We start from the raw sequence: 72,089 nt of genomic DNA on the forward strand, positions 1-72,089 counted from the left end.
ACCTCGTGTTCGACTCCGGCGACGGTCTCGGGCTCGGGGTGTTACAATTTTATTGTTATTAGAGCTACGGTTTAGTCGATTCTAGGACTACCGTAATGCGTTTGGGTCTAGCTATACATGCCATTTTATGTGATTATTTGATAGTGTGGTGATTTCTGACATTTGAATTTGTGTTTATTTATAGTAATGGATCCCGATCCCAACCGAGCGATAGCTGATGATGTGGAGAGTGTGGCGCCTGCTCCCGCACAAGGGACAGTACCGGCGGACTCTCAACCTATTGCTAGCAATCCGAATGATGAGGCTAGGCAAGCCTTTTATAGCGTGATGAATGATTGGTTCAACCAATACATTCGAACTAATACGACTATTCCACAACCTCCATTCCCGACTAATACAACCCCCGCACCTAGAATGCGTCCGGTAACTGACCAAATAAGGTCGAATAAGCCCCCAGTTGACAGAATCCGAAAACATGGGGCTACTGAATTTAAAGCTACGGATAACGACGATGCCGAGCAAGCTGAATTTTGGTTGGACAGACTATCCGGCACTCGATGAGCTATCTTGTACACCGATGAATGCCTAAAGTGTGCTATCTCCTTGCTACGTGATTACGCCTACTATTGGTGGAGCACTCGACTTCAGTTGTGCCCGAGAGCAAGTAACTTGGGAATTTTTCCAAACTGAGTTTTGGAAAAAGTATATCAGTCAGAGATTTGTTGATCAAAAACGGAAGGAATTTCTTGAGCTTAAGCAAGGTTCTATGTCAGTTACTGATTACGAGAGAAAATTTGTTAGACTTAGTAGATACGCTCGGGAATGTGTTTCGTCCGAGGCTATCATGTGTAAACGCTTCGAGGATGGGCTGAATGAAGACATAAAAATGTTCGTTGGCATTCTTGAAATACGAGAGTTCGTAGTACTTGTCGAGCGAGCTTGTAAAGCCGAAGAGCTTAAAAAGGAAAAATAAAAAGTTGATGTGGGAACTGGAGAGTTTCATAAAAGATCCTCGGGAAAGTCTCTTCAACATGCATCAAAGAAATTTAGAGATGATGTGGGTCGGTCTAGAGGCACTTGGCCTTTTTAGACGAGATCGTGATCGACCCACAATGGGTACACGAGGCACTTGGCCGCCGATGTTGGGAATGAACGTCCGAGACGAACGAGTGTCGACATTGTGGCAAATGGCATTCGAAAGCTGTGGGTTCCGTGACCGCCTCTGTTACAAGTGCGGATCGGTCGACCACTTTATTAAAGATTGCCCGAGGTTGCTGAATGTAATACAAATCGAGTGGGAAACCGGGTGCTACCACCGCTCAAGGTAGACCATCTGGAAATACGGCAATGCTAGTGGTGGTCGAGAGGATCTAGAGATGCTACGACCAGATCCGAGGCTCGCGCTCTGCTAGGACTTATGCCATCTGGCACGTGAGGACGCTTCCTCGCCGGATGTTATTACCGATACTTTCACTCTCTTTGATACTAATGTGATTGCTTTAATTGACCTGGTTCTACTCACTCTTATATATTCAAACCTTAGCATCCAAGAAGACTTTACCTATTGAGTCTCATCGAGTTCGTAATTCGGTGTCAAATCCCTTGGTCGTTACGTCTTTGGTCGACAAAGTGTGTAAGAAATGCCCCTAGTAATTCGAGGTTCTGTTTTACGCGGACTTGATGCTTTTGCCGCTCGATGAATTTGATGTTATTCTTGGTTTGGATTGGTTGACCGTGCATGATGCGGTTGTGAATTGCAAAAGCAAGACTATTGATTTGAGGTGCGAAATAACGAAATGATCCGAGTTGAGTCTACGGACTTGAAGGGTTGCCACCGTAATATCATCAATGTTGGCCCGAAGTATGTAAGAAAGGGTGCGAAGCATACCTTGCGTATGTAATTGATGATAAGGAGCTAGAAATAAAACCAATTTGTGCGGTGGTTTGTGAATACCGGATGTTTTCCCAAGAATTACCGGGTTTGCCACTGTTCGGGAGATAGAGTTTGGTATTGAGCTTGTACAGGACCACACCGCTTTCGATAGCTCCGTATTGTATGGCACCAACGAATTAAAAGAGTTGAAAGCTCGGTTGCAAGAGTTGGTGGATAGAGGTTTTGCTCGCCTGAAGTTTTTCACCTTGGGGTACACCGGTGTTGTTTGTGAAAAAGAAGGACGGAACCATGAGGTTATGCATCGACTATCGCCGACAATAAAGTGACAATAAAGAACAAATATCCGCTATCTGCGTATCGATGATTTGTTCGATCAAGCTGAAGGAGCCTCGGTGTTCTCAAAATAGATTTGAGATCGGGCTATTATCGATTCATGAATCCGAGATCGGATATACCCAAAACGCCTTGAGCGAGATATGGTATTTACGAGTTCTTAGTGATGCCGTTTGGGCTCACTAATGCCCCTGCGGTATTTATGGATTTGATGAATCGGATTTTTAGACCATATTTGGATCGGTTCGTAGTTGTGTTCATTGACGACATCCTGGTCTATTCAAGAGATGAGACCGAACATGCGGAGCACCTGAGATTAGTGTTACAAATATTACGGGATAGGCAGTTATATGCTAAGTTCAGCAAGTGTGAGTTCTGGTTAAGAGAGGTTAGCTTCTTGGGTCATGTGGTATCTGCATCGGGTATTCGAGTCGACCCGAGCAAAATTTCAACCATACTTAACTGGAAGCCTCCAAGAAATATTACTGAGGTTCGGAGCTTTTTGGGACTTGCCGGTTACTACCGACGGTTTGTAAAAGGATTCTCGATGATAGCCACACCCATGACGAAACTGCTTCAGAAAGATGTCAAGTTTGAATGGACGGAAAAGTGTCAGAAAAGTTTCGATCAATTGAAAACTCATTTGACTAAGCTCGATATTAGTGCAGCCGAATCGGCAAAGAGTTTGTCATCTATAGTGACGCCTCCTACTTGGGTTAGGTTGCGTATTGATGCAAGAAGGTCGAGTTGTGGCCTATCGTCGAGACAATTAAAGCCACATGAGAAAAATTATCCGCCCATGATCTCGAATTGGTCGCCATCGTATTCGCTTTAAAGATATGGTGACATTACTTATTTGGTGAGAAGTGCCATGTGTATTCGGATCACAAAAGTCTCAAATATTTGATGACTCAAAGAGACTTAAATCTGCGACAAAGACGTTGGCTCGAGTTGTTAAAAGATTATGAGCTTGTCATTGATTATCACCCGAAAGGCTAATGTGGTTGCGGACGCCTTAAGCCGAAATCACTGTTTGCTTTTACGACGATGAATGTACACTTGTCTATTCTACCCGACAATGTGTTAGTAGCGAATTAAAGGCCAAACCATTGTTGACTCATCAAATTCGTGAAGCTCGTAAAGTTGACGATGAGTTGGTTGCAAAACGGGTGAGTGTGTTCCAAACAAGGAATCGGAGTTTCAAATTGATGATGACGATTGTTTGAGGTTCGAAGTCGTCTGTGTGTTCCAAGGAATTGAACTTATTTCGATAATTCGAACGAAGCCCATTGTAGCCGAATGGCAATCCACCCGGAGTACGAAGATGTACAACGATTTGAAACGTCGGTTTGGTGGCATGGTGCGAAACGAGACATCTCCGACTTTGTTTGAGATGTTTAATATGTCAACAAGTGAAAGCGGAACATCAAGTGCCTTGTGGTTACTTCAGCCGATCACGATACCCGAGTGGAAATGGGATCGAGTCACAATGGACTTTGTGTCCGGACTGCCATTGTCAGCAAGTAAGAAGGATGCGATTTGGGTTGTTGTTGATAGACTGACTAAGTCGGCTCACTTTATCCCTGTGCGTAAGGATTTTTCATTGGATAAACTAACTGAATTGTACGTTTCTCAGATTGTGAGATTACACGGGGTACCGATTTCTGTTGTGTTTGATAGAGATCCGAGGTTCACCTCGCGATTTTGGAAGAAATTGCAAGAAGCTTTGGGTACCAAGTTGCATTTCAAAGACCGCCTTTCACCCTCAAACCGATGGTCAATCCGGCGGATAATTCGGATACTTGAGGATATGTTGAGATGTTGCATCCTCGAGTTCGGTGGTTCATGGGAACGGTATTTACCTTTGATTGAATTCGCTTACAACAATAGTTTTCAATCAAGTATTAAGATGGCGCCTACGAGGCCTTATGCGAGCGTAAATGTCGTACACCATTGTTTTGGACCGAGCTCGGTGAAAGCAAAATTTTCGAGTGGATTTGATTAAAGATCTGAATGAAAGTAAAAGCAATCCGTGAAAATCAAGATAGCCTCCGATCATCGAGTCGTCGTCGCGGATCTGAAACGAAAAGACATCGAGTATCGTGGGAGATAAAGTGTTTCTTAAAGTTTCACCTTGGAAAAAGATACTCGATTTGGGCGCAAGGGTAAATTGAGTCCGAGGTTCATCGGGCCATATGAGATATCCGAACGAAGTCGGTCCGATTATGTATCGTTTGATTTTGCCCCCTGAACTTGAAAAGATTCACGACGTCTTTCATGTTTCGATGCTTCGGCGCTATAGATCTGATCCGTCGCACGTAATTAGTCCATCAGAGGTTGAAATTCAAGCCGATATGAGTTATGAAGAAGAACCTATTCGTATCCTAGCTCGTGAAATAAAAGAGTTGCGAAACAAAAGGGTTCCGTTAGTAAAAGTGTTATGGCTCAAACATGGGATGGAAGAAGCTACTTGGGAACCCGAGAACTCTATGAAAGAGCGTTACCCAAACCTATTTACCGGTAAGATTTTCGGGGACGAAAATTTCTTAAGTGGGGGAGAGTTGTGACAGCCCAAAATTGACCCTAGTCTGGAAGTGGTTTTGGGACCGCTAAACCGAGTCACCGAAATGTTTGAACGTAATATTTATTGTCTAGAATATGTAATTATGAATGTGTGAAAATTTCAAGCTTGATTTAGCCGATTGCATGTGAATTCAGTTAGTAGGACTTGTGTGACACTTTTGAAAAGTGATAGGCTAATCTATAAGGACCTAATAGTGCATGTAGTCAAGGGAGGACTTGCATGTCAAATTTCCCCCAAGTTCTAGTGGCCGGCCATGACAAGGAGTATGGGCTAAACATGTCATGAAACATGTTTTGTTGGTGCATTAGGGAGAAACAATAAACAAATAAGTATGGGTAATAAAGAAAGAAAAAAAATGTGTGTGTGAGTGAACCCCCCATTGCAGTGTATTGAGGAAGAGAAAAGAAAAAAAAGTGTTCATCCATTTTCATTCTCTCTTGACCGAAAATACTAGAGGGAAGGAGGAATTTTGCTTCATGCTTGGTTTGGAAGAGGATTAGGAAGAGGTTTGGCTATACTTGCATCAAGGTTAAGGTATGTTTGAGGTTGTGCCATGAGATTCATGCATGTTTTTAGTGGATAGCTTGATGCTCTTGTTAGCCCATGGTTCAAACCTTTGTTATATCATGGGGATGGTATTTGGCCAAGGTGGATTTTGTGTTAATGCCATTGCATGTTAAATATGAAGCTTGCTAATGATATATGTGATGGTGGATTGATGGCTCTTGGACTTTCTTTTTAGTATTTTTGAGTAAGACATCAAGTTCTTTGTTTAATCATGACCAAAATTATGGTGTTGTGATGTATTCGCCATGGTACATCCAAAAGTGTGATTTATGCTCATTGCATGGAAAGTAAGATTTGTGTTTTGAAATTATGCTCATGATTAGTTACAATCAACTTGAGATTCGGCTCTAGCACATATATATGTATATATGTTTGTACATGATGTATTGGTATGACATATATACTATTTCAAGGTGTATATTTGCTTGTGATGATGTTTCGTTATGAAGTAAATGATAGATGTGTGTTGAGCTATGATATGTAATCGTTAGTTAGTAAAATGTATGCTGTTTTGTGTGGTATTAAGTGTATAATTGGCCTCAACATGGACATGCATATTCGCCACATGAGGGAAATTGGTGTGCATGCATTCGGTTAGAGGCAAGCATATTGATGCCTATTCTTGGCTTAGAAAATTCGCTAAGAGGAATATTAACTAATATGTTGAGTTCGATTCATGATTTCGTACATATGCGACTTTGATGCCTAATGAGTATATATATTGACTAAGTACCTTGAATTCCTCTTTCGATACTCAAATGATTAAATCGATTTATTTGTTAAATTAAGCTCAAGAGCAAAGGGGAACTAGATCCGACAAAGGGAAGGAAAAAGTGGTCGAATAGCCATTGAAATCGTTCGACGATATCCTAGGTAAGTTCTTGAGTAATAGAGCTTAAATTCTAAATTGATTAGATCATGTTTAAAGCAAATTAAAATCATGCTCTTTGTGTGTGGCTATTGAGCCAAAATTGCAAGTGTGAAAAGTGCCTTGTGTTTGAGTTTTGCTATTGAAAATGAAATACGAATGTGTCATAATTGATTGATAATTGTGCTCGGTTATTGAATGATGTCCGGCTAAGTCCCGAAGGCTTTGTGCTAAGTGACTATATCCGGACTAGGATCCAAAGGCATTCGTGCGAAGTTAATAAATCCGGGCTAAGCCCGGCATTTGTGCAAGTTACTAAACCCGGTTAAGTCCGAAGGCATTCGTATGAGTCACTATGACCGGCTTCGTTCCGAAGGCATTTGAGCGAGTCGTTATATCCGTTAAATTCAAGGTACGTGATTCGAGAATGAGCGATCTTGCTGTAAAATTTTCCGTTAATACGCTTGAAAAATTCCAGCAATGAGGTATGTTCGTATGTGCTTGAATTAGTTGATTCCTTGAATAATATTCGCTCAGTCGAGTAATGAGTTTCCGGTATTTGGTTAAGATGATCCCTTATGTATGAACATAGGGGTTGGAATGTGAAATGAGTAGGATATTGAGAATTTGTGCATATGAAATTATCCGTTAGCTTTACTGAATGCTATGCTTTTGTTGTGCTGGAATTTCTTGCTCAAACTTACTAAGCATAAATTGCTTACTCCGTTTTCTCTGTTTCTTTGTTTATAGATTTTGGCTCGTCAGCTATCGGACTCGGGATTTTTGGAAGTCGAAGTCTCCACACTATCAAAGCCCCCATTTTGGTACAATTTTGGTTGAACTTTGAAATGGCATGTATAGGACTACCCTTTTGTTGTAGGTCATGTACCTTTCGGTTTTGTGTAAACTTGGATAGCCATGCGAAAATGGCTTATATAATTTTAGCATAGTACTATAATCGTTTGTATGTTGATCATTATGAGGTATGGAATTGTTTTGAACGATTAGCCATTGGAATGGTTAATCATGATCACACTTTGTGCTATGTATGCAAAAAGGGCCAATTGAATCATGGAAATCATGAAATAGGTAAAGCCTACCTTAAAGGCAGATGCTGACAGCAGCAGTGACGTGGATGTGAAAAATCACTAAAAATAGTAGGAATGGTATTAAATAGTGAATAAATTATGTAAATGAACCTTGATGAATCTACTTTCATATGGAAGAAACGAAACGGTCATATAAGTTATATGTTAAGAGATATTAAAGTTCTTGTGAAACAGGGCCAGAACGGTTTCTGGATCCCCTGTTCCGACTTTGGAAATTCATTATAAACTAACCAGAGATAATTAGGAGTCATACCATATATGTATAAATTCCTCTTTGAGTCTAGTTTCTATAGAAACAAACGGTATCAGTATTGAAGCCCTGCACAGGGAGTTATTTGAGTTGTAACGCACGAAGGTCAGTGTAGTCGACCCCTGTAACATGGGAGAATTTAACTAATAAACTGTATTAATTGGCTCAACCAAAAATTCTAGAAACAAATCTGTAGATGGACATATGAGTCTAGTTTCAGGGAAAAATTACGAAACTGATTTTCGAGTGGTAAAACCCAAGTTATGATTTTTGAAGCGACTAGTACACAGATTGGCAGCTTGTCTGGGAAATTCTCAATAAGTGGTTTGAAGCCTGTTAACACCTCGTGTTCGACTCCGGCGACGGTCTCGGGCTCGGGGTGTTACAGGAAGTGGTTTCGGGACCGCTAAACCGAGTCACCGAAATGTTTGAACGTAGTATTTATTGTCTAAAATATGTGATTATGAATGTGTGAAAGTTTTAAGTTTCGATTTAGTAAATTTCATGTGAATTTAGTCAATAGGACTTGTGTGACACTTTTGAAATGTGATAGGCTAATCTATAAGGATCTAATAGTGCATGTAATCAAAAAGGAGGGCTTGCATGTCAAATTTCCCTAAATCCAAGCCTAGTGGCCGCCATGACAAAGAATATGGGCAAAACATGTCATAGACATGTTTTGTTGGTGCATCATGGGAGGAAAAAAATAAAATAAGGAGTATGGGTAATAATGAAATGGAAAAAAAAGAAAAAGATGAAGAAAAAGGGATTATGATGAAAACAAAGAAAAAAAATGTTCATCCTTTTTTCATCTCTTTTGGCCGAAATTCTCTAAGGAAGGAGGAAGGAGTTTTTGCTTCATGTTTGGTTTGGAAGAGGATTAGGAGGAGATTTGGCCATACTTGCATCTAGATTACGGTATGTTTGAGGTTGTGCCATGAGATTCATGCATGTTCTTAGTTGCTAGCTTGAGTTCTAATTAGTCCATGGTTCAAAACTTTGCTATATCATGGGGATGATATTCGCCAAGGTAGATTTTGTGTTAATGCCATTGCATGCTAAATATGAAGCTTGTTAAGGATACATGTGATGGTGGATTGATGACTCTTGGATTTTCTTTTTAGCATTTTTGAGTAAGACATTAAGTTTTGGAGTATGCTTAAGTTGTGTTATGAACAACTATGTGTTAAATCGAGGTTTGCTAAGCTAGCTATTAAGGTGAAGTGCAATGTTAGTGATTGATTAATAGTGTATATACATGTATGCATATTCGGCCATCAAATTAAGAGCATAGGTGATGATGAGTCTATGCTTTGTACATTCGGCCATATATAGATATACATGCATGTGTGATTGGATTATTGAGAGTAGGGCTATAGCATATGGTTATGAGCCGAATAGCTAAGAGCATGAGGTAGCAAGATAAAAATTTTACCATGCCGTTCCGTATGTCATAAAATCATTAAAATGTGAATATCAATATGTGTAGCAAAGCGGTTGAATAAGTTAATTTATTTGTTTAAGCTCAAGATCCTAAAGGAGAGGCGTCCAACAAGGGGAAATCGAAGGTCATCGAGTAGCCGACTTGGAATTATTTTACACCACACAAGGTAGGTCACTAAGCATATATTTTGTATTGATTTAAATAGACATAATGTCTATGTAATTATGCCGAAAGGAATGATAAATTTATATACATGTATGTATGTGGTGATGAAAGTATTGAATGAAAAGAAAAGAGGTGAGATGCATCGAGTTGTTGATTTCGGCACTAAGTGTGCGGGTATAAACATTTGTGATCATGAGAATGGCACTAAGTGTGCGGGTTTAAAATTTGTACAGCACTAAGAGTGCGAGTTTGATCATATAACACTAAGTGTGCGAGTTGATTATATAGCACTAAGTGTGCGGACTCACTATATGCTTTTGAATCACTATTGACACTGAGTGTGCGACATTATTGAGTTGATCACGGACAGCGGATTGGGTAAGTACCTTGAGTTAATGGCTAATAGGCGCTATGTTTATATTTGGAGTTGAGCTTGGTAAGTTTTGAACCTATGCGACAATTCAAATTGAAGTCACGTACATAAGAATTATCGTGGAATAAGTGAAAGGTCATGTAGATGTATGATTGTAACGAAAACAAAATGGTGTATAAAAATGCCTCAAATATCCTATTGATTAGTATATGGAATGTGAATGTGTAACTTGGTATGAGATTGAATCGAAAGGTCTAAGGAACTATGGTATAGTTCGGTTTGAATGGAGTAATTAGCCTCGTTCCATTTTGTTTCCTCTTGTGATAATGTTATTAATGGTTGGTAGTGCATTGCTTATGACTTATTGAGTTATATACTCATTCGGTGTTTGCTTGTCACCTATTTTAGGTTTCTTGGACTTGACTTTTTGCGTATTCGGGACCGTCATCGAAGTCATCACACCGGCTAACAACTTTTGGTATTTTCTTCGTAGTTGGTCTAGGAGTACATTTCGCATGTATAGGCTATTATGCTTTGTTGAAATTGGTATGTAAACTTTTAGCCATGCGAAAATGGCATAAATGTTCGGTTGGAATTGGTTTTGTGATGTTTGGACACAAGTCATGGTTATAATTTGAGACATGCATGATGAATTATTAGTTAAATCAAGGAAAAGTCATGAAATAGGCATAGTTTGTTTTAGTAATGAGATCTTGTGATGAGCAGTGGTGTGGATGTGAAAAATAACTAAAAATAGTAGGAATGGAATTAAATAGTGAATAAATTATGTAAATGAGGCTTGATGAATCTACTTTAATATGGAAGAAACTAAACGGTCAAATGAGTTGTATCCTAAGAGATATTTAGGTATTTGTGAAATAGGGCCAGAACGGTTTCTAGATTCCCTGTTCCGACTTTGGAAATTCATTATAAATTAACCAGAGATAATTAGGAGTCATACCATATATGTATAGATTCCTCTTTGAGTCTAGTTTCTATAGAAACAAACGGCATCAGTATTGAAGCCCTGTACAGGGAGATATTCAAGTTGTAATGCACGAAGGTCAGTGTAGTCAACCCCTGTAACGTGGGAGACTTTAACTAATAAACTGTACTAATTGGCTCGACCAAAAATTCTAGAAAAAATCTGAAGATGGACACATGAGTCTAGTTTCAGGGAAAAATTACGAAACTGATTTCGAGTTTTGAAACTACGGATATGATTTTTAAAGGCGGCAAAGGACGCAAAGAACGACTTGTCCGGAAATTTTTTATGGATTTGTGAAAACAATTAAGTTAAGTCTGTGTGCACCTTGTATTCGACTCCGGTAACGGATTTGGGTACGGGGTGTTACAAATACCATGTTATATGCTTTTGATTTTGTATAAGTGTGTAAGAGATTAAGGTTGACCAAAGCTTGGAAAATAGCCTAGGTATATTCCACACAGGCAGAGACACGACCATTTGTCTCAACCGTGTATGGAACACGACTTTGGGACACGGGCGTGTGGAGCCTTAAAGTATGAAATTTCCAAGATTTTTGTAAGTTCTCGGTTTAGTCCCGAACCCTTTCTAAAGTATGTTTTGGGCTTCGTAGACTCAAATAAGGGACTATGTGTAAGTGAATGAACGTTTTGAAATATGAATGAAATTTTATGGCCCGTATTTTAGTTTAATGTTTGTATATTTGTCCGATAATGCCTCGTACCTTATCCCGGCCTCGGGTACAAGTAAGGGGTGTTACATCTAGAGATTCAGTAGCGAGGCCAGATGTTAGAGCACCTGCGAGGACCTATGCTATCACTGCTCGCAAAGAGGCATCCTCCCCCGCTATGATTACGGGTACATTTTCCCTCCATGATACTAGAGTTATTGCTTTGATTGATCTAGGTTTGACCCATTCATATGTTTGCACAAAATTGATGCCTAGTATGAGTATGCCTATAGAATCTACAAAATTTGTGATTAAAGTATAGAATCCATTAGGCAAGCATGTATTAGTAGATAGAGTATGTAGAAATTTCCCTTTGATGATTAGAGGTCACTGTTTCCCGGCCGATCTCATGCTATTTCCATTTCATGAATTTGATGTGATTATTGGCATGGATTGGTTGACTACACATGATGTGATAGTGAATTGTGGAAAGAAATTCATTGAATTGAAATGTGAAAATGGTGAAATTCTTCGGGTTAATTCAGAAGAGTCAGATAGTTCATTTGCCATGATTTTTGTTATGTCTGCTCAGAATTGTTTGAGAAAAGGGTATGAAGCTTATCTTGCTTTTTTGTTGAACACTAAAGATCTAGAATTGAAAATTGAATCAGTGCCTGTGGTATGTGAGTTTCCCGATGTGTTTCTGGAAGAACTACCAGGTTTGTCTCCTGTTAGAGAAGTTGAGTTTGGTATTGAGTTGATTCTAGGTACCACTTCCATTTCTATTTCTCCTTATAGAATGGTCCCGTTGGAATTGAAAGAATTGAAAGCTCAGTTGCAGGAATTAACAAATAAAGGCTTTGCAAGACCCAGTAGTTCACCATGGGGTACACCAGTGCTATTTGTGAAAAAGAAAGACTGATCGATGAGATTGTGAATAGATTATCGGCAGCTTAACAAGGTAACAGTAAAGAACAATTATTTACTAACTAGAATTGATTATTTGTTTGATCAATTGAAGGGAGCCACTATGTTCTCCAAGATAGATTTGAGATCCGAATATTATTAGTTGCGAGTTAAAGAGTCAGATGTCCTGAAGACTACTTTCCGTACTAGGTATGGTCATTATGAGTTCCTTGTGATGCCATTTGGCTTAACTAATGCTCTTTCCATTTTCATGGACTTAATGAACCAAATTTTCAGATCGTACTTGGATAAGTTTGCAGTTGTGTTCATTGATGAAATCTTGATTTATTCTCAAGATGAGACTGAGCATGCTGAGCATTTGGGAACAGTTTTACAGAATCTGAGTGATGATCAGTTGTATGCCAATTTTAGAAAAAGTGAGTTCTGGTTACGAGAAGTTGGTTTGCTTGGACATATTGTCTTAGGTGAAGGTATCAGGGTTGATTCGAGCAAGATTTCAGCCATTGTTGATTGGAAGCCTTCTAGAAATGTATCAGAAGTCAGAAGCTTTCTTGGTCTTGCCCGATATTACAGATGATTTGTAAAGGGATTTTTCATGATAACTACCCAACTGACGAGATTGCTACGAAAGAATGTCAAGTTTGAATGGATTGAGAAGTTAAAGGCATTATTGACTGAAGCTCCCGTTTTAGTACAACCAGAACCAGGTAAAGAGTTTGTGATTTACAGTGATGCGTCCTTGAATGGACTTGGTTGTGTACTTATACAAGAAGGAAAGGTAATTGCTTATGCCTCTAGACAGCTAAAGCTGTGACAACCCGAATTAGGGCCTAATCGGAATAGTGGTTTCATGACCACAAATCCGAGATAGAAATAATTGTTTTATAATTATTTTGGGGTTTATGATATGATTGCATGATTGTGTGAAAATTTCGTGATGAAATTCTATGCCTAAAGTGCTTAAATTGAAAGTAGGGACTAAATCGAATAAGTTCCAAAATTTGCATCCCAAAAGTTTTTAGTATGAAATTGCTTTGGAATATTAATTAGGAGGTCTTAAATAGAAATTTGACCAATTTTAAGTTCATAGACAAAATTAGGACGTGGAAGGAATTTTTGAAAGTTTAGTAAGGAGGGGCATTTTGGTCATTTGGATATTAAATGAAATAAAATGGGAAAAATAACACAAAATTGATCATCATCCTCCTTAGTTGCTGCCGAATTCTCCCTCTCTCCATAGCTAGGTTTCTTCAACTTTCAAGCTCCATAATCAAGAAAGGCGTGGAATTGACCTCGAACGGGGGAAGGAAAAAGTTTTGGACTAAATTGCAAAATTTCCACATTTTGCACCAAGGTAAGTTTGTATGTAAATATTACAATAATTTCATGTACATTCTTATATTTCAGCCTATTATATAAATATACTAGCGATGTTAAAATATAAATCGACTATTGGAAGAATGGAAATAAATATAGAGAGAGAGATCCGGTTGAACATTGGAGAGATCGAATAAAATAGAGGGCGTAGCTAGGTCACATGTATGATGCTGAGTGCACATCATGTGTACAAGAAAGCTACGAGACACCATGTAGTAGCTAGGTCACATGTGTGATACGGGATGTATCCCATGTAGACAAGAGAGCTACGTGAGAGATAAATGTAGCTAGGTGCATGCGTGATTCCAAGTGAAGGACACCATGTAGACAAGAGAGCTACGAGACAAATCGGCTAGGTCGCATGAGTGGTACTAAGTGTTCACCATGTGTACAAGAGAGCCGAACTAAATGAAGTATGATGGTGGGGTCGTGTCTTTGAAACCATTAAATATCGAGGATTGATCCGAACTGTTCAACGGGATGGTTTTGTGGTGACATTGTGGTTTGGACCTACACTTATGATGAATGAAATGTGGTGAAAATGATTTGTGGTATATACATATATAAGATAAAATGAGGTTAGCATAAAGAATGTGTGAAAGAGTGAAATTAGCATTAAAACTGTTTTCGACGGTAGCAGTGACGTGATTTTGAAAAATCACCAAAAATAGGAGGAATATAATTAGAGGTTGAATGAGATGTGAAATTAAAGTTTAATGAGTATACTTTCATATAAATGAAACAGATCAAGCAAAGGAATTCTATATTTTGAGATATTTACAATTGTACGTGACTTGCTCAGGATGAATATGTGATCCCCTGTTCCAACTTTGAAAAATCATTAAAAATTGTACAAAGCAAATTAAGAAATATAGTTTACATGCCTAAATTCCTTATTGAGACTAGTTTTAAATGAAATAGACTTCAGGTTGTTTGAATTGTGTACTGAGAGAAATTCAATTCGTAGTGAACAGAGGTCACATCAGTCGAGCTGTGTAACAGGGGAAACTTTAACTAATAAACTGTACTAATCGGCTGAACCAAAAATTATAGAAAAAAATTAGAAAGAAGCTTTATGAGTCTAGATTCAGGAAAATTTTACGGATTTTAATTTCGAGTTTTGTAACTCGAGTTATGATTTATTTAGTGAATATGACGCAGCAGAGACAGCTTAATCAAAGTGGAATGAATAGTGAAGATAAAGTAGATATACTTGAGTTGTTGTGTAAACATATTAGATTCTTTAATTATTATTTACATACTTACTTACTAAGCTATAAGCTTACTTTGTTTTCTCTCTTTTGTCTTATAGTGTCCTCCAGCTTGCTCAGGAGTTAAGGATCGTGAAGATCTACCCGCACTATCAATACTTTAGGGTATTTGAACTAAACGTTTTGAATTATGGCATGTATAGTAGGCTTAATTATTTTGTTACGTGTCATAACTGCCTAGGTTTAAAATATTGGTTACAGTACTCGACCAACTACTTCGTACAAGCCATTAAAGTTGGCTAATATTGTTCAAGACATATGTTATACGATGCACAATCAAATTGGATGACATATTTCTATCTCAGTTATGTTTAATGGTATGTGTTATGTTCTGGTAATACCTTGTACCCTGTTCCGGCGACGGTAATGGGTAAGGGGTGTTACATTTAGTGGTATCAGAGCTATGGTTTAGTCGGTTCTCAGACTAATAAAGTGTGTGTAAAAGTCTAGTTATACATGCCATAAAATATTGTGATAGTGTGGTGACTCCTGATTATTCTAAACTATGTTTTGTTTTAATATAGTAATGGATCCCGAAGGAACTGCGGTGATGATCTTTGCTAGTAATGTCGCGGCTCCCGCACAAGGGACCGGGCCTGTGGAAAGTAGACCTGAGACATTGAGACAAGGAGATGAGGCTCGGGGTGCCTTTCTCCAAATGATGAACAATTGGTATACTGAATTTATTCGAGCAAATCCAAATGCTCAACCTCCTCCACCCCCTCCTATACCTCAGACGATTCCTGTAGCTGCTCAAGGCATAGATTTGGTAAGAATGAACAAGCCTCCGGTTGACAAGATTTGAAAACAAGGGGCCCAAGAGTTTAGAGCAAAGGTCGATGATGATCTTGAGAAAGCAGAATTCTGGCTTGAAAATTCTACCCGTGTATTTGATGAGCTCTCATGTACACCCGAGGAATGCTTAAAGTGTGCTGTATCACTTTTGAGAGATTCGGCCTACCACTGGTGGAAGACTTTGGTAGCAATGGTGCCAAAAGAAAAAGTTACTTGTGATTTCTTCCAGGAAGAATTTAGAAAGAAATACATAAGTCAGCGATTCATTGATCAAAAACGGAAGGAATTCCTTGAATTGAAGCAGGGAAAAATGTCTGTAGCAGAGTATGAACGCGAATTTGTAAGACTCAGCAAGTATGCCCAGGAATGTGTGTCCACCGAGGCAATTATGTGTAGAAGATTTGAAGATGGGCTAAATGAGGACATTAAAGTGCTTGTAGGAATTTTGGAGTTGAAAGAATTTGTAGTATTGGTTGATCGAGCTCTTAAAGCCGAAGACTTGAACAAAGAAAGAAGAAAAGCTGCTATTGAGGCTCGAGATGTCAGAAAAAGGCCGATAAGCAAGCCATTTCAATCTCAATCAAAGAGGTCCAAAGAGACAAACACTCGAATGACAGTTTCAATTGGGGATTCACACAGAGATCGTGGTAGAGCATATTCGGGGTCTAAAGCTCAAGCTACTTCGGTGGCAAGTGTGGGTAATGTGCGACCTAGAAAGCCCGAGTGTCAGCAATGTGGCAGGCAACATTATGGTGAGTGTTAGGGAACCGAGCGAGCTTGTTTCAGGTGCGGTTCTCGCGAGCATTTTATTAGAGATTGTCCGGAGAAAGTTAAAGAAGAAAGATTTCAGAGTGCTAGACAGAATACCACCGCTAGTAGAGGTAGACCACCGAGAAATACTGGAGGTGGGACTAGTAGTAAAACTGCGATGAAAGATTCAACGGCAAGATCAGAAGCTAGAGCACCTGCTAGAGCTTATGCTATACGTGCCCGAGAAGATGCATCATCTCCCGATGTCATTACTGGTACATTTTCTCTCTATGATACTATTGTTATTGCATTGATTGATCCCGGGTCCACTCATTCCTATATTTGCATGAATTTAGTATCCAATAAAAAGTTGCCTGTTGAGTTTACTGAGTTTACGATTAAAGTGTCGAATCCCTTAGGCCAATATGTGCTAGTTGACAAGGTTTGCAAGAATTGCCCATTAATGATTCAAGGTCACTTTTCCTACCAACTTGATCTTTGTTACCATTTGGTGAGTTTGACGTTATCTTGGGAATGGACTGGTTAACATTGTATGATGCTAAGGTAGATTGTAAACAAAAGACACTAGAGTTGAAATGTGAAAATGGAGAAATTCGTGGGTTGAAATGCACGAATCAAATAAATTACCTATGGTGATTTCGCATATCGCATGCAAAATACATGAGAAAAGGGTGTGAAGCTTATCTGGCTTATGTAATGAAAATTGAGTTGCCTCAACTGAAGTTTGAATCAGTACCGATAGTCTGTGAGTTTCCAGATGTATTTCCAGAGGAATTGCCTGGGTTGCCTCCGAACAGAGAGATAGATTTTGCTATTGATTTGTTGCCGGGTACTGCACCTTTCTCGATTGCTCCATATAGAATGGCTCCGACTGAATTAAAAGAATTGAAGGCTCAGTTGCAGGAGTTAACAGACAAGGGATTTGTGAGACCGAGTTTCTCTCCCTGGGGTGCTCCTGTATTATTTGTAACACCCCGAACCCGAGACCATCGCCGGTGTCGGACACGAGGGGTTAACAAGCCAAGTTCACTTGTTTTGCCCATCCATTTGACATTTCCAGTCAGGCTGGAAATCTGCGTCACTGTCGCCTTAAAAATCATATCTCGAGTTTCAAAACTCGGAAACTGGTTTCATAAATTTTCCCTGAATTTAGACTCATATATCCATCCATGGATTTATTTCTAGAATTTTTGGTCGGGCCAATTGGTACAGTTTATTAGTTAAAGTCACCCATGTTACAGGGATTGACTGCTCTGACCTTCGCGCGGTATAACTTGAATATATCTCTGTACAGGGATTTAATGCTGGTGCCGTTTGTTTCTGATGAAACTAGACTCAAAATGGAATCTGTACATATAAGGTATGTCTCCTAATTCTTTTTGTATAATTTATAGTAAATTTTTAAAGTTTCGACAGGGAACCCAGAAACCGTTCTGGCCCTGTCTCACAATAGCTTTAATATCTCTTAACATGTAACTTCTATGACCATTTCGTTTCTTCCATATGAAAATAGACTCATCAAGGTTCATTTAAATAGCTTATTCACTATTTAATTCCATTCCTACGAATTTTGGTGATTTTCACATTCACGTCACTGCAGCTGGCAGCATCTGTTTTAAGGTAGGTCTTACCTATTTGGTAGTCTCCATGAACCAACTAGTCTTGCCATACATAGGTTCATATATGATCATTTTAACCATGCCAATGGCTGATCATATGACCAACATTCCCATTTCCAAGCCATAGCCACATCATGACACCAAATATATACATACAACCCACAATTAGTCTAAGTCGATACTTCACTTTTACGAGCCATTTTCGCATGGCCGTACATATATACATCACAACATATTCAACCAACAAGGGGTAGTCCTATACATGCCATTTCAAAGTTCAACCAAAATTTATACCAAAATAGAGGCGTGGATAGTGTGGATGACTTCAACTTTATTGATCCCGAATCCGATTGCTATCGAGCGAAATCTATAAAACAGAGAGCCAAAGTAACGGGGTAAGCATTTTTTTATGCTTAGTAAGTCTCAAGGAATATAATCAACTCTAATTACAGCAATACATTCACATAGCCAAATGCATCATTTCATTAATACACATTCTTACTTCACACTTCATCATTATATACTTTCACAAAGTATCAATCAATTCAATAACTGAAATTCATTAGTCGATTGAGCGAATGTTGCTCAAACATGTCGACTTTCAATGCACATATAACGTACCTTATCCTTTGGGCTTTTCGAGTGTACTAATTGAATTCATTACAGCAACCAACACTCACCTCCAGCCCAAGATTCTTGAATATAACCGGATATAATCACGTGCACAAATGCCTTGGTCTTAGCCCGGATAGAATAACTTCGCACGAATGCCTTGGTCTTAGCCGGATATAGCCACTAGCACAATTGCCTTGGTCTTAACCCGGATATAATTTCAGCATAATTGTCTTGGGGCTTAGCCCGGATATCATTCAATTTCTCATGTACACATACATCAATAATCATTGGACATACATATTTCATTTTCGTTACTAAGGCTCAAACGCACATATATTCACAAGCATATTCGCCTTGGGACTTAGCCCGGTATCATTCAATTTCTCATACACACATAAATCAATAATCATACACATCCATACTTCATCTCACATAATTCAAGTAAGGTCACTTCTTGAGGACTTACCTCGGATGTTGTCGAACGGCTTTTTCGGCTATTCGATCACCTTTTCCTTCCCTTGTCCAATTGTGGCCCTCTTAGCTCTTGAGCTAATTCAAACAAATTCAATTTATTAAAACCTCATTGTGCTTGCTTATGGCGAATATGACAAGGAGTTTAAATGGTCATATGGCCACTCTTTAGCTTGAATACACAATGGTCATGCACATTTTATACTACATCAAGCAATTCAATACAATTTATTTGAGCATCAAGGAAAAGCTAAGGCCTTCAATAGGCTACCCAAGGCCGAATATTCATGTACATGTTGAGGCCAATTTTGCACTTAATACCTCACAAAAACAGCATGCATTTTACTAGTTAATGCTTTGCACATTGTGGCCCAAAACTTATAATATAGCATCAAGCACTTATATGTGTGCTAGGCCGAATTGTGCTTGCAATTTCACAAGCATTCTTCCACATCTTCTTTAAACCAATATATTCATCACTTACTTCATAGCCAAAACATCATGTGCAAACATATATATACAATATGAGCATGGCAATTTCAAGGTGTCCATAGCCATCCAAAATACAAATTTTAACTAACATGCAAGAAGCATGAACCATGCTCATGAATGCATCATGGCGAATATGACAATCATGCTCCATTCAACTTCAATCATGGTTAAACACAAAAAGAAAACTCAAAATCTTACTCAAGAGTAGACAATCCATCATTGCATGCATCATCATCAAGCTTCACACTTAGCATGCAATGGCTTTATCACCATAACAACTTTGGCCAAATACCATTTCCATGGCATAACAAGGATTTGAGCCATGGCTAACATGCACATCAAATTAGCAACCAAACCATGCATGAAACTCCCAACACAACCTCATACATACCTTAATCTTGATGCAAACTTAGCCAAATCTCCTTCTAGGTCTCTTCCAACCCAAGCATGAAGCAAAAATCCTCCCCCTTTTCCCTTAGTATTTTCGGCCAAGAAGATGAGAAAGGATGAACAAATTTTTCTTTTCTTTCTTTAGGACATTCGGCCAAAGTGTTTAGAATGGATGAACAATTTTTTTTTAATGCTAGTCTTTATTTTATGACTTCCTACATACACCACTAGCAAAACATGTTGGAAACATGTTCCTTGCCCATAACCTTGTCATGGCGGCCACTCCTCCTTAGGAAGGGATTATTTGACATGCAACTCCACCTTTTGTTAACATGTACTAACAAGCCATTTAAAATTAGCCTATCATATTTCACCATGTTTCACTTTGATCCCTATTTAATACTTTCTCATACAAATGGGTAAAATTAGAGAAAGAAATTTCCACATATGCATGCACACACATAGTAAGCATGGAATATAACAATTAATTATTTTTATTACTCGGTTTAGTGGTCCCGAAACCACATTAGGCTAGGGTCTATTTTGGGCTGTCACAACTCTCCCCACTTAAGAAATTTTCGTCCCCAGAAAATCTTACCGTAAATAGGTTTGGATATCGCTCTTTCATAGAGTTCTCGGTCTCCCAAGTAGCTTCTTCTATCCCGTGCTTGAGCCATAACACTTTCACTATTTCGCAACTCTTTCACTTCTCGTGATAGGATACGAATCGGTTCTTCTATCACTTCTCGTGATGGACTAATCACGTGCGATGGATCGGATCTATAGCGTCGAAGCATCGAAGCGTGAAAGACATCGTGAACCTTTTGAGTTCGGGGGCAAAATCAAGCGATATGCCATTGGACCGACTCGCTCTGATATCTCATATGGCCCAATGAACCTCGGGCTCAACTTGCCCTTACGGCCGAACCTGAGTATCTTTTTCCAAGGCGATACCTTGAGAAACACTTTATCACCCACGATACTCGATATCCTTACGCTTGAGATCCGCGTCGACTTCGACGATCGGAGGCTATCTTCGACTTTCACAGATTACTTTCACTTTACATTCAGCATCCCTAATCAAATCCACCGAAAATCTTGCTTTCACCGAGCTCGGTCCAAAACAATGGTGTACGGCATTTACGACCGTACAAGGCCTCGTAGGGTGCCATCTTAATACTTGATTGAAAGTTGTTGTTGTGGCGAATTCAATCAACGGCAAATACCGTTCCCATGAACCACTAAACTCGAGGACGCAACATCTTAACATATCCTCAAGTATCTGAATTATCCGCTCGGATTGACCATCGGTTTGGGGTGAAAGGCGGTCTTGAAATGCAACTTGGTACCCAAAGCTTCTTGCAACTTTTTCCAAAATCGCGAGGTAAATCTCGGATCTCTATCCGACCACGATGGAAATAGGCACCCGTGTAATCTCACAATCGAAAGCGTACAATTCGGCTAATTTGTCCATTGAAAAATCCGTGCGTCGACGGGACAAAGTGGGCCGACTTAGTCAATCGATCTACCACGACCCAAACCGCATCCTTCTTACTTGCGACAATGGCGGTCCGGATACAAAGTCCATTGTGACTCGATCCCATTTCCACTCGGGTATCGTGATTGGTGAAGTAATCTGAAGGCACTGATGTTCCGCTTTCACTTGTTGACATATTAAACATCTCAAACAAAGTCGAGATGTCTCGCTTCATACCATGCCACCAAAGCGGCGTTTCAAATCATTGTACATCTTCGTACTCTCGGGTGGATTGCCATTCGGCTACAATGGGCTTTATTCAGAATTATCGAAATGAGTTCAATTCTTTGGGACACAGACGACTTTTGAACCTCAAACAATCGTCATCGTCGATTTGAAACTCGAGTCCTTGTTGAACACACGCAGCCCGTTTTGCAACCAACTCGTCATCGACTTTACGAGCTTCTCGAATTTGGTGTGTCAATAATGGTTTGGCTTTCAATTCAGCCACTAACACACCGTCGGATCGGACGACAAGTGCACATTCATCGCTCGTAAAGTGAATAACGATTTACGACTCAAGGCATCGGCAACCACATTCGCCTTTCCGGGTGATAGTCAATGATCAGCTCATAATCCTTTAACTCGAGCCAACGTCTTTGTCGCAGATTTAAGTCTCTTTGGGTCATCAAATATTTGAGACTTTTGTGATCCGAGTATACATGGCACCTTTCACCAAATAAGTAATGTCGCCAAATCTTTAAAGGCGAATACGATGGCGGCCAATTCGAGATCATGAGTCGGATAATTTTTCTCATGTGGCTTTAATTGCCTCGACGATAGGCCACAACTCGACCTTCTTGCATTAATACATAACCTAACCCAAGTAGAGAGGCGTCGCTATAGATGACAAACTCCTTGGGACTCGGGTTGCACTAGAATTGGGGCTTCAAAATAAGTTTTCGAGTTGATCGAAACTTTTGGCATTTCTCCGTTCATTCGAACTTAACATCCTTTTGGAGTAACCGTCATCGGCGTGGCTATCGTTGAGAAGCCTTTTACAAATCGTCGGTAATAACCGCAAGCCCCAAAAAGCTCGAACCTCAGTAATATTTCTGAGGCTTCCAATTAAGTATGGCTGAAATTTTATTCGATTTAACTCGAATACCGTCTGAATACCACATGACCCAAGAAGCTAACCTCTCTAACCGTAACTCACACTTGAACTTAGCATATAATTGCTTATCCCGTAAAATTTGCAAGCACTAACCGCAGGTGTTCAAGATGTTCGGTCTCATTTCTTGAATAGACCAAAATGTCATCAATGAACACGACTCTGAATCGATCCAAATATGGTCTAAAGATCCAATTCATTAAATCCATAAATACCGCGAGGGCATTAGTGAGCCCAAACGGCATCACTAGGAACTCATAGTGACCATATCTCGCTCAAGGCGGTCTTGGGTACGTCCAATCTCGGATTCGCAATTGATAATAGCCCGATCTCAAATCTATTTTCGAGAACACCGAGGCTCCCTTCAGTCTATCGAACAAGTCATCAATACGTGGCAATGGATATTTGTTCTTTATCGTCGCTTTATTAAGCTGACGATTGTGACAGCCCAAAATTGACCCTAGTCGGGAAGTGGTTTCGGGACCGCTAAACCGAGTCACCAAAATGTGTGAAAATTTCAAGCTTCGATTTAGCCGATAGCATGTGAATTCAGTTAGTAGGACTTGTGTGACACTTTTGAAAAGTGATAGGCTAATCTATAAGGACCTAATAGTGCATGTAGCCAAAGGGAGGACTTGCATGTCAAATTTCCCCCTAATAGTTAGTGGCCGCCATGACAAGAGATTATGGGTAAAAACATGTCATAAAACATGTTGGAACAATGGTGTATGTAAGAAAAAATAAAATAGTGAGCATGGGAATTTAATAATGAAAGGAACAAAAAAAAAAAAAAAATGGTCTCATGCATGCCCATTGCCGTGAGTGTGGAGAAAGAAAGAAGAATTTTTGTTCATCATTTTCATTTCCTTTGGGCTGAAAATTCTAAGGAAGAAGGAAGGAATTCTTGTTTCATGTTGGTTTGGAAGAGGTTTAGGAGGAGGTTTGGCCATACTTGTACCTAGATTAAGGTAAGTTTGATGTTTTGCCATGAGATTCATGTATATTTTAGTTGCTAGCTTGATGTTCTTGTTAGCCCATGGTTCAAATCTTTGTTATGTCATGGGAATGAAATTCGCCAAAGTGAATATGGAGTTAATGCCATTGCATGCTAAATATCAAGCTTGATAATGATTCATGTGATGGTGGATTGAGGATTCTTAGATTTTCTTTTAGCATTTTGAATGAGATACTAAGTTATTTGTTTAACCATGACCAAATTGAAGCGGTATGGTGTTGTGGTATTCGCCATGTTGTATCCATAAGTATGATTCATGCATGTTGCATGGTAAGTAAGATTTAAGCTTTGGATATGTGTGTATATTTGGATATAAGCCACTTGAGAATTGACCATTGCACCTACATGAATATATGTTTGCACATGATGAATTGGTATGACATGTATACTATTTTAAGGTGTCTATTTGCTTGTGATGTTGTTTCGGTTATGAAATAAATGAGAGATGTGTATAGAACTACAATATGTAATGCGTTAATTAGGAAAATGTATGCTGTTTTTTTTGTGTAGTATTAAGTGTAAAATTAGCCTCCACATAGACATGCATATTCGGCCAAAGGAAGTAGATTGGTGTGCATGTATTCGGTTAGAGGCAACCATATTGAAGCCTTATCTTGGCTTAGATTGTTGACCAAATGGGTAATAAGTGAGGATGGTTGCCGAATATACAAACATACATATGCATGTGTAATTGAATTATGAATGTTTAGCAAGAGGGTTAAACTAGTTGATTTATTGATTAAGCTCAAGGAGTTAAAGAAGGAGAATCAAGCAAGGGAAAGACGAAGGTCATCGAGTAGCCGACTTGGACTGTTTTACCCAACACAAGGTAAGTCATTAAGCGTATATTTGGTGTTGATTTAAATGATCAATATATATATGCAAATGTGTTTAAATGAGTTGGTGTGTAAATGGAAATGTATGTGTATGGAATGATGCCATTGTTGAATGTATAAAGGCAGCAAAATACATAAGGTATTGGTCTCGGCACTAAGTGTGCGGGTATAAATGGACACGGTGACAAGATTGGCACTAAGTGTGCGGGTTTAAAATTGTACAGCACTAAGTGTGCGAGTTTGATTATATAGCACTAAGTGTGCGAGTTGAATACATATAGCACTAAGTGTGCGGATTCACTATATGCTCTTGCATTACAATTGGCACTGAGTGTGCGACATTTATCGAGCTAATCCGGACAGCGGATCGGGTAAGTACCTCGAGCTCATGACGAATAGAGAATACGTTCATGCTTGGGGTTGAATTTGGTAAGCCTTAAATCTATGTGATGATTGAAATTGTATGGTTGTGCTGGAAAATGAGTTAATGTGTAAAAAAATGCTTCGATTATCTTGTTGTGTAGAATATGAAATGTGGATGTATGAATTGGTACGAGATTGGACCGAAAGGTCCGAGGTATTATGGTATAGATTCGATATGGACGAGTACCTAGCCTCATTTGTTGTACATGTAGTAGTAACTTTATCGGTGGATTGATGAATGCTTATGACTTACTGAGTTGTAAACTCACTCGGTGTTTTCTTGTCACCCATTTTAGGTCTCTTGGACTCGTATTGTTGCGTGCTCGGAACCGTCGTTGAAGTCATCACACCGGCTGAAATCTTGTGGTATTGTTTTTGTTGTTGAAGAACATTTGGCATGTATAAGCTATTATATTTTGTCGAATTGTGGGTTGTAAACTTTAAGCCATGTGAAAATGGCCTATGTGGTCGTCGAGTGGGATGCTAGAACCTATAGCCACGAGTCTTAGAAACTCAAATTTTGATAAGGTGGTCATAATTTGTGTCATGTATGATGGATGATTAAGGCCAAGGAAAAATTCATGAAATTGGCATAGTCTACTGCAGTAACTGTTGCGGACAGCAGCAGTGAGATGAGATTGAAAATCACTAAAAATAGTAGAAGTAGAATTAAATAGTGAGTAAATTATGGAACTGAACCTTGATGAATCTATTTTATATGGACGAAACGAAACGACCATATGAGCAGTATACTGGGAAATATTAAAGTTCTCGTGAGACAGGGCCAGAACGGTTTCTGGGTCCCCTGTCGCGACTTTGAAAATTTACCATAAATTATCAAGAAATAATTAGGAGTCATGCCTTATATGTAAAGATTCTATTTTGAGTCTAGTTTCATTAGAAACAAACGGCACCAGTATTAAAGCCCTGTACAGAGAGATATTCAAGTTGTAACGCGCGAAGGTCAGAGCAGTCGGTCCCTGTAACATGGGTGACTTTAACTAATAAACTGTACCAATTGGCCCAACCAAAAATTCTAAAAATAAATCCATGGATGGTTATATGAGTCTAAATTCAGGGAAAATTTACGAAACCAGTTTCCGAGTTTTGAAACTCGAGATATGATTTTTAAGGCGACGGTGATGCAGTTTTCCAGCCTGACTGGTAATGTCAAATTGGTTGGTATCTTGAGAGGGTTTGGCCGTTAACCCCTCGTGTCCGACACCGGCGTCGGTCACGAGTTAGGGGTGTTACAACGATAGTCGATGCACAGCCGTATGGTTCCATCCTTCTTCTTCACGAACAATACTGGCGCACCCCAAGGCGAAAAACTCGGGCGAGCAAAACCTCTATCCACCAATTCTTGCAACTGAGCTTTCAACTCCTTTAATTCCGTTGGTGCCATACGATACGGAGCTATCGAAATTGGAGTGGTACCAGGTACCAATTCGATGCCAAATTCTATTTCCCGAACAGGTGGTAAACCCGGCAATTCTTCGGGGAAAACATCCGGGTATTCACAAACCACGGGCACAGATTCGGGTTTCTTTTCTGATTCCTTGTCATCGAGCACGTACGCAAGGTACGCTTCGCACCCTTTTCTTACATATTTCTGGGCCAACATCGCTGATATTACAGCTGGCAACCCCTTTAAGTCCGTAGACTCAACCCGAATTATTTCATTATTCGCGCACCTCAAATCGATAGTCTTGCTCTTGCAATTTACAACCGCATCGTGCATGGTCAACCAATCCAAACCAAGAATAACGTCGAACTCATCGAACGGCAAAAGCATCAAGTCCGCGGAAAACAAGAACCTCGAACACTAGGGGACTTTTCTTGCACACTTTGTTGACAAGCACGTAATGACCCAAGGGTTTGACACCGAATTACAAACTCGATGAGACTCAATGGGCAAAGTCTTCTTTGGATGCTAAGGTTTCACATATATATGAATGAGTAGAACCAGGGTCAATCAAAGCAATCACATTTGTATTGAAAAGAGTGAAAGTACCGGTAATAACATCTGGAGAGGCAGCATCCTCGCGTGCGCGTATGGCATAAGTCCTAGCAGGAGCACGAGCCTCAGATCTGATGGTAGCATCTCTAGATCCTCTCTGACCGCCACTGACATTGCCCATATTTCTAGGTGGCCTACCTCGGCGATGGTAGCACCGGGTTTGCACTATGACTTACATTCTGTTCATGCATCCTCGGGCAATCCTTCATAAAGTGGTCGGCCGATCCACACTTATAGCAGGAGCGATCACGAAACCAACAGCTCCCCGAATGCCATTTGCCACAATGTGGACACTCCGCCCTCTCTCGGCGATCATTTCCACCACCGTGATCGAGGTGACTCGTGTGGTCACGGGGTCGATCGCGTCCTCGTCTAGAAAAGCCCAAACGCCTCTAGACCGGCTCACATCATCTCGAAATCTCTTGATGCTTGTTGAAGAGACTTTCCGAGGACCTCTTCGAATTCTCCGGTTCCCACATCAGCTTTTTGTTTCTCCTTTCTAAGCTCTTGACTTTACAAGCTCGCTCAACAAGTACTACGAACTCTCGTATCTCGAGGATGCCAACAAACATCCTTATATCATCATTCAGCCCATCCTCGGCGTTTACACATAATAGCTTGGACGAAATGCATTCTCGCTGCATCTGGCTAAGCCTCACAAATTTTTGTTCGTAGTCGATGGCGACATCGAACCTTGCTTAAGATCAAGGAATTCCCTCCGCTTTTGGTCGATGAATCTCTGGTGATATACTTTTTTCGAATTCGGTTTGAAAGAATTCCCAAGTCACTTGCTCTCTAGGCACCACGAAGTCGAGTACTCCACCAATAGTAGGCGGACTCACGTAGCAAGGAGATGGTACACTTTAAGCACTCATCGGGTGTGCAGGATAGCTCATCAAGCACCCGGATAGTGTTATCTAACCAAAATTCAGCTCGCTTCGGCATCATCATCATCCGTAGCCTTAAATTCAGTGGCCCCATGTTTTGAATCCTATCATTGGGGGCTTACTTGACCTTATTTGGTCAGTCCACGGAGGTATTGTAGGTCTTGGGTTGCATTTGTCGGGAATGGAGGTTGTGGAACAGCCGTGTTGGTTCGAATGTATTGATTAAACCATTCGTTCATCACACTATAAAAGGCTTGCCTAGCCTCGTCATTAGGATTGCTGGCCATAGGTTGAGAGTCCGCCGGTGCTGTCCCTTGCGCGGAGCAGCGCCACACTCTCCACATCATTAGCTATCGCTTCGGTTGGGATCGGATCCATTGCTATAAACAAACACAAAGTCAAATTGTCGAAATCACCACACTATCGATTCATCATTTAATGGCATGTATAGCTAGACCCCAAACACATCACGGTAGTCCTAGAATCAACTAAACCTGGCTCGATACCAATAAAATTGTAACACCCGAACCCGAGACCATCGCGGTGTCGGACACGAGGGTTAACAAGCCAAGTTCACTTGTTTTGCCCATCCATTTGACATTTCCAGTCAGGCTGGAAATCTGCGTCACTATCGCCTTAAAATCATATCTCGAGTTTCAAAACTCGGAAACTGGTTTCGTAAATTTTACCTAAATTTAGACTCATATATCCATCCATGGATTTATTTCTAGAATTTTGGTCAGGCCAATTGGTACAGTTTATTAGTTAAAGTCACCCATGTTACAGGGATCGACTGCTCTGACCTTCGCGCGGTATAACTTGAATATCTCTCTGTACAGGGCTTTAATGCTGGTGCCGTTTGTTTCTAATGAAACTAGACTCAAAATGGAATCTGTACATATAAGGTATGTCTCCTAATTATTTTTGTATAATTTATAGTAAATTTTTAAAGTTGCAACAGGGAACCCAGAAACAGTTCTGGCCCTGTCTCACAATAGCTTTAATATCTCTTAACATGTAACTCCTATGACCATTTCGTTTCTTCCATATGAAAATAGACTCATCAAGGTTCATTTACATAGCTTATTCACTATTTAATTCCATTACTACGAATTTTGGTGATTTTTCACATTCACGTCACTGCAGCTGGCAGCATCTGTTTTTAAGGTAGGTCTTACCTATTTGGTAGTCTCCATGAACCAACTAGTCTTGCCATACATAGGTTCATATATGATCATTTTAACCATGCCAATGGCTGATCATATGACCAACATTCCCATTTCCAAGCCATAGCCACATCATGACACCAAATATATACATACAACCCACAATTAGTCTAAGTCGATACTTCACTTTTACGAGCCATTTTCGCATGGCCGTACATATATACATCACAACATATTCAACCAACAAGGGTAGTCCTATACATGCCATTTCAAAGTTCAACCAAAATTTATACCAAAATAGAGGCGTGGATAGTGTGGATGACTTCGACTTTATTGATCCCGAATCCGATTGCTATCGGCGAAATCTATAAAACAGAGAGCCAAAGTAACGGGTAAGCATTTTTTTATGCTTAGTAAGTCTCAAGGAATATAATCAACTCTAATTACAGCAATACATTCACATAGCCAAATGCATCATTTCATTAATACACATTCTTACTTCACACTTCATCATTATATACTTTCACAAAGTATCAATCAATTCAATAACTGAAATTCATTAGTCGATTGAGCAAATGTTGCTCAAACATGTCGACTTTCAATGCACATATAACGTACCTTATCCTTTAGGCTTTTCGAGTGTACTAATTGAATTCATTACAGCAACCAACACTCACCTCCAGCCCAAGATTCTTCGAATATAACCGGATATAATCACGTGCACAAATGCCTTGGTCTTAGCCCGGATAGAATAACTTCATACGAATGCCTTGGTCTTAGCCCGGATATAGCCACTAGCACAATTGCCTTGGTCTTAACCGGATATAATTTCAGCATAATTGTCTTGGGGCTTAGCCGGATATCATTCAATTTCTCATGTACACATACATCAATAATCATTGGACATACATATTTCATTTTCGTTACTAAGGCTCAAACGCATATATTCACAAGCATATTAGCCTTGGGACTTAGCCGGGTATCATTCAATTTCTCATACACATAAATCAATAATCATACACATCCATACTTCATCTCACATAATTCAAGTAAGGTCACTTCTTGAGGACTTACCTCGGATGTTGTCGAACGGCTTTTTCGGCTATTCGATCACCTTTTCCTTCCCTTGTCCAATTGTGGCCCTCTTAGCTCTTGAGCTAATTCAAACAAATTCAATTTATTAAAACCTCATTGTGCTTGCTTATGGCGAATATGACAAGGAGTTTAAATGGTCATATGGCCACTCTTTAGCTTGAATACACAATGGTCATGCACATTTTATACTACATCAAGCAATTCAATACAATTTATTTGAGCATCAAGGAAAAGCTAAGGCCTTCAATAGGCTACCCAAGGCCGAATATTCATGTACATGTTGAGGCCAATTTTGCACTTAATACCTCACAAAACAGCATGCATTTTACTAGTTAATTCTTTGCACATTGTGGCCCAAAACTTATAATATAGCATCAAGCACTTATATGTGTGCTAGGCAATTGTGCTTGCAATTTCACAAGCATTCTTCCACATCTTCTTCTTTAAACCAATATATTCATCACTTACTTCATAGCCAAAACATCATGTGCAAACATATATATACAATATGAGCATGGCGAATTTCAAGGTGTCCATAGCCATCCAAAATACAAATTTTAACTAACATGCAAGAAGCATGAACCATGCTCATGAATGCATCATGGCGAATATGACAATCATGCTCCATTCAACTTCAATCATGGTTAAACACAAAAGAAAACTCAAAATCTTACTCAAGAGTAGACAATCCATCATTGCATGCATCATCATCAAGCTTCACACTTAGCATGCAATGGCTTTATCACCATAACAACTTTGGCCAAATACCATTTCCATGGCATAACAAGGATTTGAGCCATGGCTAACATGCACATCAAATTAGCAACCAAACCATGCATGAAACTCCCAACACAACCTCATACATACCTTAATCTTGATGCAAACTTAGCCAAATCTCCTTCTAGGTCTCTTCCAACCCAAGCATGAAGCAAAAATCCTCCCCCTTTTCCCTTAGTATTTTTGGCCAAGAAGATGAGAAAGGATGAACAAATTTTCTTTTCTTTCTTTAGGACATTCGGCCAAAGTGTTTAGAATGGATGAACAATTTTTTTTTTAATGCTAGTCTTTATTTGATGACTTCCTACATACACCACTAGCAAAACATGTTGGAAACATGTTCCTTGCCCATAACCTTGTCATGGCCGGCCACTCCTCCTTAGGAAGGGATTATTTGACATGCAACTCCACCTTTTGTTAACATGTACTAACAAGCCATTTAAAATTAGCCTATCATATTTCACCATGTTTCACTTTGATCCCTATTTAATACTTTCTCATACAAATGGGTAAAATTAGAGAATGAAATTTCCACATATGCATGCACACACATAGTAAGCATGGAATATAACAATTAATTACTTTTATGACTCGGTTTAGTGGTCCCGAAACCACATTCCGGCTAGGGTCTATTTTGGGCTGTCACATTATTCGTAAAGAAGAAGGATGGTTCAATGAGACTTTGCATTGATTACCGTCAGCTTAATAAGGTGACTATAAAGAACAAGTACCCATTGCCGAGGATTGATGATTTATTCGGTCAGTTAAAGGGGGCCACAGTGTTTTCAAAGATTGATTTGAGGTCTGGTTATTACCAGCTGAGAGTTAAGGAGTCAGATGTGCCGAAAACCGCCTTTAGGACAAGGTATGGACATTATGAGTTTCTTGTGATGCCTTTCGGCTTAACAAATGCTCCAGCTATATTTATGGACTTAATGAATCGGATCTTCCGGCCATATTTGGATAAGTTTGTAGTAGTGTTTATAGATGACATTCTAATTTATTCTCGGGATGAGTCTGAACATGCCGAACACTTGAGAACCATATTGCAGATCTTGAGAGAAAAGAAACTGTTTGCCAAGTTTAGTAAAAGTGAGTTCTGGCTTCGTGAAGTCGGATTTTTGGGGCATATAGTCTCAGGTGATGGTATTGGGTGGATCCAAGCAAGATTTCTGCGATCGTTGATTGAAACCGCCCAGAATCTATCCGAGGTTAGAAGCTTTTAGGCTTAGCCGGGTATTATAGACGTTTTGTTGAAGGATTTTCGATGATTGCCTCTTCTATGACTAAGTTGTTGCAAAAGAATGTTAAGTTTGAATGGACCGATAAATGTCGTGAGTTTTGAAAAGTTGAAAGTACGATTGATGAAGCACCAATTTTAGTACTGATTTTGAGCCAGGAAAGGAGTTTATAATTTATAGTGATGCATCATTGACAGGCCTTGGATGTGTGTTGATGCAAGAGGGTAAAATGGTAGCTTATGCTTCGAGACAGTTAAAATCGCATGAGAAGAACTATCCTACACATGATTTGGAATTGGCTGCTATTGTTTTTGCCTTGAAGATTTGGCGACATTATTTGTACGGTGAAAAATGCCGAATTTTTACTGATCACAAAAGTTTGAAGTACTTGATGAATCAAAAGGATCTGAATCTGTGACAGCGAAGATGGCTTGAATTATTAAAGGATTATGATCTAGTGATTGATTATCATCCGGGAAAAGCAAATGTAGTTGCTGACGCCTTGACCAGAAAATTTCTTTTTACTTTGAGAGCCATGAATACGGGGTTAGCATTGTCTGATGATGGGTCAATCTTAGCAGAGATGAGAGCTAAACCGTTATTTCTCCAGTTGATTTGTGATGCTCAAAAGAATAATAGTGAGTTGCGGACCAAGAGAACTCAATGCAAATCGAGTTCTGACTCGATTTTCGAGTTGGACCGACGGTATTTGATGTTTCGAGACGGATATGTTTGCCGAAAAACGATAAATTGATTCGAAAATATTACATGAGGCGCACAATGGCTGTTTATCGATTCACCACAGTAGCACAAAATGTATAATGATTTAAAGAAGTCAGTATTGGTGGCGGTATGAAAAGGACATTTCGAATTTGTAACCAAGTGTTTGATCATCAACAAGTAAAAATTTGAACATCAAGTGCCTTGATATTACTTCAACCGGTAATGGTGCCCGAGTGGAAATGGGACAAGATTACCATGGATTTTGTAACAGGTTTGCCTTTAACTCCTAAAAAGAAGGATCTTTGTTTGGGTAGTGGTTGATAGATTAACAAAGTCAGCCCACTTTATACCGATGCGTACCGATTACTCACTTGATAAATTAGCCGAATTATATATTGCTGAAATTGTGAAGTTGCACGGAATACCTATGTCTATAATATCAAATAGAGATCCAAGATTTACCTTGAGATTTTGGAAAAAGTTACAAGAAGCTTTGGGTACAAAATTGAACTTTAGTACCGCGTTTCATCCACAAACAGATGGTCAAACGGAAAGGGTAATCCAGGTACTCGAAGATATGCTTAGATGCTGTGTTTTAGAATTTGCAGGTAGTTGGGAGAAATATCTATCTTTGATTGAGTTTGCCTACAATAACAGTTATCAATCAAGTATACAAATGGCACCGTCTGAAGCCTTGTATGGTCGTAAGTGTCGACTCCTTTATATTGGACCGAGCTTAGTGAGAAACAGTTCACGGAGTTGATCTAGTTAAAGAAACCGAAGAGAAAATAAAAGTAATTGGGATTACTTGAAAGTCGCTTCAGATCGACAAAAGTCATATCTGATTTAAAAAGAAAAGAGATTGAATTTCGGTGGGTGATAAAGTGTTCTTGAAGGTGTCACCATGGAAAAGATTCGAGATTTAGCCGAAAAGGCAAGTTGAGTCCGCGTTTTATTGGGCGTCTGAGATTCTTGAGGAATTGGACCATGGCATATCGGTTGGCCTTACCGGCAGAGTTAGAAAGAATTCATAACGTGTTTCTGTATCAATGTTGCGACGTTATCATTCGATCCTTCACATGTGATTTCCCCAATGAAATTGAGATTCGATCGGATATGACCTTTGAAGAGGAACCAATAAAGATTTTGGCTCGAGAAGTTAAGCAGTTAAGAAATAAAAGTATAGCCTTAGTGAAAGTATTGTGGCACGGACATGGGATAGAAGAGGCTACGTGGGAACTGAGGAAGCTATGAGGAAACAGTACCCAAACCTCTTTACGGTAAGATTTTCGGGGCGAAAATCTCTAAAGGGAGAATTGTGACAACCCGAATTAGGGCCTAATCGAATAGTGGTTTCGTGACCACAAATCCGAGATAGAAATAATTGTTTTATAATTATTTTGGGGTTTATGATATGATTGCATGATTGTGTGAAAATTTCGTGATGAAATTCTATGCCTAAAGTGCTTAAATTGAAAGTAGGGACTAAATCGAATAAGTTGCAAAATTTGCATCCCGAAGTTTTTAGTATGAAATTGCTTTGGAATATTAATTAGGAGGTCTTAAATAGAAATTTGACCAATTTTAAGTTCATGGACAAAATTAGGACATGGAAGGAATTTTTGAAAGTTTAGTAAGGAGGGGCATTTTGGTCATTTGGATATTAAATGAAATAAAATGGGAAAAATAACACAAAATTGATCATCATCCTCCTTAGTTGCTGCCGAATTCTCCCTCTCTCCATAGCTAGGGTTTCTTCAACTTCCAAGCTCCACAATCAAGAAAGGCGTGGAATTGACCTCGAACGGGGGAAGGAAAAAGTTTTGGACTAAATTGCAAAATTTCCACATTTTGCACCAAGGTAAGTTTGTATGTAAATATTACAATAATTTCATGTACATTCTTATATTTCAGCCTATTATATAAATATACTAGCTGATGTTAAAATATAAATCGACTATTGGAAGAATGGAAATAAATATAGAGAGAGAGATCCCGGTGGAACATTCGGAGAGATCTAATAAAATAGAGGGAGCGTAACTAGGTCACATGTATGATGCTGAGTGCACATCATGTGTACAAGAAAGCTACGAGACACCATGTAGTAGCTAGGTCACATGTGTGATACGGGATGTATCCCATGTAGACAAGAGAGCTACGTGAGAGATAAATGTAGCTAGGTCGCATTCGTGATTCCAAGTGAAGGACACCATGTAGACAAGAGAGCTACGAGACAAATCGGCTAGGTCGCATGAGTGGTACTAAGTGTTCACCATGTGTACAAGAGAGCCGAACTAAATGAAGTATGATGGTGGGGCTGTGTGCTGAAACCATTAAATATCGAGGATTGATCCGAACTGTTCAACGGGATGGTTTTGTGGTGACATTGTGGTTTGGACCTACACTTATGATGAATGAAATGTGGTGAAAATGATTTGTGGTATATACATATATAAGATAAAATGAGGTTAGCATAAAGAATGTGTGAAAGAGTGAAATTAGCATTAAAACTGTTTTGGACGGTAGCAGTGACGTGATTTTGAAAAATCACCAAAAATAGGAGGAATATAATTAGAGGTTGAATGAGATGTGAAATTAAAGTTTAATGAGTCTACTTTCATATAAAAGAAACAGAGCAAGCAAAGTAATTCTATATTTTGAGATATTTACAATTGTACGTGACTTGCTCAGGATGAATATGTGATCCCCTGTTCCAACTTTGAAAAATCATTAAAAATTGTACAAAGCAAATTAAGAAATATAGTTTACATGATTAAATTCCTTATTGAGACTAGTTTTAAATGAAATAGACTTCAGGGTTGTTTGAATTATGTATTGAGAGAAATTCAATTCGTAGTGAACAGAGGTCAGATCAGTCGAGCTGTGTAACAGGGGAAACTTTAACTAATAAACTGTACTAATCGGATGAACCAAAAATTATAGAAAAAAATTTCTAAGAAGCTTTATCAGTCTAGATTCAGGGAAATTTTACGGATTTTAATTTCGAGTTTTGTAACTCGAGTTATGATTTATTTAGCGAATATGACACAGCAGAGACAGCTTAATCAAAGTGGAATGAATAGTGAAGATAAAGTAGATATACTTTAGTTGTTGTGTAAACATATTAGATTCTTTAATCATTATTTACATACTTACTTACTAAGCTATAAGCTTACTTTGTTTTCTCTCTTTTGTCTTATAGTGTCCTCCAGCTTGCTCAGGAGTTAAGGATCGTGAAGATCTACCCGCACTATCAATACTTTAGGGTATTTGAGCTAAACGTTTTGAATTATGGCATGTATAGTAGGCTTAATTATTTTGTTACGTGTCATAACTGCCTAGGTTTAAAATATTGGTTACAGTACTCGACCAACTACTTCGTACAAGCCATTAAAGTTGGCTAATATTGTTCAAGACATATGTTATACGATGCACAATCAAATTGGATGACATATTTCTATCTCAGTTATGTTTAATGGTATGTGTTATGTTCTGGTAATACCTTGTACCCTGTTCCGGCGACGGTAACGGGTAAGGGGTGTTACAAAAGCCACATGAGAAGAACTATCCAACACATGATTTAGAGCTAGCTTCCATTGTTTTTGCACCGAAGATCTGGAGGCATCATTTGTACGGTGAGAAGTGCCGAATATTCACTGATCACAAAAGTTTGAAATATTTGATGACTCAAAAAGATTTGAACTTGATGCAAAGAAGATGGCTAGAGTTGATTGAAGATTATGAGCTAGTGATCGATTATCGCCTAGGTAAGGCAAACGTTGTTGCTGATGCTTTGAGTAGGAAATCTTTGTTTGCATTAAGAGCTTTGAGCACTAGTCTAGCCTTATCAGATGATGGTTTTATCTTAGCTAAGTTGAGAGCTAAATCGATGTATCTTGAAGAAATTTGTGAAGCTTAGAAAAATGACAATGAGTTGCTAGCAAAAGAGTTCAGTGTGAGTCGGATATAGAGTTAGATTTTTAGATTAGTTCTGACAGTTGTTTGATGTTCAGAGACAGGGTATGTGTATCGAAGAATGATGAGCTTATTTGAAAGATCATACAGGAAGCACATAGTAGTTCTTTATCTATTCATCCAGGTAGTACAAAGATGTATAATGATTTGAAGAAAATGTACTGGTGGGTAGGAATGAAAAGGGACATTTCAGAGTTTGTTTCTAGATGCTTGATCTATCAGCAGGTAAAAGTCGAACATTAGGTACCTTTATGTTTATTGCAGCCTGTGCTAGTCCCTGAGTGGAAACGGGACTGAGTTACTATGGATTTTGTGATAGGATTCCCATTGGCACCGAGAAAGAAAGATGTAGTATGGGTTGTGATTGATAAGTTAACAAAGTCGGCTCATTTTATCCCAGTTCATATGGATTATTCACTTGCCAAGTTGGCTAAGTTGTATATTTCAGAGATAGTCAGATTATTTGGGGTACCATTATCGATCATTTCAGATACAGATCCGAGAATTACTTCACTGTTTTGGAAGAAGTTTAGGAAGCTTTGGGTACAAAGTTAAGTTTTAGTATAGCTTTCCATCCTCAAACAGACGGTCAGTCAGAGAGAGTTATTTAGGTACTTGAAGATATGCTTAGATGCTGTGTACTGGAATTTCAAGGCAGTTGGGAAAAGTACTTATCATTAGTAGAGTTTGCCTACAATAATAGTTATCAGTCGAGTTTGAAGATGACACCTTATGAAGCTTTGTATGGACGTAAATGTCGCACACCTTTGTATTGGACAGAGCTTAAGGAAAATCAGATTTACGGGGTTGATCTAGTTAAAGAAACAAAAGAGAAAGTAAAAGTCACTAGAGATTGCTAGAAAGCAGCTTCAAATAGACAGAAGTCGTATGCATATTTGAAGAGAAAAGAGATTGAGTATCAAGTTGGTGAAAAACTGTTTTTGAAAGTATCCTCATGGAAGAAAGTTCTTAGATTTGGCAAGAAAGGCAAACTAAGTCCACGTTTTATTGGACCGTTTGAAGTGATTGAGAGAGTCATACCATTAGCATATCGATTAGCTTTGCCGATTGAGTTTGAGAAGATTCATGATGTATTTCATGTATCTATGCTACCTCGTTATCGTTCAGATCCGTCACATGTGATTTCTCAGACTTGGGTTGAGATTCAGCCAGACATGACTTATGGTGAAGAATCGGTAAAGATTCTAGCTCGAGAGGTAAAGCAATAAAGGAACAAAAGTATTGCACTTGTGAAAGTATTATGGAATAGACATGGGGTAGACGAGGCTACATGGGAGCCCGAAGAGGCTATGCAAAAACAGTACCCAAATCTCTTCACAGGTAAGATTTTCGGGGACGAAAATCCCTAAAGGGGGAGAAATTTAACATCCCGAAATAGGTCCTAAATGGAACTGTGGTGGCGAAACCATGAATCTGAGGCATAAAATTTTATTGCGATTAATTTTATGATTTACCGAGTGATTAGATGCATGTGTTAGAATACCGATAGGAAATTTCAGTATTTGCATGTCCGATTTGCATATTAGGGCTTAATTGCAAAAGTTGATAAATATGAGTTCTAAATGCTAAGGGATTTAAATTGAAGTGCATAATTGAAGTAGAGGTCCTGAAATGGAAATTAGACCATTGGACAAAAATGGATATACATAGGTAGAAATAACTAAAAACTTTAATGAAGGGCATTTTAGTAAAGTGTCAAATAAAAGAATTAAAAAGGGAAAATGATGGAAAAAAATGTGCTCATCTTCTTCCTTAGGCCGAATCTCAAGGGTTCTCCATAGCTAAGGTTTGTTTCAAGCTCCCAAGCTCCATAGTAAGTGATTTCAAGCCCCGTTTAATGTTCTTTATGTTTTTGGAGTCCCGGTAACTTGATTAAGCTTATTCTAGCAATAATTTAACCTAGGGTTTATATTTGGAAAAATACCCATAGGTGAAATGTATTTATTTTGATGTTTTATGGTAGAATATGAAGCTTTAAATTGTGTTAAAAAACTTTTGCTAAGCGATTTTACCTGAAAACGAGTAAAACGACATAATCGGTAAAAATACCTAATGTTCATAAGTACAAGTTAGAGTGAGAATTTGATGTTTCCATAGAAGGGAAAAATGATCAGCGTGTCATAAAACATAAGAAAATAGGATGAAGTTTAATTTCTGAGCCTTGGGGGAAAAGTGTAAATATGTAAAAGTTTAGGGGAAAAGTGTAATTTTGCCAAAGTTTGAGTCAAGGACTGTTTTAATAAATGTGAGTATTAAATAAGCTAAAATTGTTATTATAGATCAAGAATAACGAAATCCGGAGTTAGACCGGGGAAAGAAAAAGATAGTGGACTAAATCGATATAGTTGATCGTATTTTGTTTCGAGGTAAGTTTGCGGTAAATAAATGCAATATTCTATTATTTTATGTTAATGTTGTTAATTTCCAGCATGTGTATATTTATTTTATGAAATTATTCAAAGAAGACTCAAGCATGAATTGACGTAGAAGTAATTTTAGAAAGTCCAAGTTGAACCTTAGGAATGTATAGGATACAAATGTCATGACATTAGGGTTTAAGGATACCATGTAAGACCATGTCAAGGCATGGCAATTGGTAAGGTTTCTAAGGCAAGGATATCAAGTAAGACCATGTCAAGACATGGCATTGATAAGTTACTATAAGGCAAAGGTCCCATGTAAGACCATGCCAAGGCATGGCATTGGTGAGTTCATAAGGTAAGGATACCATGTAAGACCATGTCGAGACATGGCAATGGTAAGTTCTAAAAGGATATCATGTAAGACCATGACAAGCCAAGGCAATGGTAAGGTACCCGTGTATCCTTAGTATTCCAAGTGGTTCAACCGAAAAATTTAAAGAGAATATCAAGGTAAGGTAAGGTAAGGTAAGACGAGGTATACTAAAAGGTAAGACAAGTTCATGCTAGAAGAGAAAACGTAAGTATATAATGTTCATGTATGCTTGATAAGGAAAAAGGTAAGAAAAATGTATTAATAAATTTGATTAAGTAAGTAAGTATTTAAGTAAGTGAGTAAGTGAAGAAGTTTAAAATAAGTCTATGACAATTAATGAAGTTGCATTAAGTAGCATCATGCCAAGTAGTAAGATAATTCTTATGAATGTTGTTATTTATTTGCGTGCAAACTTACTAAGCTTAATGCTTACCCCATTTATTTTCCTTCTTTTTATATTTTTGTCAAGCTAACTCGTGGATCGTAAAGTACGTCGGAGGTCCGGGAACACTACACAAGGATTATTTTGGTATAGCTAGACGTTTCATTTTAAGTATGGCATGTATAGCATCGTAGCCATTTTGTGTGTATGATCTTATGATATGGCTAATTAATGGTATGTAAATGCTTGATAATTATTAGCTATTGGAGTGGCTAATCAAGGACATGTTTGGTGTTATACATGCCTAAATGATAGTTATTCCATGGAAATCATGAAAAGGTGAAATTAGCTTTAAAACAGTATCAGACAGCAGTAATGACGTGAATTTGAAAATTCACTAAAAATATTAGAAATGGATTTAGATAGTGAATGAGATATATAATTAAATTTATTGTGTCTATTTCCATATGAAAGAAACAGATAAATAAAGGAGTTGTATTTTATGAGATATTTAAATTTTGGTGAAACAGGATCAGAGTGATTTCTGAATACCCTGTTTTAAATTTAGAAATTCACTAAAAATTGTACAAAAATAAATATAAACAGCATGGTTATTTTAATTCTTTACAGGGGGAAAATTAATTCATAGTGAAGAGAGGTCAGAGCAGCCGAGCACTGAAACAGGGGAAATTTTATCTAATAAACTGTACTAATTGGCTAGACCAAAAATTCTAAAATAATTTTGGTAAGAAGATATATGAGTCTATTTTCAGAGAAAATTTATAGATTTGAATTTTGAGTTTTTTAACTCGAGTTATGATTTATTTAGTGACTATGACGCAGATGGACAGTTTATTTATGAAAGATGAAATAAATTGTTTTGATTTGTTTAAGTGATCAGAAAATTTTTATTGATTCCGGTTTGTTCCCGTACTGCTTCAATTTCATGGTTTAGGGTCTCGAGAACCCTTTTTAGGGACATATTGAAGGAATGAAACAATTAATTTTAAAAGAAAATTTTTATGCTCCGAATTAGTAAGCTAAGTCCGGTAACGCCTCGTGCTTGACTCCGGTGACGGTCTCAGGTAAGAGGTGTTACATATCCCTTATTTCGAAAAGCAATACTTAGAATTGTACTACAAATTTTGTATTGGTAGATAAAACTTAGGGTTTGAAGCATGATGCTAGCATTGATGAAGTTGCAACCTTATTCATTCATGCTATGTATTGTTGGTGCAATATTCTTTCATCTGTATGTGATTCATTCATTGGGAATTTAGAGGTTTCAAGTTGCTAGAATGATCATTTGCCTTAGTAAAATTGCTGCAGCCTTTCTAGTTTCTATTTTACTCGATGACAAGTAAAAACTCAAGTTTGGGGGTGTGATAGCACTTGAATTGTGACAGCCCTAAATTGACCCTAGTCGAAAAGTGGTTTCGGGACCACGAAACCGAGTCTTATAAATAATTAAAAGTTATATTCTGTGTTTATGATGTGAGTAAATGCATGTGTGAAAGTTTCATGCATTAATTTGATCATTTTTATGTGGATTTATTAAAATGGACTTATATGAAACATTGTTGGAAAGTGAGAGGTTAATCTTACAATGGTCTATTAGTACATGCATTGAAAAGAGTGGTTTTGCATGTCAATTTACCCATAATGAACATAGTGGCCGGCCAAGAAAAGATAATGCTCCACCAATTCAAATTTAAAACAATTTTGTATTAACAAATGAATTAATAATTCTAATAAAACGAATTAAATAAAAGAGAAGAAAGAGGATGGTGTTCATCTTCTTCTCCTACCTCTCTCAAGCCGAAACAAAGAGGAAAAATAAGGGAAAACTTACCTAGAGCAATTCGGCATTCATCTTTAGCTATTAGGAGGTAAGCTTTGGATTTATTGATTTGGCTTTATATTTTGCTAAGTTAATTTGTGAATGCACTCTTGGTAATGTCAAGAAAGTTGAGATTTCCTATGGTGATTTGAGCAAGATGCCGAATGATTAAGTGTTGGAATTAGGGGCTATTTTCATATTGTAGGGAACAATGGGGGAATGACTAGAATGGGGTAAAGATTTTTGGATGAGTAGCTTAGAGACATCTTGTACATTCGGTCAAAAATTGAGTCTATTTAGAATGTTAACTTCTTCCTCTATGATTATTTTTCCTTGCATGTTAAATGGTTCTTGATAAGGCCGAATAAGTTATGAAAGTTTTTATAAATGTATGAAGTTCAAGGTGCAAAAATTTTAGTCTTGATGTTATGAATAATTCGGTTGAAATAAGGAGAATGGGAGTTGTCATTTAGGTTAAGATCAAAGAAATTAATCTTGTTAAAACTTTAAACTAATAATGCCCATATGTGTGATAGCCGAACATAGACTTTGTTTAAAGTCTTGGTCAAAGGCCGGTTAAGTGTTTTGAATGGATATCTAAGTGTTAACTAATAAAACTCTTGATGACTTGGGTTATATAGTATTCGGCCAAAGACTGTATGGGCTTGCTAATTCGGTTTAAGTGAAGAAACTATGGTAGAGAGATATGACTAAATTGTGGACTTTGACAATTTAAATGATGCATTTGACTTGTGTACCGACTTGGGATGATATGTGTTTCTATATGAAGTTAGATGGTGTTGATGAAATTCGATAATGCATGATGTTTAAATAGTATTGAACAAGGTCATTGTACTTAGATTGTATGACATACATGTATTGAATGGAATTGCCCAAGTGAAAAATAATTAAATAAATTTATTTGTTTAATTTTAAGCTCAAGACAAAGGGAACTAAATCGATAAAGGAAAGGAAAAAGCGGTCGAATAGTCATTGAAATCTTTCGACAACAACCGAGGTAAGTCTTGAGTAATGGAACTTAGTTTATGATTTGTTTAAGTCATGACATATAAGCATAACAAATAAACGGTGATATAATGAATCTACTTGAGTTACATATATTGAGGTAATTAGTTTATACTTATAACGGGCATCCGAATGCGAATAGAGGTCATGTTATGAAGCAAGTCAAAATCATGCTCTTTGTATGTGGCTATTGAGCCGAAATTGGTAAGGTTTGATAAATGTCTTGTGTTTGAGCTTTAGTAATAAAAATGAAATAAGGATGTGTCATGATTTATTGATATATGTGCATGATTATTCGGATGATAACTGGGCTAAGTCCCAAAGGCATTTGTGGGAGTTACTATAACCGGGCTAAGTCCCGAAGGCATTTGTGCGAGTTAGTATAACCGGGCTAAGTCCCGAAGGCATTTGTACGAGTTACTATATCCTGGCTAAGTCCCGAAGGCATTTGTGCGAGTTACTATATCCGGGCTATGTCCCGAAGGCATTTGTGTGAGTTACTATAACCGGGCTAAATCCCGAAGGCATTTGAGCGAGTAGCTATATCCGGCTAATTCCCGAAGGTACTTGGTTGGGGAATGAGCAATCTCGCTGTAATAATTTCAATTAATACGCTTGTAAAACCCCAACGATGAGGTATGTTTTGTATATGCATCGGAATAATTGATTCCTTTTAAATAGTATTCGCTCAATCGATTAACAAACTTCCGGCCTTTAGTCAAGTTGATTCCTTATGTATGAATATAAGGGTTGGAAATGTGAAGTAGGTATGATTGTGAGAATATGTGTATATGAAATTATTCGTTTAGTCATATGAATGCTATACTTCAGTTGTGCATGATTTCATTACTCAAAAACTTACTAAGCATTAAATGCTTATTCCGTTTCTTTGATTCTTTGTTTTATAGATTTTGGTTCGTCAGCTATTGGATTCCGGAGTGTCAAAGTCGAAGTCATCCACACTATGAAAGCCCTTTTGGTACTCTTTTAGTTGAACTCTAAAAATGGCATGTATAGGACTACCCTTTTGTTGTTGGTCATGTACCTTTCGGTAATGTATATATTTGGTTAGCCATGCGAAAATGGCTTATATATATTTTGAGCATAGCGTTATAATCATTTTGTATGATGATCATGGAGTGTTATGGAAATGTTGGTAACGATTAGCCATTGGAATGGTTAATCACGATCATTTTGGTGCTATGTATGACAAAATTTTAGTTGATCCATGGAAAACCATGAAATAGGTAAAGTTTACCTTAAAAATAGATGCTGACAGCAGCAGTGATGTGGATTTGAAAAATCACTAAAAATAGTAGGAATGGAATTAAATAGTGAATAAATTCTGTAATCGAACCTTGATGAATCTATTTTCATATGAAAGTAACAAAATGATCATATGAGCCGTATTTTGTGAGATGTTTAAGTTTTTGTGAAACAGGGCCAGAGCGATTTCTGGATCCCCTGTTCCGACTTTGGAAATTCACTATAAATTAACCAGAGATAATTAGAAGTCATACCTTATACTTACAGATTCCTTTTCGAGTCTAGGTTCTTTAGAAACAAACGGCATAAGTATTGAAGCCCTGTACATGGAGATATCTAAGTTGTAATGCATGAAGGTCAGAGTAGTCGAACCCTGAAACAGGGGAGACTTTAACTAATAAACTGTACTAATTGGCTTGACCAAAAATTCTAGAAAACAATTTTTAGATGGAAATATGAGTCTAGTTTCAGGAAACATTTACGGAACTGGTTTTCGAGTTTTGGAACTCGAGATATGATTTTTAAGGTGACAGTGACGCAGTTAGCCAGCTTGTCTGGAAATTTTTAAAATGGACTGTGCAAATAAATGAATTAAGTCTGTTAACACCTCGTGTTCGACTCCGGCAACGGTCTCGGGTACGGGGTGTTACAATTTTATTGGTATCAGAGCCACGGTTTAGTCGATTCTAGGACTACCGTAATATGTTTGGGTTTAGCTATACATGCCATTATGTGTCTATTTGATAGTGTGGTGATTTCTGACAGTTAAAAATGTGTTTGTTTATAGTAATGGATACCGATCCCAACCGAACGATAGCTGATGATCCTAAGAGTGTAGCGCCTGCTCCCGCACAAGGGACAGTGCCGGCGGACTCTCAACCTATTGCTAGTAATCAGAATGGTGAAGCTAGACAAGCTTTTTATAGCGTGATGAATGATTGGTTCAACCAATACATTCGAACTAATACGGCTGTTCCACAACCTCCATTCCCGACTAATACAACCCCCGCACCTACAATACCTCCAGTAACTAACCAATAAGGTCAAATAAGCCCCAGTTGATGAAATCAAAACACGGGCTCTTGAATTGAAGCTACGGACAGCGATGATGCTGAGCAAGCTGAATTTTGGTTGGACAACACTATTTGGGTACTCGATGAGCTATCTTGCACACTCGATGAGTGCCTAAAGTGTACTATCTCCTTGCTACGTGATTCTGCCTACTATTGGTGGAATACGTTGATTTTTGTTGTGCCCAGAAAGCAAGTAACTTGGGAGTTTTTCCAAACCGAGTTTGGAAAAAGTATATCGGTCGAGATTCATTGATCAAAATGGAAGGAATTTCTTGAACTTAAACAAGGTTCCATGTCGGTTCTCGATTATGAGCGAAAGTTTGTAAGACTTAGCCGATGCGCTCGAGAATGCATTTCTTGAAGTTGTGATGTGTAAGCGTTTGAGGATGGATGAACGATGATATAAAGTCGTATGTTGGCATTTTAGAAATCCGAGAATTTGTGGTACTTGTCGAGCGAGCTTGCAAAGCCGAGGAGCTCAGTAAGGAGAAAAGAAAAGCTAATATGGGAGCAAAGGAGTTTCGTAAGAGATCTTCGGGAAAGCCCTTTCAACAGTCATCGAAGAAATTCAGAGATGATTTAGGCTGATCTAGAGACACTTCGGGCTTTTCTAGACGAGATCGTGATCGACCCCCTGTGGGTACACGAGTCACTTCGGTTGCCAGTGTTGGAAATGAACATCGAGACAGAATAGAGTGCCAGTATTGTGGTAAATGGCATTCGGGGAGTTGTAGATTCCATGACCACTCCTGTTACAAGTGCGGATCAGTTGACCACTTTATTAAAGATTGCCCGAGATTGTCTGAACAGAATGTAAATCAAAGTGGGAAACCGGGTGCTACCACTGCTCGAGGTAGACCATCTAGAAACATGGGAAATCCTAGTAGTGGTCAGAGAGGATTTAGAGACGCTACAACCAGATCTGAGGCTCGTGCTCCTGCTAGGGCTTATGCTATACGCGCACGTGAGGATGCTTCCTCGCCAGATGTTATTACCGGTACTTTTACTCTCTTTGATACTGATGTGATTGCTTTGATTGACCCTGGTTCTACTCATTCTTATATATGTGAAACCTTAGCATCCAGTAAGACTTTACTTGTTGAGTTTACTGAGTTTGTAATTCGAGTGTCGAATCCCTTGGGTCGTTATGTACTTGTTGACAAAGTGTGTAAGAAATGTCCCCTAGTAATCCGAGGTTCCTGTTTTCCGGCCGATTTGATGCTTTTACCATTTGATGAATTTGATGTTATCCTCGGTATGGATTGGTTGACCGTACATGATGCAATTGTAAATTGCAAAGGAAAAACCATTGATTTGAGGTGTGTAAGTAACGAGATAATCCGAGTTGAGTCTACTGACTTGAATGGGTTGCCAGCTGTAATATCATCGATGTTGGCTCAGAAATATGTAAGGAAGGGGTGTGAAGCATACCTTGCTTATGTACTTGATGACAAAGAGTTAGAAAAGAAACCTGAATCTGTGCCGGTGGTTTGTGAATACCCGGATGTTTTTCCCGAAGAATTACCGGGTTTACCACCTGTTCGGGAGGTAGAGTTTGGTATTGAGCTTGTACCTGGGACTATACCGATTTCGATAGCTCCGTATCATATGGCACCAACCGAGTTAAAAGAGTTGAAAGCTCAGTTGCAAGAGTTGACGGATAGAGGTTTCGCTCGACCAAGTTTCTCACCTTGGGGTGCACCAGTATTGTTTGTGAAAAAGAAGGACGGAACCATGAGGTTGTGCATCGACTATCGTCAGCTGAATAAAGTGACAATAAAGAATAAATATCCGTTACCACGTATTGATGATTTGTTTGATCAACTAAAGGGAGCCTCAGTGTTTTCAAAGATAGATTTGAGATCGAGTTATTATCGATTCATGAATTGAGATTCGGACATACCCAAAACCGCTTTCGAGCGAGATACGGTCACTCTGAATTCTTAGTGATGTCGTTTGGGCTCACTAATGCCCCGCATGTATTTATGGATCTAATGAATCGGATCTTGAGACCGTATTTAGATCGGTTTGTAGTTGTGTTTATCGATGATATTTTGGTCTATTAGAAATAAAACCGATCATCTTGAACACACAGGATTAGTGTTGCAAATTTTACGGGATAAGCGGTTGTATGCTAAGTTCGATGAAGTGTGAGTTCTGGTTAAGAGAGGTTAGCTTCTTGGGACATGTGGTATCTGCATCGGGTATTCGAGTTGATCCGAGCAAAATTTCAGTCATACTTAACTGGAAGCCTCAGAAATATTCTTGAAGTTCGAGCTTTTTGGGGCTTCTTAGGTTACTCTGCGCTTTGTAAAGGGTTTCTCGATGATAGCCATACCAATAACGAAACTACTTCAGAAAGATGTTAAGTTTGAATGGACAGAAAAGTGTCAGAAAAGTTTCGATCAACTGAAAACTTATTTGACTGAAGCTCTAGTACTAGTGCAGCCCGAATCAGGCAAAGAGTTTGTCATTTATAGTGATGCATCCTTACTTGGGTTGGGTTGCGTATTGATGCAAGGGGGTCGAGTTGTAGCTTATGCGTCGAGACAACTGAAGCCACATGAGAAAAATTATCTGACCCATGATCTCGAACTAGCTGCCATCGTGTTTTCTTTGAAAATATGGCGACATTACTTATTTGGTGAGAAGTGCCATGTATATTCGGATCACAAAAGTCTCAAATATTTGATGATTCAAAGAGACTTGAATCTGCGACAAAGACGTTGGCTCGAGTTGTTAAAAGATTATGAGCTTGTCATTGACTATCACCCGGGAAAGGCTAATGTGGTTGCGGATGCTTTAAGTCGTAAATCACTATTTGCTTTACGACCGATGAATGTACACTTGTCTGTTCTATCCGACAATGTGTTAGTAGCAGAATTAAAGGCCAAACCATCGTTGATTCATCAAATTCGTGAAGCTCAGAAAGTCGATGATGAATTGGTCACAAGACGGGCTGAATGTGTTTCGAATATGGAATCAGAGTTTCAAATTGATGATGACGATTGTTTGAGGTTCAAAAGTCGTTTGTGTGTTCCAAGAAATTCAAAACTTATTTCGATGATTCTGAACAAAGCTCATTGTAGCCGAATGTCAATTCACCCGGGGAGTACGAAAATGTACAACGATCTGAGACGTCAGTTCTGGTGGCATGGTATGAAACGAGACATTTCGATTTTGTTTGAAATGTTTAATATGTCGCAAGTGAAGGCGGAACATCAAGTGCCTACGGGTTTACTTGATCGATCATGATACCGAATGGAAATGGGATCGAGTCACGATGGATTTTGTATCCGGGTTGCCGATGTCGGCAAGTAAGAAAGATGCGATTTGGGTTGTTGTTGATAGATCGACTAAGTCACTCACTTTATCCCCGTCGTCGGATTTTTCATTGGATAAACTAGCTGAATTATATGTTTCTCAGATTGTGAGATTACACGGGGTACCTATTTCTATTGTGTCGGATAGAGATCTGAGATTCACCTCGCGATTTTGGAAGAAATTGCAAGAAGCTTTGGGTACCAAGCTGTATTTTAGCACTGCTTTTCATCCCCAAATAGATGGTCAATCCGAGCGGATAATTCAGATACTTGAGGATATGTTGAGATGTTGCACCCTTGAGTTTAGTGGTTCATGGGAACGGTATTTACCTTTGATTGAATTCGCTTACAACAATAGTTTTCAATCAAGTATTAAGATGGCGCCTTATGAGGCTTTGTACAGTCGTAAATGCTGTACAGCATTGTTTTGGACGGAGCTCTGTGAAGGTAAAATTTTCAGAGTTGATTTGATCAAAGATGCTGAGCAAAAAGTAAAAATAATTCGTGAAAGTCTGAAGGCAGCATCCGATCGTCAGAAGTCGTACGCGGATTTAAAACGAAGAGATATTGAGTATCAGGTGGGAGACAAGGTGTTTCTTAAGGTTTCACCTTGGAAAAAGATACTCAGATTTGGCCGTAAGGGCAAACTGAGTCCGAGATTCATTGGGCCGTATGAAATCTCCGAACGGGTTGGTCCAGTTGCATATAGGTTGCTTTTACCCCGAACTTGAAAGGATTCACGTTTTCATGTTTCGATGCTTCGACGTTACAGATCTGATCCTTTGAACATAATTAGTCCATCAGAGGTTGAAATTCAATCTGACTTGAGTTATGAAGAAGAACCGATTAGTATCCTAGCTCATGAAGTGAAAGAGTTGCGAAACAAAGGGGTTCCGTTAGTAAAGGTGTTATGGCTCAAACACGGAATCGAAGAAGCTACTTGGGAAACTAAGAACTCTATGAAAGAACGATACCCAAACCTATTTACAGGTAAGATTTTCGGGGACGAAAATTTCTTAAGTGGGGGAGAGTTGTGACAGCCCTAAATTGACCCTAGTCAAAAAGTGGTTTCGAGACCACGAAACCAAGTCTTATAAATAATTAAAAGTTATATTCTGTGTTTATGATGTGAGTAAATGCATGTGTGAAAGTTTCATGCATTAATTTGATCATTTTTATGTGGATTTATTAAAATGGACTTATATGAAACATTGTTGGAAAGTGAGAGGTTAATCTTACAATGGTCTATTAGTACATGCATTGAAAAGAGTGGTTTTGCATGTCAATTTACCCATAATGAACATAGTGGCCGGCCAAGAAAAGATAATGCTCCACCAATTCAAATTTAAAACAATTTTGTATTAACAAATGAATTAATAATTGTAATAAAATGAATTAAATAAAAGAGAAGAAAGAGGATGGTGTTCATCTTCTTCTCCTACCTCTCTCAAGCCAAACAAAGAGGAAAAATAAGGAAAACTTACCTAGAGCAATTAGGCTTTCATCTTTAGCTATTAGGAGGTAAGCTTTGAATTTGTTGATTTGGCTTTATATTATGCTAAGTTAATTTGTGAATGCACTCTTGGTAATGTCAAGAAAGTTGAGATTTCTATGGTGATTTGAGCAAGATGCCGAATGATTAAGTGTTGGAATTGGGGCTATTTTCATGTTGTAGGAACAATGGGGAATGACTAGAATGGGGTAAAGATTTTTGGATGAGTAGCTTAGAGACACCTTGTACATTCGGTCAAAAATTGAGTCTATTTAGAATGTTAACTTCTTCCTCTATGATTATTTTTCCTTGCATGTTAAATGGTTCTTGATAAGGCCGAATAAGTTATGAGAGTTTTTATAAATGTATGAAGTTCAAGGTGCAAAATTTTAGTCTTGATGTTATGAATAATTCGGTTGAAATAAGGAGAATGGGAGTTGTCATTTAGGTTAAGATCAAAGAAATTAATCTTGTTAAAACTTTAAACTAATAATGCCCATATGTGTGATAGCGAACATAGACTTTGTTTAAAGTCTTGGTCAAAGGCAGTTAAGTGTTTTGAATGGATATCTAAGTGTTAAATAATAAAACTCTTGATGACTTGGGTTATATAGCATTCGGCCAAAGACTATATGGGCTTGCTAATTCGGTTTAAGTGAAGAAACTATGGTAGAGAGATATGACTAAATTGTGGACTTTGACAATTTAAATGATGCATTTGACTTGTGTACCGACTTGGGATGATATGTGTTTCTATATGAAGTTAGATGGTGTTGATGAAATTCGATAATGCATGATGTTTAAATAGTATTGAACAAGGTCATTGTACTTAGATTGTATGACATACATGTTTGAATGGAATTGCCCAAGTGAAAAATAATTAAATAAATTTATTTGTTTAAATTTAAGCTCAAGAGCAAAGGGGAACTAAATCTGATAAAGGAAAGGAAAAAGTGGTCGAATAGCTATTGAAATCGTTCGACAACAACCGAGGTAAGTCTTCGAGTAATGGAACTTAGTTTATGATTTGTTTAAGTCATGACATATAAGCATAACAAATAAACGGTGATATAATGAATCTACTTGAGTTACATATATTGAGGTAATTAGTTTATACTTATAACGGGCATCCGAATGCGAATAGAGGTCATGTTATGAAGCAAGTCAAAATCATGCTCTTTGTATGTGGCTATTGAGCCGAAATTGGTAAGGTTTGATAAATGTCTTGTGTTTGAGATTTAGTAATAAAAATGAAATAAGGATGTGTCATGATTTATTGATATATGTGCATGATTATTCGGATGATAACCGGGCTAAGTCCCGAAGGCATTTGTGCGAGTTACTATAACCGGGCTAAGTCCCGAAGGCATTTGTACGAGTTACTATAACCGGGCTAAGTCCCGAAGGCATTTGTGCTAGTTACTATATCCGGGCTAAGTCCCGAAGGCATTTGTGCGAGTTACTATAACCGGGCTAAATCCCGAAGGCATTTGAGCGAGTAGCTATATCCGGCTAATTCCCGAAGGTACTTGGTTTGGGAATGAGCAATCTCGCTGTAATAATTCCAATTAATACGCTCGTAAAACCCCAACGATGAGGTATGTTTTGTATATGCATCGGAATAATTGATTCCTTTTAAATAGTATTCGCTCAATCGATTAACTAATAAACTGTACTAATTGGCTTGACCAAAAATTCTAGAAAACAATTTCTAGATGGACATATGAGTCTATTTTCATGAAAAATTTACGGAACTGGTTTTCGAGTTTTGGAACTCGAGATATGATTTTTAAGGTGACAAAGGACGCAGTTAGCCACTTGTGCGGAAATTTTAAAATGGACTGTGCAAATAAATGAATTAAGTCTGTTAGCACCTCGTGTTCGACTCCGGCAACGGTCTCGGGTACGGGGTGTTACATGAATGAACATAGGCTTTCCTCCTTATTTATTCGTTAAATTGTTCTCATTTAGTTTATCCTTAGCATATATTTAACATTTTCAGTTTAGTAAATTGCATTTTACAACTCATTGAATCCTAGCATATTTTATCCTTAATTTTTCTATCTTTTTGCATTAGTGACACTGCATGAGTTAATTCTAGATTGCGTCCAGAATTGTCACCTCACCTGACAGCTATCTAGATAAGAACTAAAAATGCGTGAGCTGTCCAGTATGGTATAACCAACCTGTACATACAAGGATAGAATAATTCGGATGAAAGGACACCTATAATAATATAGGAGGACATAAAAAGTTGACGTGAGAAGAAAAAAGAAGGGGCAGAGAGCTTTTTCTTGACCATCATCTTCTTTATCCTACCTTGAAGCTTCGACTATGGTAGCTTAAGCCTCTTATGGGTGAGCCAACGTGAAAATTGATGCAAATTAGCTTTTGACGTGGATACCTAAGTGTGAGACAAGAGGGAATAGAGAGATTCAGTCGAGTTGTAACACCCCTAACACATATCTATCATCGAAACAGGGTTATAGAGCATTATCAGAGTTTACAAATTTAAAAATAGTTTACACATATCATTTACTATTCATAATCAAAATCAAACATATTCAATCATAATGTCCCTTAAACAAGTCGGGACTAAATCAGGAACTCAGAGAATTTTTTCGCAAAATCTCAAAATTTTTCTTAAGTATAGGGGACACACGCTCGTGTGGCTCACACGGCCAAGTGACATGCCCGTGTCCCAGGCCGTGTGGGCATTTTATGTGAGGCACACGGTCGTGTCCCAGCATGTGTCCATGCCTATGTAACTCTCTGACTTGGGTCACACGCCCAGCCACACACCCATGTGCCATGCCGTCTGGAAAATTTCATTTTAGTAAATTAACTGCAGGAGTCACAGGACCAAGTCACACACCTGTGTCTCTGCCCGCGTGAGCAATTTGAAGCATTATATTTCATAAATTTTAAGATGCAAGGGACACACAGCCAAACCACATGCCCGTGGATGTGGCCATGTGTCACACACGGCTGAGACACACTCCTGTGTCTCTGCACGTGTGGACCAAATAAGGCTATTTTCAATCCTTATTTTTCACCCAAATTTGCCTTGCACCTACATTAACATTTTAACACATCCACAAACCAATTTAAGACATTTAAATCAAGATAAAATCAATTCTTATGCATGACACATCATCAAATATTTTCAAGTGACCAACTTACCAAATTGGTCAAATATTCATTTAAGTAAATTTATACCTAACATATATATATCAATTCAAGCACACGACACATATCAACATAATATAGTCTTATACGCATATACATCAAAACTTACCATCACTAGCCATTCCAATGGCTAATTACAACCAAATATTAACATGCCATCATTTGGCCAATTTAACCTATACATGCTATTTTACCAAGGAAAATTTTACTAAATATACCAAAATGAACTGAAGGATAGTTTGTATAACAAAACTTTTAACTTACCACTCATTTACATTTAAGGTAAGCATACAAAATTTGTCCAAAGAAATTTGGAAAATTGCCTAAACACATATAATCTCAAGAAAACTTGTTAGTCATGTATCACATGTAAACGTCAAGAATCAAAGATGAGCTCATCATATATTAACTTTCATATACATATGCTTTTCATATCATATTTCCATTTAACATGTTCATTTTTATAACAAATCATCTTAAGTTTGGTTTAATCATGTTAGAACTCTACCCATTGAATTTATTTGAAATATCGATGGATACTTGAAGTGTGCAAAACTATAATCCGTCGACTCATATTCAGGGTTACCCATTAGGGCACATAATTAGGAAGCACTCTCTCGAGCCATTTAATAGGATGCTCATGTGAGCCATGTAATAGGAAGCTTATCCAGGCTATAACAGGAAACCCATAAGAGTTTAAAATAGGAAGCTCATTGAGCTTAATTGGTAATCTCCAAAGAGTTATTATCAAGAAGCTCCGAATAGCCATATAACAGGAAGTTCAAGCGAGCCATATCAGGAAGCTCACAAAGAGCCTATATCAGGATGCTCATAAAGAGTTGCATTTGTGTCTGCAATATATATGCAGGATCACAGTCGATCATATAACAGGATGCTCACAAAGAGCTGCAGTAGTTTGCAACACATGCAAGATCACTACCGATCAGGATGCTCGTAGGAACCATATAATGGGAAGCTCGAGAGGGCTTATAATAGGATGTTTGTAAGAGCTATGGTGTGTCTGCAACATATGTTAAACCACAACCAATAAAGGAAATCCTGTATCTATCGAATTTCAATATTTCGAACGGGACTTAACATTTATCAAACATGTTTATAAATATAATTAATTTCATGTACAGAATAATTTCAAAATTTATATATATACAACATTCAATTCAAACATATAAATGTACACAATTTAGTTACACGAACTTACCTCGTCACCTGCTCGTATACGGAAATCTACTAATCTGACACTTTTTCTTTTCTTCGATCTAACTCCTTATTTGATTTTTTTTTTTTTGATCTATGTAAATGAATTTAACATCAATTTGATACAATTTATATTAAATTCAATTCAATTCTCATCCTAGGCAAAATTACCATTTTGCCCCTATACTTTTAATTAATGACAATTTTGTCCCTAGGCTCGGAAAATGAAATTCATGCAATTTAATCCTTATTCCAAGCCTAGCTAATTTTCACATATAACATTTACGTCCCATGAATTTCATAAATTTTAGAAAAAATTTTATGAATTTTACAACTTTATAATTTAGTCCTTAAATCACAATTTCATGAAAATTTCCTTTACAAAATTATTTATCTATTAACAACTATTCATTTTCTACCATAAATTTCAAATTTTCAGCATACTCATCCATGGAAAACTTTTAATACTTTGATAACTTTACAAATTAATCCCCCAAATAGGTTAGATTAGGTTACTACGATCTCAGAAATATAAAAATTACTAAAAACTGGACATGATTACTTACCCAATTAAACTTGACCGAATCTCTCTCTGAGCTAGGGTTTCCATAGAAAATATTTGGGGAAGATGATGAAATAAGATGATATTAAGTTATTTTCATCTTTATTTATTTCAAATTCCAATTTAGTCCTTTTCTTTTTCTAATTTTCCATGGATGATTAATCATAAATATCTACTAACTCCATTTAATGGTCTAATTACCATATAAGGACCTCAAGTTTTGAATTCCATAGCTATATACTACCTAGAGCTACTAGAACTCAACTTTTACATTTTATGCAATTTGGTCCTTTCTATAATTAAACATAAAATTGGTAAAATTTTCTTATCGAAATTTTCACACGTCTTTCCTAACATAATGTATATCATGCAGTAATCTTAAAATAAATTTCTTTTTGACTCGAATTTTTGGTCTCAAAACCACTATTTCAATTTCAATGAAATCGAGCTATTACACGAGTTCTCTAGGAATAGTATTCTCCACTTGATTCTTTCTTATTTCTTTCTAAATGCTGGTGATTACTCTATGTTTTCTGTTTGTATGGAAGTACACATGAATTTTTGGTTAAATGTTATCTTATTCAATCTTGCTTTTATTATTTAATCTTGGGAATTGAATGTTTCTTAACACGGAAAAGTGTTATTGCAATCACTGACACTGGAGAGTGCAGTGACAGTTTGAGCCAACAAGCATTACAATGGAAGTTGAGTGAGCATTTGAGGAATTTAGTCCACTTGTTCTTAATAGTGCTATATTGCCACCGTCGAAAGGTGGGGTTAATGTGAATGTTTAAGTTTCAAATTAAATAGAGGAGTGACACTTGGTAAGATATACATTGAAATTTATTGCCTCGACAATCACCTATCCTTTTATACCTTTTGAGCACTTAGTGTTCTACTAAAGATTCATGTTGGGGATCTCAGTTTACCATTGTCTAATTTTAGTTTATTGTTTTCAACTTATTGCTCTGACAACTATCCTTACAACTTATCTTGTTTCTATCTAGTTATTGCGCTAACATTAATAGACAAAAGACAACCATCCCTATGGGATCGATATTCGACAAACTCACATCTGTCTACTATACTTGCATCGATAGGGTACGCTTGCACATTATTATTGTGACGTTAAACATCTGATCATTCATCCTACACCTATTGCCAACTAGAACAACACTTTTCTTCCCTAATAATAGAAATAATAACATGTAAAGCACAATCCAAGCTTTGTTATGTAATGTTATAAAAATATCTAAAAATCCAAACATATTTACTTGATTTCAAACAATTAATTCAATCTAGAGGCTTGAAATATAACTATTTTCAAGAGTTATGGCACCCCCAAACCTGAATTATTTCTTGTCCACGAGCAAAATGTATATGAGTATGCACGAATGCATGAATATTTGCCAAAAACACACAGTTACCATTTACACTATTGAACCTTGTGAAGTATATTTAATACCTCTATTCTCAGCAGTCTTCTAAAAAAAAATTATTGTTCAAATATTATAGGCTTGTTTAGCAAATGAAGTGCAAAAAATATTTCCTAAAAATAAAAGTTCCTAAATAATTATGCAATTCTGACTATAGCAAAACTCTCCTAATATATTTAAAATATCTTTCCTCTAAAACTCCGTTTCACTATTCTCACTTATTCAGTCATTGCAAAATTTGTAATCACAAATATTATTTTCTATAGAGAATTCATCTTATCACATGGTTTCTTTATTTGAAAATCCAAATGGAGCATACACTAGATTAACAAGTAGTATATCATGCCACAATTTGAATGTATTTCATTAAAGAGATGGATGGAGCAAACAATTACCTCCTTAGCTAGACAACCTATTACTACGATGGATTGTCCCTAAATTATTAATAGTAAAATTATTTTATTTTTATTTTATTTTTTATCACTCTTATTTGAAATCATTTTTTGATCAATAATACACTGGAGCAAACAAAGTAGTACTGACCTACTCAACAGTTTCAAACATTGGAGTGTACAACTATTGCTAAGGTATTCCTTATCATTTATAACCAAAGTACTAAATTTAAGTTCAAGAAATTCTAAATGTATTAAAAGAACCCTACCACAAACTTAATTGCATCAATACTTAAGTTGTTATACTTTTAGGAATCTATTTTCAAACAACTATCCTTAGTTAAACATGTTTAATCAACTTCCACAATTTTCTAAATTAGCTAAAGAGTTATTATCATCATTGAATATCAACGATATAAATATACTCAGCATAGTTTGACAGAAAAATGCATGAATACTAAAGCATCTATCTACTGTATACTATGTGTACAACACAACAAACCCCCAAACCTAAGGGATGTATTGTCCTCAATGCATGAACAATGAAATATGAAAAAATGCAAAAATAGTTATCAATTATAAAAATTCCATGAAAACTAAATATGATTGCATGAAACATATAGTATAAAATAAAAGAAAGAAAAGCAAAAGCTTGGAAAGAATTGAGGTTACCCTATTTGGGTTGGGTGGATTTCTTGGCAATACGTTTGTAGCACTGCTTCCTTTCTATTTCACCAGCATCATCTTGGATGAATTTTTCAGCAGTTTGCTTGTAGTGCTTTCGTTTGAGTTGGTTAATAGGCACCTCTTCTTCGTCATTAGTGTCTAACTTTGTGAGATCATCAATCAGTTGATGAACTGCACGTTCTTATTCTGTCATAGGTGCAGTGGTTGGTGTAGTGGTGGCTTCTGCAAGTGTAGTAGCTTGAGTCACATCATCGTCTTCCTTCTTAGATTCAACATTGATAGATTTTATGGTCTTATTCTCCATAGTAGTTTCTTTGCCATTGTCATCCTCCTCTGGCTCCAACAGCAATTCCGTAGGAAGAACGTGGAATAGAGGCATGGGTCAAGCAAATTTCTTTTGAAGAGATTTCTTCACGGTCTTATCTCTTCATCGGATATACCCTCAAAAGAGAGCCATTTCCTCTTAAACGTGGCCAATATCAGTGGCTAGCCTTTGTTGGTGTTTCTCCAGTATACGAAATTGTTGTTGCAACATCTCAAGCGCGTCGACCACTTCATGCTAAAATTACTATGAGATATTGATGGAACAATATTAGTAGGCGGGGGTGGTGAAGATGTAGATGTGGAACCTAGATGCCTTGGCATTTCCTCCCTAGAAAATATTAAGGTGAGTTACTTTGTTATGGCTCATTTGTTGGGGATTGTGTCTTCATCCGTTTGAATAAGAACCATCACTCGCTGAGAAAGTGCTATAATGAGGGATGGAAAATTTAAGTCACCGGCATTCTTCTGAGAACAATGGTGGACGTCTCAAAAAATAATGCTTCCAACATTGATCTTTTTACCCATCATAATCGAGTACAATAGGATGAGATGAGTTTTTAGGAATATACCAAACTCGGCAGTGAGGCTCCAATGATACCCAGACAATGGTATAACAATCATTTCTAGAAACTTCCACTTAGTCCCCTCGACACAAATCTATCAGCACTTCTTGGAGTCCTTCAGTGGTCATAGACTTGACAATTTGGGTGTCTTTGTGTGGGCTGTCAGATAACCCATATTGTGAATTAATGGAGTCTTCATCAAACAACACCAATACACCGTGCACATATATAAAAGTATTGTCCAGAGAGGTGAGATGAGAATAAAACTCTTTCATTACCTTGGTGAGAACATCATGGGGGAGAAGGTAGAATATTTGCCATCCATGTTTCTCCACTACAGAAGAGATAGCTTCAGAGTAACCTATAAATGAAGCAACTTGAAAAAGGAACCCTTCTTCCAGACAAAATATTCACTTTGATATGTTCTTGGTATATTTCTCTTCCGCGATTTTGCTGAAAAATGTTCATAGAGGTATAGGGGTGGAAGAGGATGGTGTTTGGCGAGCCATTGTATTGACAATAGTGACTGGAAAAATAAAAAGGTGAGACCTTTACAATTTGAATGGAGTAAAAATAGAGAAAGTTGAAAAAGATGAAATAGAAAAGAGTTTAGAGAAAAATGAAATGGTTACGGTAAATGTAAGAGAAAATATAGCGATGATGCGTTGACTAAGATTAACCTGAGAGTATGCCTTATTATAGACAAAGGAAAAATTAAGCGGGAAAAGAAAAATAATAGAAAAATTAGGAAATTAAAATTAACTAAAGTAATGAATGGGCTGATATGTGTACAACCATGGCCCATAATGTGCTTGTAACAAAAGGAAATAACAAGTAAATAAACTTATTGAAGAAACGAACAAAGAATTAAAAGAAAAAGAAGTAAATGAATAAAATGGGATAAGTAAGAAAGATTAAGTAGTTTGAAAACTGATGGAACTTTTATCACGAATTACAGGGGCTCTAAAGTAGAGCTTTAACTGTTGGCCAATGGCTTTGAAATTGGGACTCATCATGCTGTCTTTAGCTTCTACAGATCCATGAAGGTAAACATGTACTATCTCGAATGGACAAGACTAATGAGATTTCTATTTTCCAAGAAATAACTTAATTCTAGAATTGAATAACAAGACTTGTTGTCCAGGTGCAAAATACTGTGACAAAATTTTGTTATCATGCCATCGCTTAATCTTTTTTTTGTACAGCTTGGCATTCTCGTAGGCTTGTGCTAGAAATTATTCTATCTCATTCAACTCCAATAGGCGATGGGTACCAATAGTGTAACAGTCCGATTTTGGGCCTAGTCAGAACAGTGGTTTCGAGACCACAAATCTGACATAAGAAAATTTATTTTTATTATATTTTTATGGTCTACGATTTCACAAAATGATTTCGTGAAATTTTTTTTTGAAAATTTTGACGTTGGGCACTCAATTTAGTCAAAGGGACTAAATCGTAAAAAGTAAAAAAGTTGAGTTCTACATGTTAGAGGTGTCCAATTATTATGAAAGTTTAAATTGGAGGTCCTTATATGGTAATTAGACCATTGGTTAAGTTGGTGCACAAAAATGGACATGGTTAGGCATGTTTCCAAAGTTTTTCATTAAGGGCATTTTGGTTATTTAATTATTAAAATGAATTAAAAACAAAATTAAAAGCCAATTTCTGTCCATCTTCAACTCCTTGGCCGCAACATGCATGGAGAAACCATGTCTAGGGTCTTTCAAGCTTCCATGCTCAATTGTAAGTCTGTTCTAGCCCCCTTTTTAATGATTTTTACGTTTTTGCAATCCTCGTAACAAGATCTATCTATTTCTACCATGTATTTGAGATAGGTTTGATGTTTAAAATTTTATCCATGTGCTAATTGTGTGTATTTTGATGTTTAAGGGAGGAATATGAATGTTTGTTGTGTGTTAAATGACTTTTGCTAAGTAGTTTTCGGTGAAAACGCTAAAAAGGACTAATTTGTAAAAGTTATAAAATTTGTCATAAAAGTGTGATTTACTAGAAATTGTGGGGTGCTATGGTTATGAAAATGATTCGGCTAGGCTTAAAGAACAAAGAAATTGAATGAAAATCATTTAAATATGTAGAACTTTAGGGGCAAAAATGTAATTTTGCCATAATGTGATTTTTGGATCAAATTGAAGAATGTGACTAATAAATAAGGTAAATGTTATATTATAGATCAAGGAAAATGAGATTCAGATCTAAAACCAGGGAAAAATGAGTATTTGACAGTTAGGTCTCTTTTCGCCATTTTTAGTATCGAGGTAATTTTGTAGGAAAATAATACAACATGTTATTATTATATGTTTAATGCTTAAATATTGCATGAAATGTATATGTTTATGTATTTGTCTTTATGAAATTGATTCGTGATGTCTTAATGATGACTCGATAAAAGTTGGTTTCTCAGAAATCCCAGTTGAACCCTAGGAATAGCTAAGATACAGATATCACGACATGTGAGTATTGAGATCCCGTTTAAGATGATATCTGGGGTATGGCATCAAAATCGAGATGAGATCCCTTGTAAGATCATATCTGGGATATGGCATCGACATTGATAAGTGATCCCATATAAGACCACGTCTGGGACATGGCATCGACATCAGTATGAGATCCCATGTAAAACCATATCTGAAATATGGCATTGGCATCGATATGAGGTCCCGTATAAGACCATGTCTAGGACATGGCATCGGCACCGTTATGAGATTTCGTGAAAGACCATAGCAGGGCTATTGGCTTTGATATGAGATTACATGTAAGACCATATCCGGGATATGGCATTGTATGACATATGCATGATTTCCAAGTATCCTTTAGTATTTCAAGTGGTTCAACGGGTAACCCAATGAGTATGTCAAATATGAGAAAGAGTATGTAAGTACTGCAAATTGGTACATGTATGTACTTAAAGTTTACAAGCATTGACTTTATGGCATTGTGAGTTCATGATTTCTACGAGAATGTCTTAATGAAAATTTTGTGTATATTGGATATTTGGTAAGAATGCAAATGAGTAAGTCATACCTATGAGAATGATCTTGTGATGACCTTGTAATTATAGGTCTATACTTATGATGTATAAATATGTGGTAAATTTGATTGTTAATCATGTGTGAGGCTTCTAGGCCAAATTAAATTGAGACATGATATGTTTAAGTCTCTGTTGTTGATGTATAGGTTAAATCATCCAATGAATGGCATGTAAATATTCAATAATGGCTAGATATGGATATGCTTTGATGTTATGTATGTTTAAATGGAAGTTAATACAAAGAATTCATGAAAGATTAAAATTAGCATTAAAAAAGTTTTGGACAGTAGCAGTAGTATAACTTTGAAAAAACACCAAATATTTTGGAAACTGAATTAGGGGTTGAATAAGACATGAAATTAAAGCGTATTGAGTCTAGTTTCACATGAAAGAAACAGTGAAAGTAAAACAATCTCATATAATGATATATTTGAATTTTTATGAGACAAGGTCAGAATGATTTTGTATTCCCCTGTTCTGACTTTGGAAAATCATTAAAATTTTATAAAAATAATTATGGGTTAGAATTTATATGATTAAATTCCTAATGAGTCTATTTTTAATAGAAACAAGTAGGAACATCATCCGAATCCCATACTAAGAGATAATTAATTTTTAGAAAAGAAAGGTTGAAGTTGTCAAATAGCAGAACAAGGGTAAATTTGAAGAATAAAATATACCTATTGGCTAATCCATAAATTCTAAAAATTTTATGGTAGAAAGATATATGAGTCTAGTTTCAAATTGTTTTAACAGATCTTAATTTAAAATTTTTTAGCTCAAGATATTAATAATTTAGTGACTATGATATGAGTAAACAACTTGACATGAACATAAGTAAAAAGTGCAATTATGATTGTTTTACCTTGATATCATGATGTGAGAATTGGTAGAAGCATGTTAATAAATTGCTTATTATTTTCATACAGACTTACTAAGCTATATAGCTTACCCCTTCCTTTTCATTTATTTAGTGTTGCTAGGTTAGCTAGGGGTTGGAGATCGTCGGAGGCAGCATCACACTATCAAATTATCAATTTTGGTGTATCGATAAACCTTAAGTGTTTTCAAGTGAGAGGCATGTATAGAGACTTCATCCTTTGTGTTATGTGTTTAATGGTTTGGACAAATGTATTGGCTTATAATGATTCAAGTATATATAGCCATGAGATGTGGCTTATATTGGTTATGGGTTTGTAAACCTATTTATCCTTGCGCAATGTGCTAACACCTTGAAATGTGATCATGTGCTTATATGTACCGAGATCTTGTGTGACGTGGTTATACTTGTTTTCTTTAATTAAGTTGAAGTTAATTAGTATGATGATAACCGTGGTATAAAAGTATAAGTGGTATTATAATAGACAAGGCCAAATGAGTATGAGAAACACAAGTATAATGACATTCAAATGTTATGTTTGTAACTTAATTGAGGATGTTTAATCTTGAAGGGGATACCATGTTCTATGCCTTTGATGTTGTATAAGTGTGTGAGGGATTAAAGTTGACCAAGTCTTGGAAAATAGCCTAAGGTTTGGCCACACGGACAGAGACATAGCCATTTGTCTCAGCTGTGTTGAAGACACGGCCTAGCACACGGGTGTATGTCTTGGCCGTGTGACCTTAAAATATTGCTGACGTCATAAACAGAGAGTTACACAGTCTAAGGACACAGGCATGTCTGAGCCACACCGGTGACTGTGACCACACGGCCTGCCCACACGGGCGTGTGACTTTCCACAGCTAGAAAATTTTCTAAGTGTTGTAAAAAGTTTGTAAGTTCTCGGTTTAGTCTCCAACCACCCCCAATGTAGGTTTTGGGCCTCGTAAGCCCTTATAATGGACAATATGAATATGAATGAATGTTTTTAATTTGAAAGAAATTTTTTTATGACCTAGTTTTACATAGTTGTGTACGTTAAGTCCGGTAATGCCTCGTACCCTGTCCCGGCCTCAGACTCGGGTAAGGGGTGTTACAAGTAGCATGCCAATCCACATTCAATTTCTTAATTGCCCAATATGTCTTATGTTCAAGCTCAATGGGCAAATGACAGGGTTTCCCATAAACAAGCTTGAAAGGCAACATCCCCAATGGTGTCTTGAATGCAATGCGATATGCCTATAAAGCTTCATCTAATCTAGATGACCAATCTTTTTGGTTGGGATTGACTTCCTTCTCCAAATTTTGTTTAATCTTTCTGTTAGAGACTTCCACCTGCCCATTTGTTCGAGGATGGTATGTCGTGGCAATTTTATGTTTAACTCTGTACCTGTTCAAAGCATTAGCAACTAGTTTGCAATCAAAGTGTAAACCTTCATCACTAACTAGAGCACGAGGAGTACCAAACATGGCAAAAATATTTTTATGAAGAAATTTCAGTACCAATTTGACATCATTTGTTGTAAAGCAAAAGCCTTAACCCACTTGGAGACATAACCAATAGCTAAAAGTATGTTTGCATTGCCCCAAGAAGGTAGGAATGGTCCCATGAAATCAATTTCCCAAACATCAAATATTTCCACTTCTAAAATAGTTTCCAATGGCATCTCATACCTCATCGATAGATTTCCAGTTCTTTGACAATAATCGCAAGCTTGACAAAATTCATGAGCATCTTTAAACATGGTTGGCAAATAAAAACCTGATTAGATAATTTTTGTCACTATTCTTATGTCCCCAAAATGCCGTCTGAATGATGTTGAATGACAATAAAATAAAATACTTTGTATCTCATCATCTGGAACACACCTCTGAATTATCTAGTTTGCATAGTGTTTGAATAAGAATGACTCATCCCAGAAATACTGCTTGGAATCATGGATAAATTGTTTTTTGTTGTTGATTTGGGAGGTCAAGTGGCAATAGTCCACTAACAAAAAAATTTACAATATAAGCATACCATGGTAATTCCATGGCAACAAACAATTGCTCATCTAGAAAATCATCCTAAATATGCTGAATATGATCGTCTTCATTTCCTACTTCAATTCGAGACAAGTGATCAACCACTTGACTTTCTATGCCTTTCCTATCTCTAATTTCCAAATCAAATTCATGCAATGACAATATCCATCAAATCAATCTAGATTTGGCATATTTCTTTGTCACCAAGTATTTTAATAATAGAGTGGTCTGTATAAACTATCACTTTGGTGCCTACTAAATAAGCACTAATTTTTTTAAGGCAAATACCACTTGCTCCATTTCAGTGGTGGTATAATTTAGCTATGAATTAGTCAACGTATGACTTGCATAATAGGTAGCATGAAATACCTTGTTCTTTCTTTTCACAAGCACTGCCCTTACGATAAAATCACTTGCATCACACAACAGTTTGAAAGGTAGATTCCAATTTGGTGCAATGACTATTCCTGCTGTGACTAGTCGTTTTTTCAACTCCTCAAATGCTTGTAGGCATTGATCATCAAATTTGAAAGGTCTGTTGTGTTCTAACAATGTACACAAGGGTTTTGATATTTTCTAGAAATCCTGTATGAATTGTCTATAGAATCTTGCTAAAAGCTCGATGAAGCAAATCGAAAAATGCCTAGAGGGGGTAAATTGCCTCTTAAAAATTTGGTGAAAGCAAAGGCAAGAAAGAAATAAAGAACACAAAGAATTTAGAGTGGTTCGGCCCCAATTGCCTACTCCACTACCTTAGCTTTCCACCACTAAGGATGTTTCTCAAATTCACTAAATTGATCAACCTTTGAGGACAAGGTTTAACCTTACAATTCCTTAAGATTTCTACCCCAAATCTTAAGTTTCAAAACCTCTCAAAGATATACAAATGAGAAAACAAAGAAACAATCCTTACAAGATAAATTTGTTTGCAAATTGAAGCACAAATACACTGAAATACACTTGAGCAAAAATAAAGTGATAAGACTCACGAGTGTATGTAAGAAGAATATGAAAATTTAAGATCTAAAATTGTTTAATTGATGATTTTTGCTTCAAGTACTTTTCTTGGATGTTGTGGGATATTAAAAATTGGTATTTATACTCTCTAATAGATTTCTAGCAGTTGAGGATGTTGGAGAAGTAAATATGGTCACAGGGGATGTAAAACTAGAGCATTAATTTCACCTGAAACTTCGAGTATCAATACCTTTAAAAAGGGTATTGATAATTTTTTCATAAATGTTGATTCAGTGATCGCTGGAATTAAAAAATCAATACTTCAAAAATATTTTATCGATACTTCTTAAAGGAGGTATCAATACCGGATCGATACCTTGTAGGGTTATTGAGAAACATAATACAAGTTTGGTTTGTTTTGAAGTAAGGTACTGATTATTTTTGAAAAATATCGATACGAAAATCATAGTATCGATAATTTTTAGGTTTTTGACAAAATGCCTTTTTGGTCTCAATTTTATTAAGGTATCGATTATTTTAAAAAAATACCGATACCGGGCCAAATGGTATCGATACTTTTTTTCCTGAAGCAATTATGACTAGTTAGAAAATCATTTTGATGTTTTAAAATGATTTTAACTTAATTGGGATCATTTTGACTTGGTTAAAAATAATTTCACTTGATTTTAAAATTGTTTCAATTTTTTTCTAAAATTTTATTTCTTAGAATTGAAATTTAAAATTATTTTGTCAAATTCAACTTATATTCGAAAACACTTTTAATTTGTTATATCAAAATCTTTTATCAAATAAAGCTCAATTTAGCAATCTCCCCTTTTTTGATTTAACAAAACATTTGGTAATTTTTTTTGAATAATTGCTTCCCCTTAATAAAAGACATTTTAAATTTGAGGCCAAAATAAGATTTGTCAAACAAGTTGGCATTCATTCATACTTAAAAAACTTTGGTCACAAAAATTTGCATTTATTTATCAATAATGAGTAATCTCAATCATCAACGTACCTTTTTCTTCTTCCCCTTTTTGTTATATCAAAAGACAAATAAAGCTTAAAGAGAGAAGTTATCATATCAAAATATAGAAGAAGTGAAATGAGCATAAAAATAGCAGAGGATAAAAATAAAGCAATAATGTGCAAGAATAAGTTATAGGAATAAAAAAAATAAATGTGCAAATGTTATGAAATGATGAGGAGAAAAAGGAGGCATCGAAAGGAAATGAGCTAATAGAGATGCCATTTGCGTCTCCAAGCTCGAGAGAGAGTTAACATCTTCCCAAAGACCACGAATGATGTTCCTCAAAGAATTTATAGCGTCAAGGATAGCACTATTAACCTCGGAGGAGGGTTGAGCAGCATGCAACGAAGAAGGCTGTGATAACCCGAATTAGGGCCTAATCAGAATAGTGGTTTCAAGACCACAAAATCTGAGATAGAAATAATTATTTTATGATTATTTTGAGGTCTATGATATGATTTCATGATTGTGTGAAAAATTCGTGAAGAAATTCTATGCATAAAGTGCTTAATTTGAAGTTAGGGACTAAATTGAATAAGTTACAAAACTTGCATTCTAGAAGTTTCTAGTATGAAATTCCTTTGAAATATTAATTAGGAGGTCTTAAATAGAAATTTGATCAATTTCTAAGTTTATGGACAAAAATTGGACATGGATGGAATTTTTGAAAGTTTAGTAAGGAAGGGCATTTTGGTCATTTGGATATTAAATGAAATAAAATGGGAAAAATAGCACAAAAATGATCATCTTCTCCATAAGTTGCCGCTAAATTTTGGTCTCCACCATAGCTAGGGTTTCAACACTTTTAAGCCTTGATTGTAAGTGATTTCTATGCCCGTTTTTAATGTTCTTTACATTTTTGAAATCCTCGTAGCTCGATTTACCTATTTCTACCAATATTTTGAGCTAGGATTTATATTTAAAATTTTACCCATGGATGATATGTATGAATTTTGATGTTTTATGGTAGAATATGAAGTTTGAGATTGTGTTAAACAACTTTTGCTAAGTGATTTTTCAGAAAAGCAGTAAAATGACATAATAGGTAAAAATACCTAATATTCATAAGTACATGTTAGAGTGTGAATTTGATGTTGCTATAGAAGGGGAAAATGATCACCATGTCATAAAACATAAGAAGATAGGATGAGGTTTAATTTACGAGCCTTGGGGAAAAAGTGTAAATATGTGAAAATTTAGGGGCAAAATGGTAATTTTACAAAAGTTTGTACTAGGGGCTGTTTTGATGAATGTGTGTATTAAATAAATTAATTTGGTATTATAGATCAAGAGAAAAGAGATTCGAGTCGAGATCGGGGGAAAAATAAAGTTTACGAGGAATAGGCTCGACTATTCTCATTTTGTATCGAGGTAAGTTCATATGTAAATATTGTAATATAACCGTTATTTTAAATCATTTAATAGTATTTATAAGATATTATGATTGTTATCATGCAATTCTATGCTTTGTGGTCATTGTTGGACAACATGCAAAAATTTTATGAATTATGTGAAAGACTACCGAAGTATCGTCATTAGTATTCCAAGGAGAATGGTAAAGCAGTACGAACCAAGAAAATCCCGTTGAACCTTAGGAATAGATTAGGATATTTGGGCATCCAAACTCATTGACTTGAGTCCGAGTTCACTTATGGATGCGAATGCCCAAACTCGTTGAGTTGAGTCTGAGTTCGTGAGCTGTAACTAGGCATCTGAACTCGTTGAGTTGAGTCTGAGTTCACTTATGGATGCGAATGCCCGAACTCGTTGAGTTGAGTCCGAGTTCGTGAGATGTAACTAGGCATCCGAACTTGTTGAGTTGAGTCTGAGTTCACTTATGGATGCGAACGCCCGAGCTCATTGAGTTGTGTCCGAGTTCACTTAGGGGCGGATTACATGGTAGCTTGCCTACATGTGTGGCACTTATGTGCAAACTTTCCATGTATCCGAGTTATATTCCGATGTGTTCAACGGGTAAAATTCTAGTGAAATGGAAGAATACTCAAGATGTAAGTGACGTATTGGTAAGTGTTGTGGAATGGGCAATTTGGACAGGTATGTACTTAACCCTTAGGTTGAGACTTGATACGACAACAATAATATGGTAAGATGATGAATGATGAATAGAAATGTGATATATGTTTTGGTGATATTATGCTAATGTTGGTTGGTATAATTACTTTGTTAAGTTATTTGTTATTTGCATGTGGACTTACTAAGCATCTATGATTAGTCCCTCCTTTTAATTCTTTGTAGTTTTGACAAGTAAATTTGGAGATCGGGACGGTCGGAGGCACGCTCACACTATCACTGGACAATCGCGGTATAATGACTTGTAATTTTTGGAAATATGGCATATATAGCATTCCAATCATTTTGTGTGTAGAATCTTATGATATGGCCCATGAATGGAATGGAAATGTTTGAGAATGATTACCTATTGGAATGACTAATCAAGTTTATATATGATAACATGTATGCTTTATGTCTTAACTAAACCATGAAAATCCTTGGAAAGGTAAAATTTGCCACAAAACAGAATCAGACAGCAGTAGTGATGTGAATTTGAAAAATCACTAAAAATATTAGAAAATGAATTAAATGATGAATAAGTTATGGAATCGATGCTTGATGAGTCTATTTTCATATAGAAGAAACGAAATAGGTAAATGAGTTATATTTTATGAGATATTTAAGTTTTGACGAAATAGGGTCAGAGAGATCTCTAAATTCCCTATTCTGATTTTATAAATTCACCATAAAATGTAAAAAAACAATTAGGAGTTGTACCTTACATTTATGAAATTATTATTGAGTCTAGTTTTATGAGAAATAAACAGCATAGTCATTGAAACTCTGTACAAGGAGATATCTGATTCGTAATACACAGGGGTCAGAGTAGGCAAACCCTAAAATAGGGGATACTTTAACTAATAAACTGTACTAATTGGCCTAACCAAAAATTCTAGAAAGAAATTAGTAAGTATATATATGAGTCTAGTTTCAAGGAAAATTCACAAAATTGGATTTTGAGTTTCGTAACTCGAGATATGGATTTTTTAGCAACTGTGATGAAGTTAGCCAGCTTGTCTGGAAATTCTAAAATAAATTGTTTGAGCTGTTTAATTAATGAATTAAGTCCGTTAACACCTCGTGCTTGACTCCGGTGACGGTCTCGGGTACAGGGGCGTTACAAAGGCGGTGGAGGAACGGGGTCCGAGGCTGGAATATCATCAAAGGCAGCTTTGACATTGTCATCTTCATTTTCCCCCGGTTGATCATGTTTCATCGAAGTGTTGGAGGCAACATCGAAATGGTATATCGCATACTGTAAGCCCCATAACTAATAGGTTGATTAGAAGAACAGAGGGTGTCTCCATGAGTGCTAATACCTAATCGCCTAAGAATGTATGACTAATACGTACCATGAGGAAGAGTGATATTTGTGTTCATCCCTCTTCCAATAGATTTCGTAATGTTATTAAACAAGATGAGTGCAAGATTAGGGCTCCTATCAGATTTAAAACAATCGAGCCACCAATAATCGGTGTTTTGAAGCTTGACATGCTTTCTGATAGGTCTTAGATTCCCAGTAAGAATTAAGTGGAGGACACGATCATGGTGATTTAGTTCAGATGTCGATTTGGACTGGATAAAAAGGGAGGGATCAAAATGCCCTTTTTCATCGGAGGAACCTCAGGAAGGCAAGTGAATATAATAGCCAAACTCTTCGAGAGTGAGGAAAATAGGAGTTCCCATTAAAAATGAGGTAATGGTAGTAACGGAGTCACCAGACTCATTATGTTCGAGTTTGGCATTAGAAAAGAAAGCTCGAACAAGATTAAAATAAGTTGGCGGGGAAATATTTAAGAAATCCATCCACCCCCAATTTTGCAAAATAGGGAGATAAGCAAAGATAATGGCTTCTAACATGGCTATATCAATTTTCCTAGCCTCCCATACACGTTTTGATGCAAAATACGAGTTAAAAATATACCGAAAGTGTGTGTCTTGAAAGCAAGAGCTAAACGACGACTCCAACTTACTAGACTACTTAGAAGACAATGCACTAGTCCTAGAACACTTCTTTGGGGCCATAAAAACTAGAAACAACTTAGAGAAACACTAAAACAAAAAAAAAATATTTGAGGAATTTTATCAAACACTTGGTGGGTTAGGGTTTCAAAAAGAATTTAGCAAATATCTTTAAGAATAGATGACCTCCTGCAAAGAAACATGATACATATATGTTCAAAAACATCCAATAACCATCAACAAACAAGATTTAACCTATTGTCAAAATCAACAAGTTGAAATTTTTAGAAATTTACCTCAAAATTGTTGAAGAAGGAGAAATCTTCAAGCAAGGAGGATCAAACCTTGTGATAAAGAGGTTTGAAGATGGAAAAGAACTAAGATTTGTGGAAAAAAATGAAGAAATTTGAAAAAAAAAATTGAGAGGAGAATAGAGAATTTTTCGGTGGAGGGAAAAACAACTTAGGGTTTTTTATGTTTAAAAAAAGCTGCAACATCTTTGAAAGCCCCGTGGTAACGATATTTTTACACAAGTATCGATATTTTGTAGTTGGTATCGATACCAAATTAACATTACGTTTTCTAAGTGCAGTAAAACGACAAAAGTAAGATTTTTAGGTTGTATTGTTTCTCAAGTGTCCTAAAATGACTCCAAAATAGTTCCTAAACATTCCATATGCATAAACATATGCAATGTGAGTGAAATACATGAAATGAATGAAGCAAGAATATGTAAAAAAAAATGACTAAGTTAATACCACAACTCTAAAATGTGAAAGGAAATGGGATAGAAATAGAACAGGTTTTCACAAGAAACTCCCCTTACCTTTTCGCATATAGAAGCCATGAAATCCATGCTCAACAAGCTTGTAGCAATAAAATAATCAAATATGGTACAAGAAGATTGTAACACTAAGTTAAGGCAAGGTTGTTAAACCTAGTTCTCCCTTAAGTGTCCAAAATCTTTCTTTGTCTAATGGTTTTGTAAAAATGTCAGCTAATTGGTTTAAGGTGTCAATATACTCTAGAACTATTTCATCCTTTTGGACATGATCTCTAATGAAATGATGTCTAATTTCAATGTGTTTAGTTCTAGAATGTTGGATGGGATTTTTAGTGAGATAAATAGAACTAGTATTGTCACACTTGATAGAAACTGTATCTATATCAATTCCATAATCCATAAGTTGTTATTTTATCCATAAAATTTTGAGCACAATAATAACAGGCAGAAATATATTCCGCTTTGGTGGTGGACAATGCAACACTATTTTATTTCTTTGAAAACCATGAAATTAGCATCTTGCCTAGAAATTGACATGTACAAAAGGTGCTTTTCCTATCTAATTTACAGCCTCCAAAATTCGCATTCGAGGAAGCATGCAAGCTAAAGGATGAGTCTCTAGAGTACCAAAGACCTAAATTTTGAGTATCTCTAAGGTATCTAAAGATTCTCTTAATGGATTGTAAATGTGATTCCTTAGGACAAGATTGATATCTAGCACATAAGCATTCACTAAACATAATTGCAGGTCTACTTGCTGTAAGATAAAGTAAGGAACCAATCATGGACCTATATAGTTTTAAATCAAAGCAAAGAACTAATCATGGACCTATATAATTTTAAATCAACACATTTACCTTCCTCATCATTGTCAAGCTTTCTAGATGAGCTCATTAGAGTAGCTTGAGGTTTGAGAGTGTCCATCCCAAACTTTTTGAGCATGTCCCTAGTTTATTTAGCTTGATTGATGAAGATATCATCCTTTTTTTGCTTCATTTGGAGACCCAAGAAGAAATT

Source organism: Gossypium arboreum, chromosome 4, assembly GCF_025698485.1.
Source record: "Gossypium arboreum isolate Shixiya-1 chromosome 4, ASM2569848v2, whole genome shotgun sequence".
Lineage (NCBI taxonomy): Eukaryota > Viridiplantae > Streptophyta > Magnoliopsida > Malvales > Malvaceae > Gossypium > Gossypium arboreum.